The following is a 68,187-nucleotide window of genomic DNA, read 5'->3' on the forward strand; positions in this document are numbered from 1 at the left end:
CCATGCCTGTGAAAAACTCCCAGGCACAGCCCTTTCCCTGCTCCCTGGGCTGTTTGTGAATCCCAAGAATCTGCTCTCCCATGAGGCTGGGGTCATGCCACCTCAGGGGGTACTTCTGGGATGTCTTCCCAATCACTGTCACAGTCCCACTTGCTTGTGATACTGCCCAGAAAAGCCTCTTTCAGTCTGGAAGAGGGGACAGGAGGCAGCTCACCCTGTCCCAGCCTGCTCAGGGCCGGGGTCCCTGCCTGTCCAAGCAAAGGGCAAACACCTGCCTGGGCCCTTTCCTCCCCTCTCTTTTTTTGGGATCTCGGGGCCAGGTGCTGCTGCCCTGCCCTGTATTTTCACACCCCCATCTCTCTGGAGCCTGTTGAGAGCCTCAGGGCTGGCCTGTCTCCCAAAAGCAGCCCCTGGGCTGCCCGAGGAGGAGCAGATGTTCCCATCCCCAGGAAGAAGAGGCCAGCCAGGTGTTACCCGCACACACAAGGGCAGCACACAAAAGATCTTTTCTGAAAGGGACTGAGTCAAGAAAAAGGCTCAAAAGCACAAAAATAATTTACTGTTTCCAGTTTTAAAAAACTTTTTTTTGGTCTTCTATTTTCAGGTAAAGGCAAACTTCATTTGCCTTGCTGAGAGGGGGTGATGGCAAAGAGCCATTACAGAAATTACTGCAATTTAAAGCCTCCTGGCCCCATTGAAGTGAGGCAGCTCAGAAGATCCATGGAGGCCAGTGACTGGTTGCTCACAGAAGCTGGAATGCTGTTCTTCCATCAAAAATTGCTTGGTTCAAAAGAAGAACACACACTGACCTCCAAACTGGAGCTTTGGGCACATCCCTCTGGGAAAGGCAAGGTACTTAAAGCCATGAAAGAAATGACATAACTAGAAACAGAAGTTACCAGCCCACTCTACTCTAATTTTAATACTTTAACGCAGCTGCAGGTTGTTCTTCTCCTTTCCCAGGCAAACACACCAGAATGCAGCACTCTTAGGGTACAGGGAATAAGGGAAAACCAACCTGCTGCCCAGGATCCCAGCCTTGCCTGTGCTGCAGCACTGGCTGCTCCTCAGCCTTGCACCCAGAATCACGGGGAGGTAAATGTGCCACAGCCCTTGCTGATATTACTAGGGGCAGTAGGGCAGGAGTGAGGATGAACTGTCACTGCAAAGGTGAGGATTTGCATGTTTAACCTGTTTGGTGACATACAAAAATATTCAGAGAGGAGAGAACACAGAGCCCTTGAGAGACACTAAAATGGGTTACATCTTGGTACCACTCAATGATGCATCTGAGTGGATACCCATCCACTCAGGTGCCACAAACCAGTGTTTTACCAGGAAGTTTAACAGCTGAAAACTGCAGGTTATTTATTCTTGGCAGTATTTTTTTCAGAGATTATTTCCAAGAATCCTGAGTCAGCACCAATAACTATAGGTACAAATATTTGTTTGTGGGATACAGTATCTTTGCCATGTGATTTACCTGTATTCCCCAAGCCCAAAAGTTTATGTATCTATGGCTAAGGCTGGCTTTCCATGGTGACCAAATACCCACTTGCCTCAAGTATTTTCAGTCATCACTATTGCTTTAACTCTTAGCTCTGTAAAAACTAGGTTGTATGGTAGCAAGGAATTCAAGGGTGAAGGGTTAATTATTTCACTGCAGCTCAAGGATTTATTCAACTTCACATTAAAACCATATGCATTGGTATCCAAGTGACAGAAAGAAAAGCGTGGAGCTTTTCTTCCATGGAGAACATGGAAGGTGCAGTCATACAAGCAAGCAAGGATTTATTAAATTAGTTCTTCAAGATCTTAGAAAACCTGACCAAACACTTCTCCGCCAAAGCTGTGGCTGTTCCTTTGCTTAAACTGACATGGTGATCCCATGAGTGACAAGGATTTTTATTAGCAGGCAGATGGAGGACATGTTTCAGTACTGGATTTTAGGAGGCCTTGATGATGATTTTGGGAGGGTATGGTGACTGAACCTTGCCAGAGCCCAAGAAAGGAGGAATTAAACAGGCTAGAAAGAGTAAAAATGGGAGTGCAGAAGTGCTGTTAAAGATCAGCAGCCAGCTGCCATTCAGAACAGTCCTTACAAACAGTGGCAGAGCCTATAAACATCGTTGTGAAAGAGCTGAGATCACACTTGCTGTCCTAATGAGTAACTGGCGTGAGAAAGTGTTCACCTGTATGAGACAGGGAGCTGCTCTCTGACTTCCTGGAAAAAACCACGTAGGCTCATTTTTTCCATCACTGATTTGGTTATGTGCAGGCTGACACCAAGGACAGGTTAACAACATTCAGCAGCACTTGCAGGCTTGAGGAGGAACTGGTGCCACCAAAAACAGAGAGGGAGGAGACAGCAGGAGTTCTGGTACACAGAGCACAGCCCATGGGACTTCTCAAGGAAATACAACTCAGAGTTTACCCTTAAGGAAGTGCAGCAGGAGGTTAAAGCCCTGCAGGCTGTCAGTTTTATAGCCCAGCAAAACCCCATCTCTCCAGCAGTGCAGTGTCCTCTACCAGCTGGCTGGATAGCACTGACAGAAGATTAATTACAACCTATTTCAGGTTTGTCCACATTTGTGAGTCAGCTTTGGAGAGACAATTTCCTTATCCACAGAGCTCTACCTCCCTAGCTGAGAGGACACAGAACAGATTGGTCTTGCACAGTGAAAGAGCAACAAAGGGGAGGGGATTACACTAGTCAGTCCCTGTGCAACCCCATGTCAGACAGACATGGTAGCATGTGTAATAACAACCTGAAAAGCAAATTCTAAACAACTGGCTAAAGTGACTCAGGGGTGGAAAACCTGTATTGGGCTACTTCAGCTGTATGTCCACAGCAAAGTCAGAGCAGCTGTGTTTTGTGAAGTGTCCATTCTCTACCACATTCAGTGGAAAACCAGCCCCTTGTTACCTTCACTCATCAGGCCACTTCAGCCAGAGTGGACTGTAGAACCGTAAGTCTTTGATCCAGGGTCACACCTACTTTCTCATTTTCTTTGAGTGGTTCTAGAGAGTTGTTTTCTTCTCTTGAAGAGAAATTTTGTAGTTCAGCATTCCTGCACTGGGCCTCTCCTCTTTCAGTTAGCATGTGTGCTCATTTCAGTGTGATTTCTCTGGAGCATGTGATTCAGAATTAATGTGTTTGCAGTGTAGTGAAGGGAAATGACGCCTTCTGGTGATGCTGGAAATGAGCAGCAGCGCTCTCTTTGAGTGCAGATCAGCTTGCAGAGTGCCTTGTAAATCATCACAAGCCCAGTCAATGACCTACCTCACTTTGCAGGGAGTTATTGGAGTGATGAGAATGTGAGAGAGCAACTGTGTGACCTAAGCTCCTTCACTTTCCACAAAGCAAACCAGAGCCAGTTTTGGCCGTCCCTGCAAATTGCTGAAATAAGAACATTCCACCTGCAAAACACAAACCCAAGCAACAAACTCAAACCTCATTAGGCATGGGTCATTGAGTATCATGTGGGTGGAAAAGCCTTTGTTGTACTGAAGTCATAAGAAACGTAGTGCAGGCAGGAGTGAGAACTAGCCACTGGTTAATGATTTATATATGAGGAAACCAGTTCAGTCTAAATTATCTTATATTAACACTACTTGTTATGGAGACAAGTTTATTCTGCCAATTGGAAGCCAAATTCTGGCCATAGCTTCACAAAACCCTGCCTTCAATGGCTCCAAAGACCCAGGACAACTGGGAGAGGGGTATGGCACCATGTCAGGCTGGCAGGAGAGCTCATCTCCTGGGATTCTCTGGGAATACTTCCAAGGCAAGCATCCTGCACACCTTCCTGTACACCCTCCAAACATGGTGGATAAAGCATGGCTGGTGCTTGAGGAGGAACTGGGCAGGGGAGCCATCCCCACCCTCAGAAGCAGTGACCTTCTCCATCCTTCAGGGAAATTGCAGGGGGAAGAAATGCCTCGGCTACGTCAAGCTCCTAGTGCAGATAAAGTAGCATTACACAAAATGTTAATTTGAGCCTTATCACACATAAACCCACCAGGAAATGAAGGTGAAATACACACAGGTACCTCCAATTATAGACAACTGTACAATGTAAAAACTGTGAAAGAAAATTAGCCTCTGGAAAATTAATTGTATTTTGCTTTGAAGTTTTCTCTGCTATTGCCCATATGTTACTAGTGTTTATGACCAGCAGGTATACCAGTATCACTGATCCTCATTCACCTTGCTTTCCAAACAGGCTACTTAATTCTGTCATGCATACTTGCAGAGATCTTGTATTAACACCACTAAACCAGTTAATGATCAAAATAAACTAGAATTCAATTATAATTTTTGTTAACAACGTATTTATTTTTTAAAAAACCCTTTAAAATAGTCCCTACTGTTGTATTCAATGCAAATTGTTCATGAGTGTAGAACAATACAAGCCTTAAAAGCTCATTTTCTGCTAGAAGTGAAGCAATGGTTTTAGGCTAAAGGGACAGGATGAGGGACATTGGAACTATCCTTTTAAAATTACAGTGCAAAATTATTCTTAAAAAAAATAAAAGAAGACTTCAGAATATAACATGCTTATTAATCCAGACAGGCTGCAGTAAGAGTTAGGGAAAAGACTGTTTCAGCAGCAGCACTAAGGAGCATCCTTTGAGCTGGGCAGTGAGTCCTCCTCCTTCCATCTCTGTTGGCTGCAGGATAAACTCTTGGAATAAGGTGATACTAAATGTGCTACACCTAAAATTGTACTTAGAGGTTTCTGGTATCCAGTGCATCTCATTAGGTGGCAGATTGGCCAGGGCATCATTTTTTTTTGTCAACTGATTCTGCATTCAAACACATGAATGCTGCCATCCTCCCCCACGCCCTGCCACCCCTTTTTATTGAAGTGATTGTTTGTATTTCCCAAGCAGAGCTAAAATGCTTCATAGAGCAAGAGGGATCTGTCTCAGAGGTCCTGCACACCAAGAGCATTCTTTAGGGCTTTTACATTATCTTAGTGTGGCTCCCCCTTGCCTCTGGCCATGCCTGCCTCATTCTTGGCTCCACCATCAAACAGCCATTGTGTCTGTATCCTGATATGGATCAACGAGCTTAGTCCTGCTGTGGGAGACAAGGTCAAGGAGTGAATTCTTCCTTTTACAGATGTTGTCTGGGATGTCTTAATTTCAGAGCTATTTATAGGCTACACGGGTACTTATGTTTCTAAGGAGATAATCTCCTTTTTAATATTTTGTGTTTCTGGTTGAATATTTTTGTCCATGTCAATGACATCATAACCAAAGCACTGAAGGTCAACTAATCAGCAAGCTCTTTTTTATTAACTTTCTGGTTCAATTGTAATTGTATCCCTCTGTAATTCTCTTGTATCCATGGGTATGACTACACTGCTGTGAACCAATGCTGTCACACCACTGTTAACTTGCACCGCATCAGGCTGGCTAATTCCAAGTGAGCACATTCCTGAGGAAAGGCAGAGGGATACACTAAAGCTTCCTGCCTGTATTATGTGTGTGGTAGGTAACAGCTTGGTCCTTTTAATTTTGGTAATTTTAAATTTTGCATTTATACAGATGTATAAATGCAGTGAGAAATTTTATAGACATTATGATGTAAATCTGCACTTGATATCATTCAGAAGTCAGTGAAATTACCTCTCCTTCAGCTCTATGTCTCTATGAGCTTTGTTTGTTCCTCACTGACCTGGTATGTAGACTTGGGCCAGCAAGTGTTTCTGGTCACTGTAGGAGCCCAGGGATCTCTTGAGCAGCTGCTGTTGTTTTTGAAGCAGTCAGTTTTTCTGTCCCCCTGCTCTACTTGAATGGCATCACATGTCAGGGTCCAAAGGAATATTTTTAAATGATGAATTATATTCCAGTATTCTTGGGGATACTGATTTTAATAACAAATCTGTGTCATCTTGGCAGGCCTTCTTCCTTTTTGTTTGCATTTCACATAATCTACAAAGCAAGTTTACTGACCAAAATGTTTCTGAAAACCAGGAATTTCTCATGAAGACTGGGGGACTCTGGTCCTGAATTTTTGAATTGGGTTTGCATTATGTGTGGGCAGCCAAGAAACACCATGCTTTGAAGATTTCTGTCAAAAACTAACCTTTGTAGCTATGATTTCACATGTTGGTTGGAGAACATGTGCAGAAAGTGGCTGATGAACAGTCTCCAGACTAAGGTGCCAGTCTGGACAAACACATGCCTGGAACACTGCAGAATCTCAAGGAAGTCAACAAAATCCCTCATAGGTTACAGAGGGGAACAATTCCTATCAGTGATGTGACTATGCAGAGGCTTGGGTGTAGCTTCATGTTTTAACAAAACAGAATCTAGTGCCTGGGCTGGCCTTTGAAGAGCAGGAGTAAGGAATCATTCATGGAAACACATCCATGAACGTCTTGAAATACCAGAAGAAATTTTGAAGGTTAAAGGTTATCTCAGGAAATCACAAAGAACCCAAAGATGGTGCCCACAAAGACAGAGATACTGCAATCACACTATTATTTATTCACAGGAAAGAAGCTTTCAGCTCTACTCTAAAAATAATACATATCTGCTTACATTTATACCACTGACACTGAGATTTGAGATGTAAAATAAAACTGGGCTAAATCCAGACTTGAGGTGAGGTGCTTTGTGATCACTGACTTCAGCCCAGTGATGATCACATTGAACTCTCTGACTTGGGCCACATACTCTGTTTGCAAACTGGAAAAACCTTACCCAAGGTTTGTAAAGTCTAAGGGTGCATTGCATAAGCATGTCCTTATCAGACTTCTTAAAAAGCCTTGCAACTATCAAGCCAACACAATAATAGATGCCATTTCCAGAGAAAATCTGTACCTAGAAGAGCATCTTTCACCTTGAAAACTGAGGAGTTGTGGGGTTTTTAAAATCCTTCATAAAGCCAGGCTCTACCAGCAGGCTGGGCAATCCTTTCAGCCATTCCCAGCTCATACTTTGCTGTAAGAGTGCTTAGAACATGGCAGTGCCTGCATCTCCAGTGAAACTCATGAAAAGCTTGAACAGGTGGTGGCTACAGAATAAAATGGTGAGAAAATAATGGATCTTCCCTGGTTATGAGAAGAGTAATTGAGATCAGTCAGGCCCTAGAAAAGGCAAATTGCCTACTACTGATCTCCAAAAAGCAACTGTTAAATGCCAGAGAAGTGGAGCTCACTCAGCGTATGCCTGCAGTGCTTGAGTGTAACGAGATCATTTGTCCAGGACAAACCAGAAAGGGAAAATGAGTGACCTCAGGGATATGGGAAAGGGAATTGGAAGAGATTGAATATTTCTGGAGTTATTAATTGCTGTAGTGTTTCCTACAGATCCCTTTGCTACTCAGATACATTCCTCCATTCTTGCAATGAGGTTACTGCCTCATTATTTACTTCCTGGTGTAAAAGCTGCACCCAAACTCTCCCTCGTGTGGCTTCCCCAGTGTTTGTTGTGTTACCCAGGGGGATCAGTTTGCAAACCACTAGAGGGATCTCAGAAGTTTGAGCTAAGAATGGGAACAGGTGAGATTTCCACAGCTGATGTTAAAAGCTTCAGTTACACTCTGCACTGACACAGGTGAGGAAAGGGGCAGGTGCAGAGAGCAGTCAGCTGTCACTGACATCCCCACACAAATGCCTCTGGACCATTACACTCCCTGTGCCCTGACCCTTTGGCACATGTCACCATTCTGGGGCAGGCTTTCTGCAGAATCTCCAAAAGTCTAGTTATGGCCATCATCCTCAGTCTTCATGCATGGCACCTGCTTTGGGGTTGAGCTATTCAAAATTGGTTCAAAGACTTAAAACAACAAAATATAACGGGTGTAAAACACTTGTCTGGACTTGTGTCAGACGAGGAAGCAGAATTTGCTTGTGCCATGTTACCTTACAGCTCTTTGACTTCCACATGCAGAGCCACACCAGCACTTCTGTAAATTCTCCTGTATACAGATACGTGTGCAGTGCTTTACACTAACACGGGGAAGAATCTGAGGATGCTTGTTATCTTTTCATTGAAAAGCATCAGTCATGCAGATTAACACCACCTGAAGGGTTTGTCCATAGAGAATAGAGATTTATTTTAACACTAATGCCTGTCAAGATTGAATAACATTAGGGCATACTTTTATTCCTTTTTTTTTAAACATCTTTACATTATTGTATTTTCCTTGTGCTCTAGTACAGCTACATGCTGTGGAAGATATTCAGTAGCATATTCTGTGAATAAGCCAGACTGGAGAACTTGCATGACCACAAATTGTTCTGATTGTATTGTTCTGCCAGCTCTAGACAGAGAAAAATTATTATATAAGTTCTGTTGATGCTGGTACCATGTTTATGAGACAATAAAAGTTGGCTCTTCTGAAGGCCAAGTAAAAAAAAAGGTAAAATGAATACAGGACTCCAATGAACGGCCCTGGACACTACACTCAGTGATGGTGGGTGACCAGGTTCTCAAAAGAAGTTGAGTTTTTTTAAATAAAGTTATTGTAGTCAGTGAAAATCAGCAGTTGAAAAGTGACTCTGTGGGATCCAGGAAACTCATGGTGAAATAACATTTTGTTCTCTGTGTCCAAACGGTCAATTCCCTAAAAATATCTCAAAGTCAAATAAGCAGATGATAGGGTTCATTCTACTCTCTCTGGCACCTAACCCAACTTGCATGAACCAGTTTTTTCATTTATCAAAATAGTTTCTCCTTCCCAATTACTGTGACCTGTATCAAAGATTACTGCCATATCTGCTTTCTTTTACCTTTATTCCAGTCATTGCATTGGCAATAGGTGCTGTACAGACACACAGTGGAGGACAGTTTTTCTATGTTCAAACAGACATGACAGCTGACAAGCAGGAGAGGCAAAGAGCTGTCCCTTCCCTGCCTGGCAAGGGAGCAGCTCTGCCAGCCTGAGCAAGCAGAGCCAGAGGGAAGCCCCACACACCCAGACCAGGGTCAGTGCTCTCCCTTGGTGCTGGTCACAACACTGGCCATTAACCATATGGCAAAACTCTTCAGGTTAGAAAATCATCAGCAGTGGATTAGAGTAAAGAATAATTTTCTGAGCAGACCTGGAATTTTGTCTGCTTTTGAGGAGTCCTGGCCTCAAAGAAGAACACGAATATATGAAACAGTTGCATGTTTACAGTTTAGCTTTCATACTGTAAAAACCTGACATGCATAGTCTGCTTTTTTTATTTGGTGAGAATTGCTGTAATATTTGAGTCTGCAATGGTCTATTGAAAACAGACCCCTGACTAGGAAATAGAGAGTTTAGATGTTATAAACTGCTAGTAATTTATTATTTTGAGATTGGCATATATTTTGGCAAAGTTTAAGTTGGCTGGAGTGATAGTGAGTGATGAAAGATGTTATGGCGGTTGAGAAGTGGCTGAATTCCTTTGTTTCCAGACTTTTCACTTTTTTTTAAGGCGCAGAATGTTTATATAGAAAGTGTAATATTGTTTTATGAGTATTTGCTGGACCCTGCTAAAACCAAGCACTCAAGCTTTACTCTTTTAACAAAGTGTTTTGTTATGGAATTCCTCTGGGTTTTGATGTTTCTAAATTAGGGTTAAATCAGGTTGGTATGTGGGGGCCATGGGAGAGCAGGCCAGAAGTGACAAACTGATGTCTAACAGGGTGTGCTTCCACTCCAGGAGGTGATGTGCTGGCAGGAAAAGAGGACTCCTCAACTGGGCATGGAGAAGCATAACACAAGGACACAAAAAGGGGGGAAGATGGGATTTTAAGCACTGGGAAAGCTGTCAGCATTTTAAGAGTTGGACATTTTCAGTGCAAGAGCCTGTCTGCCCCATGGCTGCTCTCCGGTCCACCAGAGCCTGAATGCTTCCCATGTTTTACTTCCATCGTCTAGAGCAGCAGCACTTTCAGTCCCATGGTTATAAATTATCATTCTTCCTTCCCAGTCATCTCTATTTTTCCCTCCAAGACTGTGGTACTTGATGAGCCATGATACACTCAGGAAACAAATTCTTGTTTCTGATATTTCTCTGCCCATTTCCTCTGCATTTATCTCCTCCAAGTCGGCTGCTCATAAAACTCATTGGCTTTCTGCCTTCAGCTTGGCTCACTAAACCCTGGAGTCAGTCTCCAGGCTTTTTGTTTTTACAATAAAGGACAGAGCTCTGAGCCACAGCATCCTGGGATGTTGTAGCAGCAGAGAGAAAACCTTTAAACCATTAAGAAACGGAAGCTGCTAAACTCCGTGTTTCATGGCTGAGAGCATCAGGGCTTCCTTCAAGCTGAGTACAAGGAAAAAGAGCAGAGTTTCTACTAATTCACAAATCTTACTAGGAACAAGAGGCAGTTTTCTGATTGTATCATGCAGTCTGTGTTTTAATAACTTTCCAAGTCTGTATTCTCCCATTTAATACTCCACTTTAATGAACACCTCACATTGCTGCTCTGCTCCGAGTTGCTCACAGTATAATCTTTGTAAACCTCTCCCAAGTAGCACTGAGCACTTCCAGTTCTCAAAAGACAAGCAAAGGTTATCCTGCCTGTCCTAGCAATGCTAGAGCCAAAAAGCCAATAAGGAAAAACAAAGTAAAAGAGCTTGTTTCAAACGGATTTAAGAACAAGGCGGATAAACCCTCATCCCTATTAAAATAAAAGACCAAAGTTCCAGTGGCTTCATAACACATTATACTTTCCAACTATACAATTTTTAATTTTTTTTCAAACTATTAAACATATATATAGATTTAGCTTAGCTCTGAGAGGCCTCAGCTGGAATACTTTTCACAGTTTTGGGCACTGTGCTTCAAAAAAGATGTGAACCAACTGGAGAGAATCCAGATGAGAGCAAAAAGAATGATCAAAGGTCCAGAAAATGTGATGTATGAGGAAAGACCAGAAGAATTGGGTTTGTTTAGACTAGAGAGGAACAGTCTGAGGGGAGACATGACAACAGTCTTCAGACACGTTAGGCTGCTGCAAAGGGGAAGATAAACTGTTCTCAATTTCTACTGGAAGTAGGCTAAAAAGCAACAGATTACAATGGAGATTCAGATTTTTTTTAGACTTTAGAAGAAACTTTGTTTTTGGTTACAGCAGTTATACCTGAGAAGACAACACCCAAGAAAACTGTGGGATCCCACTGTTTGAGATTGGGGTCCTGGTATAGGCTGGACTGCTTTGTGGTAGAAGCATGAATAAGACTGCTCCTAGTCCTTTTCAGCTATTTCCCCCCATCTTAGAAGTGTAGGAGAGAGATTGCAAGTGAAAAAAACCCAAACCAATTAATATTTTCTGAAGGAATATGGAAAGGTCTGACCTGAGTGGTATTTGAACAGGAGATTAAGTGCAGCCATAACTACAGAGTTAGTGTTACTACCTTGTAGCCATTACACACCCTTTGCAACTATCACACTCAGGAAAACAGGGAAAAATAAAATTCTGATTCTTATCTGCTCCAAAGTCTCTACTTATTCTGGACACTATTCTAGCAGTGGAGGCCTGTGTCAAAAATCTAGAGTGTAAATAAGCATAAAATCCTAAATGTTGTAAAACACACCATCCAGTGATAGATTTCTATGAACTCTGTTATATAGAAAGATTTAATACAGAAAAGAACCCAAACATGTGACACTTTGTCAGAAAGCAAAAGGTTACATAGTACAACACGTTTTTTGGAATGAATTTACAATGAATTTTAACTATAAAATAGAATGAAAAACCCAGGTGAAACTAAGAAAAATGCAGGGTGAATTGAAACAAAGTGCCTGACTGATAAATCCAGAGATAATGGAGAATGCAGATGGGGACTCCTGAGGTCCCTTGTTTCAATAGGTGGGTTTTTTGTTTCTGTTTCTGCTTGTTTGTCTGCTTTTCATTTATAATGAAAATTTTTTTTAAAAAGGCAAGATTGCAAAAGCCAGCTTTTCCTCAGTTTTTTTGGTGCTTTCTGCTAAGCAGCCTTGGAGCTACAAAGGTTCACAGTCTTTCACATAGACTCACGCCCTAGAAGTGTTTACAGTGAGAAGAAGAGTCCTTAAAATGCATGACCACACAGACAATCACATGGGATCTTCAGATGTTTGCATCCTGGTTGGGACTGTGCATGAAGAGGCCTCTGGACAGGCAGAGGTCACCGGCTCTGTGGAAATAGTGACTTGGTCTGGAGCTGCTATAGGTACTGGCTTTGGAGGAGAGAGTTCTGCAGGGGAGGAACTGTCTCTTTTGGCTTGGTGTTTCCAGGGCACAGGCTGGAGGTTTAGAAGGAGTACTGTGATACAAATATCCTCAGCCGGATGACAGAGCTCCCTCTGAAGTTGATGACGGTGTTCACAGTGATCATTTCCAAGTCCAGCTCGATCGTGCGCGGCCCCTTGACGGGCCGGGTCATCACCAGAGTGGCGCTGATGGGTCCCGTTTGCTGCACATGGAACGAGAGAAAGCAGGTGAGATTGCCAAAACCAGTTCTTCAAAACTACTCTCTCACTAGTCTTCAAGCAGCTAAAAGAGGTGTTTTCTGTTTCATTCTTTGAAACCACTGCAACTGATGGGACAGAGTTTCATTTTGGCATTTGGCTTCTTTTCAGTGTGAACTGTCACCTTCTACAGTTTGTAAAGCCTTTGGGAGCCCTGCACATTAAAGGAGCTATTGAACATAGACACTTGCTATTGCCCAAAGAAGAAAAAGATGAAAACAGGAATTTAGGGTATAAACAAGTAATTACACATTGTTTGTTTGTTTGTAGTACTCTTTTGTTTGATGTGGAGCAATACACACCCAGAAAGGCTTTTGTTAAAGAACCTGGAGAACAGATTCACCCCGTGTGAATGGGGTCTGGGTTTGTGGTACATTGTGTATGTTAATGGTACAAACCTTACACTTTGAATATGCAATGGCACTTCAGAAAACAAGTCCTTTATTAAATGGAAGCAGACCTTTGCAATATCTGATCAGAACAGAGGATTACGTGCATTTAAAAATCAGATCTGCTGATGTTAACACCAACTGCAGTTTGTTTTCCATCAGGAGCTACATAGGCACAGTGGGTCCTGCTTTACCTGTCCAGCTCTACCTCAAAACTGGGAGTTTGTCACCTTTGATCAGAGAAGGCTGACACAGCCATGAGAAGGTGCTAGGCATGTTGCCTGGTCTGTGCCAGGTCAGGTCCTGGTGCCTCAGCAAGGGCACAGTGTCCCTCCCTCCCAGCTGGCCATGCCCTCCCATTGCCCAGGGAATGGCTGTGTGGTGAATCCCTGGAACAGCAGGCTCGGGCAATGGGGATGGGTGCTGGGGCCTCAGCACCTGCTGGATTGGCCCAGATAGGGGAAAAGGTCAGTGGGATCCATGGTGACTTTGCAACAGGAAAGCTCTTGTGAGGTGTAAGTGATTGTAACAGGACCACTTGTCAATTCAGGATTTTGAAAATTTCCATTTTCTTACAGTAGGAATCTGAAGTTCCTGTGAGAAATATGTCCTGGAATCTATCCCACTACCCGTGTCCATCAGGGATGGGAACTTTCAGTAGCCACAGAACAGGACTTAATGTGAATGTCAGAGCCAGGTTTTGCCTGGAGCTGAAAATCAGCCTCCTGAGAGTCACCATCCCTTGTGGATGTGCCCCATTCTCTGCAGACACCCCTGTAATCTCTGCACATTGGTGGTGTGACAAGGATGACTGGGGAACATAGAGATCTTCTGAGGAAAACAAATTTAAAAACCTCAGGTAATTTTCTCTACATTTTCTCTAACTGTGTCTACATAAAGTGTGTGTTCCCAGTGGAAGCAAATCAGAACAAATAAAAGCAAAGAACCCAGAAAGTCAATTGTTGACATAAAGGGGTGGGGATTTTGCTTACTTTTTTATTTTCATGTTTTTTCAATTTCCAATGAAAAGGTTTAATAAAACAGCCAAGAAACATTGAGTCTTTTGGTGACAGTTTTGATTGTCCATCAAATAAAAAACAGTTTGGCACATTAGTTTCTCTTCAGCTTGGGAAGCCTGAACTATTCTTAGACATGGGTACAGCTCTGGGCTTTCCTATTCCTACTGTCTCATAGGAGAGGCATGTTTGCTCTGGGTGGGTTACTCTCCTGAGAGATCCAGCAGTTCCTGCAGATCAGCACCCTGCTCTGCACATCTGTGTGTAAAAAAACCACCTCATACTGAAGGTTTAAGTGACAGTCATGAGAAGCTCAGTTGTGCCATTGGGACATTCAGCTAACAAGAAGATGCTCCATGTTTTCCCCCAGTGAGCACTGGACTTACCCGCATGTAGAATTCCCTGCCCTCGTTCCCTGATTTGATTTGGAAGATGTAATAGGCTCCAGGGTAGCGAGTTGTTGCTTGCATCTGGAAAATATCCGAAGGCACAGACCTCCCAGACACCATATCCATCACTCTGTACAGGATGGTGAAGGGCTGATCTCTGCACCCAGGGTTTTCAGCTGGACACATGCAGCGGCTGGTTGTCAGGGATAGGATTGTCAGAGATGGAATTGTCAGCAGGGTTACAAATTGCTGTAAAATTTGATTCTTTATATGCTAATATAGGTGCATAGATAAGTACACAAATAGTGTTGTTGACCAGCTAAAAGAATCAATGAAACTTGTAATACATTTTCTCACTTTCAGCATTTTCTGTGTTGCTGTTCTGGCCTATGTCCTGCCTCCTTTTTCTTGTCTTCTCGGCCAAAATACCTTGGCATCCTCCTTAGATCACTCAAGAGTGTGAACTTGCTTTGAAGCAGCCCTGCAGGTGTAGAATACTCTGTACATGTTTGTTCTGATAGTAATTTATACTGAACCATCTCCAGAATATTATTAGATAGTTTCCCTGGTAGTACTACATAAACAGTAGTGATTTTTGTTTCACTATTTTTTACACTACATGAAAACATGCAGTTGACATCCTGGATCAAACCAGAGCTCTAACATCAAATGCAGAGCTTTAAGGAAGAAGAGTATACAACAAGCATGCAACACTTCCACCAACAGTCTCCAATTGTTTGTGACTCAGAGAATCCTTGAAACAAAAATTTCTTCTTTCTGTTTCTCAGCTATTAATGCATTTCTTATCCATCAGCTTTTCCAACTTCCCACATGAGTGTTTGGCATCCACAGCCCCCTATGGCCAGAAGCCCCACAACCCCCTTTATCACTCTTTCCATGGCCTCTTTCTGAGTTTAGCTGGTGCTCCTAGCTGTTCACCTGAAAGGAGAGCAGCCAGTCAATCCCTGCTCCTCCTCCTCACCCATCTCAGGGCTTCATTTGACCCTCTTCATGGCTGAACTGCTCTAATTTGACTGTCATTCACAAGGAAGCTATTCCATACTTTTGAGCATCCTCATTGCTTCTCATGAACCTTTATCCACTTGTATTTCTTTTGACAGGAGGGGAAGGAACTGCACAGTCTTAAAGATGTGGTACACAGTAGCATGTGCTCCAAGGATATTCTCTACCTATTAACATTTGAAATTCAGATTGCTTTTCTGACCTCTAGTGAGTACTGCAGATCATGGGACTAGAACCCTCAAATCTCAGTTTACATGGATTATGGTCAGATCAGTGGTCCTTATTTAATTTGTGAATTTAGGATTTTCTTTTTACTTTAAATTCATCTACACTGAATTTCATCTGCCATTTTTATTGCACAGTCATTGAGCCTTATTCTGTAGTATTTTTCTACCCACTTTTATCTACTGTCTGCAGATATTGTTGCAGACTTTGCCCATCTCATGGTTTATTCTTTTCCCCAGGTTGCTTATGATGGACCAAATAGGTCCAGCTCAGACCTCTGCAGAAATTCAGCATGAAAATTGACAATTTAATACTATCCTCTGTTTAATTTTTATCTTTCAGCTTCTTATTCTTCTGTTCCAGGGACTTTTCTCTGTTACCTATGACAGCTTAATTTCCGTGATAACTATGTGAGGGTCTTTTCAGAAGCCTTTGGAAATGCAAACAGACTGCATCAGTCCCTGTGCCCTAGCCACATGCTGCTGATTTCTTCAGAGAACTCTAAGGAAGTTGTAAAGCAGGATATCCTTTTATAAAAGCCATGTTGGGGGGATTTGCTGGGCAAGGGTCTTTTTGACTATTTTTTCTATAGCCTCCACCTCTGACATCAATTTCATACAGTGCATCTGGCATGTCCCCCATCAAGAGGCTCCTGGCATTATAAACACCCAATTCCTTCCACAGAAAACACAGATGCAAGGAATTCACTTGGCTTTTATACTGACCACTTCTGGACATATGTCACTAATTAAGTGCAGGCCCATCTAGACATGAGCCAAAGTCACCAAACACAAAGCTCAGAGATTGTGTTCTGATGCAAGCTGCTCTGCAAGGACTCTGTAGCTGGGCTCTGGGCAATTTAGATTCAGAGGATTCAAATTCAGAGGACTTAAATTCCAACTTAAGACTCTATCACCAAGGTAGGAAAACCCAGAACTAGACAGACACTATGTGTCCACTCTTCAGCTGCCATAGTTCAGAAAACAATGTAAATACACTCATACATTCTAAAGGAAAGAAGCTAATTACTAATCTTTGGCCTTTCTATAAAATATATTAGGCTACCAAGCAATTCCAGGTTATTTGGTTTAATGAAAACCTTGTGGATGAAATAATATGGACTGCAGTATATTGAGATCTGTCTGGAACTGAAATATTTTGAGGCCCAGCAAATATATAGAAATGTAAAAGAAACAGGATATTTTAAGAAGTGGAGGGTTTATTGTTTGCCTGCTCAAATGATTCCCAGTTGAGGCAGTAACAGTACTAACAGCCTCATCCAGACATACCCAATTTCTGGGCAAGGTGGATCAATCTGTGAACTATTCAGAACTTTTAACCTTTAAGCAATAAGAAACAATTTCTATTCTGCTCTAACTAATATTTTAAAGTACTTTCCAGGCATAAATTAGTTACCATTTGCAGGAGATATTCCTACTAATAAACAGGCTGCATTTGAGCATATATGAAGTCAGTAATGTAAGTAAATGTCTCTTATTACATCACAAGCCTTGCTGTTTTCTAACTGATAGCTGTTTTTCCAGTCTAACTTTAAATACATCTGAGTATGATACATCATATCATCATATCATATCATATCATACCTGGTGACCTGTGCAATTGCAGTTTATTATTTTTATAAAGACTACCAATGGTAAATTTAGCAGCAGCATGTATGTATAGCTCCATGGGTGTAGTGTAAAATTGCAGCTTCTTTAGTTTACCTTAGATATAACTTTCACAGACAGAATTTGCTTTTGTGGCTGTGGGTATGTTACTCACTTCTCATTAATCTGGAGATAAGGCTCCTCACATCGTACTGGGTCTAAACATTTATATTCTCCTGGGATATTGAAACATGTTTGCTGTGAAGTGCAGGTGAAGTTTCTAATTTCACATTCATTGATATCTAAAACACAAGGAATGAGAGAATGGCTGAAGCAGGGAAATACGTACAAGACACCACTCCTACAAACTGGTTTCCATCTTAAAGAATTAGCCCAAAATTCATAAAACTCTTGTACTGTGAAAAGTGGCCCTTTTATAACTGTTCCCTCTTTTAAGATCAGTTTTTATTCCATTCACTTCTGCTAATTAGAGTGCTCCTACATGCTAAATGCTGGGGGGAAAAAAAAAAAAAGGAAAGGAATTGGGAATTGGCCGCTCAAACTCTCTGACCTTAGAGAATGGGAAAAGTAGAGATGTACAGCAGAGGGGAGAGCATTTGAAGTCTTTCCTATGTAGCTGTTTCCTAGCCAATTAAGTCTTACTAAAAACAACACACCAGTTCACTTCAGCAGGAATATTCACGTGCTGACATTCTCACCAGAATTGCATAATTGGCCCCTATTAGTATTTCACTCTGCAATGCCAAGACCAAGCATCTCAATTCTTGAAAACCTCTTTCTAGACACAGGATCTACTTTCTGGTCCCCAGGGGTTTTAATCCATGCAGAAATGTTACCTTGGCAGCTTCTACTGTCGTCAAGCAAGTTATAGCCCGAGGGACAGGTGCAGTAGTAGGAGCCAGGCCCGTTCACGCATTCGTGCTGGCAGAGGAACTCTGAGAAGCTGCATTCATCCATGTCTGCCGTGGTAAAACAGAAACCAAAGTTCAGTGTCTTTGGCTTTACTGTCAAAAGAGCAGTCCTGCAGGCAGGTGGCCTCCCAGACTACCCAGATTACCTCAGCTAGAGGCTGGCACTCTCCAGCTCCCTGGAGCTCTGCAGCAACCTGACAAAACGCTATGCAACAAGTTCTTCATTAAACACTTTTTTCCTAAGGAAACCAAAGCTGCTGCTGAACACAATGTATGGCTTTTAATTATTTATTTTTCTTTTCTAATACCTGTCACCACTTGGCCATGTTTTCATTTCTGTTTTACGTCATAGATACCCTGACAACAAAGCTGCAACTGTAATTTAAAAGGAAAGACTTGGCAGCAGTTTGATTTTATTTTATTTTTTCCCTTTCTTTTAGAGAACAAGCTTCACGTTCCCAGGGTTCCAGCCACATGGGTTCCAACAGACCTCCTGCAGCCAGCCCTGTCTGTTTCATATTTTTCAGCCTCTAGTCAGTTACTTCCAAGCCCTTCCAGCAAGACTGCAAGAGCACATCCCAGCCCGGGTCAGACACACTGGAGGGCCCAGCCCTCTCCCAGATAGCTGGGAAGCCAGGCAGTCTGTCAAACACGGATTGAAAGCAGGAACTGTGCTCTTTCCCCCTTGCTCTCATGGACTGACCAGTCATTGTGCTCTGCAGAGCTGTGCTCAAGTGAGAAGGATGAACTTCAGAGCTGCTCATGGAGCCGTGGCTGACTGAGGGGAAAACACATGCAAAGGCACCAGGCCCAGGGAGGCTGCCACTAATCATTTCCTTATTCCCCCGTTCAGGGGAAGAAAGAAACAAAGGCCAGAGCCCCAGCCAGGAACTCCCAAGTTCTTATTCCCAGCTCTGACATGTTGACTCTCCCAGGGAAATCACTTTTACTCTTCAGACTGAATTTCTCTTTCTTCTAAATTGGGCTCAGTCCATTTATTCACTTCTGGTGTTTTGTGCAAATGGACTGGAAAATATTTGAAGTCCAAATATATCCAAGTGGCTTTAGGGCTGAAATCAGATTCTCAAGAGGGAGATGAAAGGAACTCTACACCTACACAGTCCTGTTACTGTGTGAGTTTCCCCAGTGAGTTCTCTGAAACAAACACCTTCCTGAAGCTACATGGACTGAGGGCTGACTCCATGAAGTGCCTGGGATGTCAGCCACCCCCTGGCATCCTAGCCCAGACCTCCAGCATATTGGATTTGTATAACTGGGGCTTGGCTGCTGTCAGTGCTGGGGGACTCAGAGCCCCAAGGGCCCTACATTCCTGCTCTTGGGCCCACAGTGTTCCCAAACACTCCTGGCATTCTCCTGGCTGACTGTGTGCAGACAACAGGGTGGTTGGCATTTCAGAGCACTTCTAATGCACTTGGGAGACCTCTGTGATTAGAAAATAGTGATGATGTTGGGACAGCCAGGTTGAAATCTCTGCCTCTCTCCTTGAATTGGGGCAAGAATGCCTTCCAGCTTCGAGGAAAGTTGGCTGCTAGGCCATGGACTAACCCCACTCCTGTTGAAATAAATCTGAATCTTGGGTGTCTCTTTAGAGCGTCCCCCTGACCAGGCATTCCCTTTGTGAGCCTCAGATGTCTATTGGTTGCTGTGAAGAAACTCATCCAAAGAAACTTGACCTGCTTTGTCAAACATCTCTTGCACAAGATTGTCAGGAAAAGATTTTCTGGTCTTTGTCTGGATGGTGGAAAGACCCTTTTGCTGGCTTGGCTCTCAGACATGCATGAGGCTCAAGCATCACCTTATTGGGCTTTGCAATGAATTTATCTGGTTCAGACACCCAGGTAGCTTGGGAGGTGACACATAAAAAACATTCAGGAGTCTAACTTAGAAGAAGAAAATCCATCAGGATGCAGAACACTAAGTTGAGTGGTTAATTCTTAAGACCCTTTAGAAATTTAATATTTGTTCTTCCCCTTATAACAAGGAGATTTTCAGGGAAAATAGCTTGGGAAACACTAATCATATACACTGCATCTTACATGTCTTCTCTCTCAGAAACAGCATATTACATCTGTATACTGTAAATTAAAACTCAAGTATTTTCCAGTGCTTTTTTCCAAGACATATTGGCTGAATTTTCTAATTTTATCAGACTGATGGTACAATAAGCCAAGAAATAAGTTTTGCCTTCAATTAAAATAAAATTAAAAAATAAAAACAAAATCAAGAAAGGAAAAATTACAGTGAAATAAGCACAATTTATTCTGCTGTGTGCTGAACAGGTCAGCAATAACTGTACTAAGAAATCATGTATTGTTTTGAAAGTGAAGCCAGAGCTGTACAGGGGAAACTGGGGAAAGTTTCAGGCAGAAGTGAGCAGTCGTTAGGAGCAAGGGAAATACATGCATTCAACAGACTAATGGAAAAGTGCTTTCTATAAACTATTTCTTTAATCTTGGAAGAATGTCCTCAGACTATCTCTACTTGCTCTAATAAAGCTTCCTGTTCAGCATTACAGAGTGCTTTCTTATGTTTTGCTGTTACCTTGGAGCTTTTGAATATTTAGCTTATTTCTTTAAAACCATTTGTGGCCCTCCTCCACGGAGTTTTCCTGGGTATTTGCTGAGTGCTTTAGCTGGAAAGATCATATGAGTTGCATCTATCCTGATGCTACCATGGACCAAGGCAAAAAACTTTGAAATATACACATAATAGAATTAAAGAAAGCAAAACAGTAAATATTGAGTTACCACTGCAATTAACTCCATCAGCTTCCAGTTCATAGCCAGGTTCACAGCGGCAGAGAAAAGAGCCATAGGTGTTGACACAGGTCTGAGTGCAAGGGTTTTCACTTGTACATTCATTCACATCTATGGGAAAACAATGCCAAATTCATCAGTGACTTCTCCCCAAACTTCATTTTTTTTTTTTTCTGCAGAGCAGTTCAAAGAGATTTGCTGTACAGTCAGAACAATTTGTTCTGAAATAATATAACAAAGTCAGTGTTGTTTATTTGGATTCAGGTTGGTGCCTGGGAATAGCATGTTGGAAACAACGTGTGGAAATGAAACATTTTGGGAACGACTTCAATTAAAAACATTACATGGAAGATGGGGATGAAATTTTTATTATAAATGTTTCTGTCCTTATCCTGCAATTTGAAAACCATTGAACCATTGAAATGTTGTCATAACAGATCTGAGAAAAATGTAGCAGGATTTTCCTGAGAAAGATAATGCAATGATGAGGGGTCCTTATGGAAACCTTGGGCTAAGGCAAAAGCAATATTTTTTTCCTTGTAGGACATTAACAACTTCTGGTCATCATGAGCACAGACCTTCTCCTGCAGCATGTGGGAAGATGCTCTCTGCTTTGCTAGGGGGACTGTGAAGAGGTTGTGTTGACTTTGAGATAGCTCATCACAGCTCATCACAGCAAAAGGTGGTCTAATGCTTAGGATTCCAGTCTGGATCTTGGGAGACTCTGCTTTACTGATCTGACAAAGGTTTCCTGTCTCACTTGGGTGACACAACTTCACATTTTAATAATAAATTCAGTGCTTGAACACTTGGTAATTCCACTGAATTGAGTGAATTGAGGTTTGGGTCTGTGTGCATATGTCTCCCGATACACCAGTCCTGTAGCACCTGAACCCCTTTGAGGTACAGTGAAACTCCAGAAATACCTGTCTGACAAACCTGTGAACATTTTCAAAAGCAATGCTGCGAAGGTCACTCGTGCTCTAAAAACCAAGCAAGACTTAAGGGTGTGCCTGAGGGGGTACCAAAGAGGTCAGGCCTGGTTCAGCATACTCTACCTTGGCAGGATCTCCCATCGTCGTTGAGGGTGAAGCCTGGGTTGCAGGTGCAGGAGTAGGAGCCGGGCACGTTGGCGCACAGCTGCTGGCAGTAGCCGTAGCGACATTCGTCTATGTCTGCGGGGGCAAGGAGGGAAGCTGGAGTGGCCTGCAATTCCTCATGACAAACAAAGCAGCCAGCACACTGAGCCAACAGTACTGATAACACAGAAATACTCCAGCAAGCTGGTCATGGGTGTCACAGCCAAAGCTCCAGGCATTCAGACATGGAGTTAGAGTTAAAATATACCTCTCCCCAGTAGAATGTGGTAATGTGGTTTTATCCACATCTGGCATCTGCCAGTGTGTCTGATGAATTGATTGGCATTGCTGTAACCTTCAGTTTAAATCAGGCAGCCCAGTTTGTTCCTTTAAGCAGCTCCCTCAAAGGATACCTGACAGCTGGCACAGGCTGCCAGCACTACCACAGCCAACATTGCAGAGAAATTTTAGCAGAATCAAAATAGAAACCTTCTTTGCCTCCACATATACCAAAGCTGCTCGCTGGAACAGCAGTGTTTGTTACTACAGGCTTCTTTTTTGAGTGAGGATATTTTTGAAAGATTTTTTTCCAAATAGTCACATTCTCTTTTTATATGAGTTTTTAACTGACAAATTACAGACTGTACAAACAGTTAGTTTAATGCCAAAATAGCAGTTTGGGCTGAATTGCAGCATTGGCAATCCATGCAACTGAGTGCTATGAGCACAAAAAAATGCTCTAAGATATGTAAGGTAGTAAGTGCTAGAAGATTTTTACCTCAGAACTAAAAACTAAAGTGAAACACCTGGAATAGCTGTCCTTTCAAAGCCTTAACATTTCCTTTGGTATCATCCAGCTTTTGATTTATGGACATTTTTTTAAATGGCTGTGTTAAAGCTTTGAAGCTAAATCTATGCAATAGAAAACCCACTATATTATATGCAGTCAGTAAGATAACATAAAGGCCAGGTCAGTGGTGATGAGTACACCAGCAGCAGGCTTCACCAAATCCTGCAAAAATAACAAGGGTTGTAAGTAAATTAATACCTCATTCACTGACACAATGCATTATATTGAGTACATGCTTTGTCTTTTCAGGACTGTTATCTCAAGAGTGTTATATTTTGAGGATAAGGGCTGCTTCTACAGGGCTGCTTCTTGTGGGTGGGTCATGTGGGTACTGCTGCACTGGCTTCTCTGTGTAAACTTTACAGGATAATTGCAGCAGATAGAAGTGTAGGTTTTTGTAATGGTGATTTACAAACAGTAATTGGTAATTCCACTGAATTCCACTGCACTGCTAACAGGGCACTGAAAAAATTTGTCTCTAAACCCAACCTGGCCCTCTGATTACGGTAAGTATTGCTTTACTGCTTTGTGGCAGCAAAGATCACTTCTCCAAAGCCAGTATAAAGTATGGAAAACTGAGACTTCTTTGGAATTTAGGGGAAAATACAGCCATTCTAAACACAATTTGCTTTTCCTTTTTCACATTGCCTTGCAATAATCCACCCCATGATTATTTAAGTAGGGCAATACTGGAATGTTATTCCCTATTTTGGATAGCATAATTAGGTACTCAAATCAATTCATCAGCGCAGCCTTTTCAATTCTCTGCTATAACCATCAAACAGAAGAGTATTTTAGACCTGTGTTAAAATCCTGAATGCTGCACACAACCCTTTAACTTGGCCTGTAACTGGGAGAAGTAAATGTGTATCAGAACAGGTGATGCAGAGCAGAATCTGCCTTCCTTCCCTCCCTCATCCCCACCCTGTCACATATGCCTGTACTTTCCCCAGCACAAGCTTTTGAGAAGTTTATCATAAATTAAGGAGCAGGGGCCTTGGAGACTTCGTATCTCAGGGGAACTGTAAGACAATGACTCCCTGAAGTGGCTATGGCTGCACAGACTCCAGCTTGGACAGGGCTCAGCCTGGTGCCTGCCAGGTGAATTACACAGCAGCAGTTAGGAAAGCAGCCATGAATTCATGGAATTGGTACTTGGGAGGAGAAAGCTGGAAAATAACTGGAGATGCTCCAGGGACGAATGGGCAGGGAAAGCCCATTCTCCTTCCAGTGGAGATGTGACAGGATGGTCCAGCTCTGCAGAGCTGGCACCAAACAGCCTGCACTGCAGGGAAAAAACTAATAATGGGTAAATTTTATTTAAAAAAAGTTGTATGCTGATTCCTAGGTCCTACCTGTGTACCTTAAATTAACATCTGCATCATCATCCCATGTGTATTCCAAGTGAGGGGAAAGGGCTGGAGGAGAGGAGAGATGAAAGCTTTGTTTTCCTGAGCAATATTTTTTCAACAGGACTGAGCTAAAAGGATGAACAGAAGATTGCTGCAGTGAAAATAATAAAATTGAAATAACACTGCATGGAAGATTGTGAAATGGCACCCAGTTCAGAGGTAATTTTTTTCTCACCCCCAAACAAAAGAATTGGTTGGCTTAGGATTTTCTGTCATTCCCATTTCTTGGTATCAAATATGGGTCCCTTCAGGTCCACACTGTCACAGTAACAAAAGCACAAGTCTGTTTGGGCAAAAATCTCTATGCACACATGCTTGCAATTGATCCTACATGAAAGGGAATCCTTCAGACTGGGAATATGACAAGCCCAGTTATTACACTATTATGATGCTAGTCATATGGCATTCACAGCTACAGTTTTGTTCCGTGAGGGAGTCTCTCTGCCAAACACCTCATTGGCACTTGCAGAGACAAAAGACAGTTTCCACATAGCTGAAGGTTTAACTGTGTCCTTGGCAAAAGTGCTAAGTGGCATTAATTCAGGGAGTCCCAGATACACATACTCAGTGTAGCAATTGAGGATTTTACCTAAACACTGGCCCTCTAACAGCCAGTAGCCTTCAGTGCAGGAACAGGTATAGCCCCCTTCAGTATTTATGCAGATCTGGGTGGGGTTACACTGGTGAGAATCTGAAGCGCATTCATCCACATCTGCAACACAGAAATACAGAAGGAAAATGTTAGAAATAGCAACAACAAGAGATTTTTCATATTGTACAGTGCAAGGAATCAGAGTTTGGAGGAGTAGAGAGAATGACCATAACCTGAAGGAAAATCACAATAATAAATATCTGAGGGCAGTGGGAACTGAGGGTGCACATCAAATCTCTCCGTTTTGTAGGTGACCCAGTGTTTTAGTTTTTCTCCTCAAGGAAAGGCTCTCATTATCTTGAACTTTTTGTAACTTCTACATTTGCTGTGTCACTGAGCTGGGATGTTCATGCTATAGAGCAGTGTTCAGTCCAAGGGAGAGGCTGGTGAAAGCGTTGTGCAATCCCATTGAAAAGTAAGAGATGAAGGGGGATTTGAGAGATGTACAAACACAATTCAGAGACATAAAAAAAAAAATACTTCCTACCCCCACCAATGCAGGCCATCTCACTGTAATTTTTCAGACAGAAATTTCAATCAAAAATCAACCTTTACCTGACCAAAATATGTATACTTCCCTGGAATTAATTTCCCAATAATAGTCCTATTTTCTTTTAATTTCCACCCCCCCCCCCCCCATCTTTACTGGGTTTAATGCATTTGGGCTTTTATTGTTGCAATCCCTTAGGGTGTTTTTGTTGTGGGCTTTTTTTTTTTTTTTTTTTTTGCAAAGGAGGTGAATAGCATTCTTTCATTTATATAAGCCAGGACCCTGGAACCTAACTGATAAAAAATGCCTTTCAGAGTCAGAAATTCATTTTGAATCACAACTTGCTCAGTATCTTTCCTGATATTTCAGGCATCAGGTTTGCCTCTAGATGTCAGAAATGGAAATGCCAAAAGATAAATTGTGTCATTTTCCCAGCCAACCTAAATTTTTATGTTTTATTTATTGATACCTAAACTATTTTTCATTCCAGCATACTGTGCACTGGCCTTTGCTGAAGCACTATGTCATCCTAGCAATGCTACTTCTTTGATCCTCCCCTGATTCTTATTAACCCAGACTTTGTTAGGTCATGACTGAAAGTGTCTCACCAATGCCCTGGGCTGGAGCAGGCAGCAGAAGGCAGGAATTCCATCTCTGTACCTGCCCCCAAGGCAGCAAGTGTGGCCAGTCAGCTGTACAATCCTAGCAGTCATGAAATACCAGATCCAGGCTACCACAGCAGCGTGTCTAACATGTTCAGATGCATAAATAAATACACACATATTATACCTATGGAGGGAGTCTAGAGTTCTTATCTTGCCAACATCTGCACTAGGGCAATTTATGGCGAGTCAAAGCTGGTAAGATAACAAGAGGGGCACAATTAGAGGTAATTAACTCTGTCAGAATTCAGTTCCCATGTATTTATTGGCCAGATGAAGATTGGCAACATGATGGGGGAAGTGGGAAAAGGGTAAGATAACAAGTCTAGACTATATAGGTCCACAAATATGTTGCTCCTTTCAGCTATTGCTTCTGTGATTGAGCTAAAAAATTTGGATCCTCCCTTCATAGCATATCACACATAATTGGTAGTATCTGAACAAAGATTTTATCTGACCATAAATTTCATAACAATGACATTAATGTTTTCTAAATGAAAAAGCTTTCTATTTGTCATGCTTTCTTGTTATTTTAGGAGTGGTACCTTGGGATCTGGCCAATTCTGCTTTTTCTAGTCTGCACTAGGCTTAAAAAGGAGATTTTCATTTTCCATGTTCCCTGCTTCCAGTAATATTAATAGGTGAAGCAAAGTGAAAACAAAATGAGGGTCATGATCTCACCACATATGATATAGCAAGACAGTTTGAAGACAACAGATCGTCCACTCTTTTGTGGAGCATTTTTCTTGCAGGGATACAACGTCTTTTACTTAAAGCAACAGGTGGCTATGGGATTGGTTTTGTTCCCAAATCATCCTTGTAGCAGCTGCTTGAGCTCCACTCCAGAGAAGTAAAATGTTGATCCTCTTCTGTTTGCTTTATAACAATCAGATTTATTTGCTTCTTCCCAGTCTTCACCTTTTGTGGTGGTATTTGGAAGCATATTTCCATTTGAATGCAACATTTTTTACAATGAAGGCCTCCTGTAGAGTTTCTGCCAGAAAACTGTATGATCCTGAAGTTGTCTATGCAGAACACCTTGACTCCTCACATTTTGCACTGAATAGTACCTTAGTGACTTCACTAAAGAAGTTTTATGCAACCAACAGGTGCAAATACCTTTACTGGTAGAGCAAATCTTTTTGGTTGGGCCTGAGCATGCACAGCCAGTTCTGTATTTCATGTCTGGCATTTTCTAAGATTGCCCCTTACCACGAGGTGCCATTAAACTCTTACTGACACAGCCAATACAATCAAATAAACTATTTTTGGCAAGCAGCCTTCACAGCTGAAACAGGTAGTATAATCCCAGGCTGTCTACCCTGGATTAATCCAATTATATGGGTTCACTAAGTGAGAGCAGATATTTGTGCACTGAAAAAAACTATTGGTGCAACAATTGGCCAGACATTGGGTATCTTCTGGAAGGATATCAGACCTGGGAGACATAGGGTGTCTTGGCCATTTACACAGTGCAGCACACAGTAAGAGCAGATGTGGTTGGTAAAGTCAAAACTAGACATTTGGCAGGGAAAACAAACAAAAAAACCCCTAAACAATCCCAGACTATTTCCACTGGGGAGAAAACTAGCCATAGAACTTCAAGAGATTGCCTATAATGGATAGACAGAGAAGTTACATCAAAACACTTCCAGGGCATTTTTGTTTGAATGGAAAATTGCAAGAGGTTGCGAATGGAACATGACAGTCCATCAATAAGGCATGAATAATTTCTTTGTCTGATTGTACAGTTTATTTCTGTCTCATTCAAGCATAATCTTAAGTATATTCATGTTCTGGGACTTCAAGAGGCTCAGGTATTGTGTATGACCCATCACAGAGGCATGTTCTGCCTCTGTGATGGTCATACACAATACCTGAGCAAGCTAATTGCACATGATCATAGATTTTCAATAGTTTTGTAGGTTCAAAGCAGATAACACAAATTCAGATAATAACAACCTGTAAGGCCTACTCAATGCAAGGATAGCACAAGGGGCTAAGAAATCCCTGAGGTGTGTTTTCCTGAAGTTTGGAAGAGCGTGTCTGACATAGCACAACTTATGTCACAGTCTTCACCATGGACAGAAATACTGCAGTGAGATGTCACCTGAGCCCCAAGGTAAAGTCTAATCGGATGGAGAGAAGAAGAGTTATTAAAGGGGAGCATGAAACCCTAGAAACCCCACTGCTCTCCATTGCAAATGTTAACAAATTGTGATATTTGATGATCCCAGCATCAGTGCCATGAAGCCTTAGATGCTGTCACCCATCACTGATAATCCAAGGATGGTTTTCATTATACCAAGGCTGCTTTTAGTATCTTTCATCACCAAGGTCCTTAGAAAATCTTACCTGCATCCAAACAACAAGTCTAGTCTTTAATAATAGCAACTGTTAAGGGATACCTCATGTGATTTTGGCTAGGTGACTCAGTACGTGGCAACAAAGACGAATTGCCATGAGGTGGACTGCGAAGGAAATAAAAATTAGATCTGCCCTCAGCAAAGATATCTAAGATTAAAGTACCTGGTGGTTACTGTGCAGGACGAGGAGCCAGCACAGATACACTGACCACACTGTAGCTCATGGGCTGAGAATTTATCTTCTGGGAACTTTTCCTTGCTTTTCATCTTCCATCACCCTGCTTCCTATTTGAAAAGCAGGGATTGCAAAATCCATAAAAATCCATTATCTCTGCCCTAGTCCAGTCTCCCTCACTGTTTAGCACCTAAAACGCTTCAGGACAGGGCTTGCCCTCTTATGTACAAAACTTGTTCAAAGTTAGTCTATTTTTATTTGATGCCTTCCAATCCTAATACAAATCAAACTGGACTACAAAACCCTGCAATATCCCATTTGGTGATAAATACCAGTGCACCTGGATTTTAACAAGGAAATTCAAGAGTAAGGAATTAAAGGACAATTCTGTGACCATTTAGCAAAACAGAAACAGGAGCAGGTGACAAACCTTTCTGCCTTGTAGTCTCTTGTGGAGGGATAGAATGTAAGAAAATAAAGTGCAGGAGGTAGCCTCACACCTGAGGAGTTGCAGCTGTACTAATCACCAAAGATTAGGAACAGGCCTGCCCTTAATAGGGCACAGCTGTGTCCAGTAAGAAGAGTGAGTTAGCTGGTTGGGATGAGAGGTGGAGTTGTTGGCTGTGAAGAAGGAGTCAGTGCTATGAGGAGCTGCCAATGAGAAATCACTGAGAAGGTATGAGAGCTTTGCAATGTGATGACAACAGTCTCTCATGTACAACCTGCCCCTATTATATGAACATTTCAAGATACCACTTTTTCAGAAATTTTGTGCAGACTCTACATTGGCTAGTGAGATCTAAAATAAAAGTTTAACCATCATTCTGAAAGCATTAGGTTCTACTAGAGGACCGTGGAAGCATCAAAATTTCTTTCAGCTAAATTCTGTGGAATGTTGCTGCTCTAGCCTAATGTTGCATGGAATCTCAAAGATTCCAGTAGTTACTGAAGCAGGAAGAGAATTATTGATGTTGTCTGTGGCAAGTTAAAAGAGTAATCTGGCTTCCTTACCTCTTTTTATCCCGACACACAGGACTGTGAGTGTTGCTGTGAAATTACATATGAAAACAGTGAGGATGTTAAAGTTTGTCATACCTAATAATTTTGAACAAATTTAGATTTTTCCAAAATGACTAGTGGCTCTGGGTGACTCCTTTGGGAGAGCACTTGTTAAGCACTTTGTAAGCACATTAGAGAGCCAAGGCAGGAGAGATGGATCACTGTTCAAAGCTTCTCTTGCCAAGCAATGCTTGGCCAAAGGTTCTAGCTTTTAGGTTCTAATTGTTTCAGCTCTTGAGTATCCTGCTGTGCACTATTAAATTAGTGGTCATCTATATTCTCTCACCCATCCTTCCATTGTTGTATTCACTTCTCTTATCCATCTTTGTAGTTGCTGTATTCACATTACTGCTCCCACAGCTAATTCCACAGGCAGAAGTTTGGGCAGGACTCCAGATAAATTAAAAGCTGACTCGAAGTGGGAATGATTTACTTTGTTACTTCCCAGATGAATACTGAGAGCAACCACATGGCCCGTCCAGACCACTGCTCTCTGCCTCCCAAGAAATACCACCTACAATGAACAGAGCCTCATGGCTCCGAGCCATGCGATTTAAAGATCTCTGGGTTACTGACAGAAGGAGAGAAGAGGTAGATGGCATCTCCATGTCCCTTTGTAAGGAAACATGGGCTGAAAGAGCTGAAGCCTGAACATTTCAAAATTAACCACATCCCTCTCTCTTAGATCAGTGTGTCCGCCTTAAAAAATTATGGCTGTGGTGGTTTGGTTTAGCAGCTCTGGGGTGTGATGTTGTCTTTACTTGACATTTTGACAAGAGGTGAGGTGACTGGGGCAATGGGATTTCATTTGAGAATTGCAAGGGTGGAGAAAGTTTTTTTTAAATTTCTGGCTGGCTGCCTGCCTGCCTTTTGTAGGATGTGATGTGCTGATGCTTTATTTTTATTGGTACAGATTGTATTTTTAATGGATGGCAGGATGCCTGGTGACTGGATAGATATCATTTATAATGTCAAAAAAACCCCGTGAACTCATGGTGTTTAGCATGCAAATTACTGGCTTTGTGTTTTATTATCTGTAAAAGCTAATATGAATAGATATTAGTGGATTCTTTAGAAGTTAGCCACGTCATAGAACAATGAATGAAATTTTTAATTCACAGCTCATAAACTAAAGAAAAAGGAAATCATTTAAAAGCCATGCATGCACTAAAAATGGGGCAACATATTAATATAGAAAGGAAACCTAGATGTGAAACTGCAGCACAACACTGCATCTCACCAGGGAGGCTAATTCTTATCAGGAGGTCTTTTTATGATATTTACTCATGTTCACCGAGAATGCAGGACTGAGACCAATCTTATTTGTATTAATAATACTGCAAGAAATAGCAGCATAAAAAGAAAACCAAGACTCTAACCCTTTGAATTGGGACCAGATATATTCAGTACTTTTCAAACCAAAGAGACAGACTAGGAGTTCAATAATCTCAAGAGAGAATCATAAATGTGGAATTCTGAGGATCTGGTTTTGGCCCACTGTTTTCCACATTTGTGATAAAATGCAGAGGATCACAAGCTGGTGCAGTAAACTAAAATGTGAAATGAAGTCTTATATGAAAGTATTTCACCAGGTATGGTGGGCACATTTGAAAATGCTTTTCAAGACAGAAAAATGCAAGGTCATTTATCAAGAGTAAAAAATGTAGGCCAAAAAAATAACTCTGGGGTTGTTACAGGTAATCTCTTGAATATAAACTTTTCCTGACATCATGTTGCTGAAAAGACAAGCATTACCATGAGCACACTGAGTAGACACAAGAAATTGTTCTTACCACTGTACATTGCATTAGTGCAATAATTACTGAAATACATTTCTGGCATCAACACTTTAAAAATTATATTGCAAAAGAAATATCAAGAGATTCCAAAGAGTTATTCCAAGCCCCAAAAATTTATCTTAGACCAAGATAATGCTCCATTCAGTAATCTATTTAAGAAAAGGTTCAAGGTATATTTGCCTGTGATCTGTAAACATCTTCATGTAAACTGTGTTCTTATCTGAGATGGTTGCTAAAGCAAAAGCAAAGAGATTTAATTCAGTGTTTAGAAGACAAAGTCAAAATAAAAATAAGACACATGGTTTAGTGCTTCTGATAGAGCGTCTGAAAAACATAATAAAGCACGTGCTAGATGGTGCATGGAACCTCAAAGTTTCCAGTAGTTACTGAAGCAGAAAGAGAATTATTTATGCAGTCAGTAGCAAATTGAAATAATTATCTGACTTTCACACCTCTTCTTACCCTTACAGACAGGACTCTGAGTATTGCTGTGAAATTAAATATGAAAAAAACCAGGATGTTAAAGATTGTTCCTGCCCTTTAGGGTCTTATACCTCAACAGTATTTATTCTGTAGCAAAAAACTATGTCTTCAAAACACCATTTGATAGGTAAGGTTCTGTGTCCTGGGTAACAAAAAAGACAGAATATGTGGTCAAAATTGTGTCTTAAAGTATTCACTGAATAATCCAGCACTTTTCAATGTTTGGTTATTTTTGTCTATATCCATAACCATCATACATGAGATATTCTGTTTGCCTTACCTCATTTTCCATTTCCTAGGCCATTAGGAAATCTATCTGGGCCAGCAAAAGTACTGAAAATGAGAATAGGAATTTGAAAAGTTCTTCCAAATGATTTTTCCATTGCAAATATTTAAATGTATCTGTGTGCATTTTTTTAGTTTTTATTTGTAGTCAAATCAATAAAAATTATTTTTAGTGAAAAGAATTGTACCTCTAATGCTTTTAGTAACTTCAGAAATATGTGGAAAACATAGAAAATGTTAATAACATTTTTTGTGGTAGAAGATGTTAAGTCATCAGCCTAAATCTGTTGGGCATGCCAACCACCTTCCTTTCAGTACATACAGAGTGATTGCTTCTTTGTGGAGGATGAACCAAGTAAAAGAGGAAGAATCCAAATTATTACCACAGACAATTCATTGAATCAAAGAGCCTCAAGAGGACTAAACTAAGGCTAGATGATGTGGTCTTGCAGGAAGTAGTAGATTTTTCAGCAATCTAAGTAACTTTATGAGGTGGATAGCAAGGGAAAGAAGCCAGCAGACAACAGGAGAAGAAACAGAGGTATTTAGGAACTGGGAGCACCTGCCCTCTAGAAGGTGTGGTTCAAACACTGCAAGCAAAGACACTACCTTTCTTCTGCTCAGAAAAAAGAGGATTGTGCATAAATAGGAATTCATGCACTAAAGAATGCATGAAGGAAACCAAGTCCTTAAGATCAACTCATCAGCTCAGAAACTTGTCAGAGCCCTTCAGGTAAGGAAAGATTTCTAGACAAAAAGCTACTTTTAAAGGATAAAAAAATCTTGGTCTTATGGGCACGTGGTTAAATGCTACATGACAGAGTAAATGTACAGAGTGGAAAGTTTACCACGGGAGTTCCATCCCAAGGAGATGATTTGCACCTGCCCCAACAGGAACAAGGGAGACTATTGTCCTTCAGTGCATCCAGGGGTGTTGGTGGGATCTGTGGCTGCACTCATCCCTCCACAGGCGTGGTCTGTGCTCGGGGCACTGTGAGCATCCCACTCCCCCATGGCAGCTCCTTTCCCAGCTGGCTGACAGTGGAATAACAGCACTGGCAGAGAGCTGTCATGGAAGGATGTGGGCTTATCTTCTCTGAGCTAGAACCACGCTCTTGGAGACCATGACAATTAGAAGTGAGACTTTGCTTGGACTCTGGGATGAAGGGGGAAGCCAACGTGGACAGCAGATTTCCAAGACAATATGCTTTTGGCAATGTGTGCTCTTTTGCAGATGGACTGTTACATTTTGTTCTCTTTGGAACATATTTAGCATGCATGACTTCCTTTCTTAAGTAATGAATTCTGATAATCATGCTGCAAAATTTCTGTGGGTCACAGTAGTAGCTAAGGCTGCTTTTCCTTCTTTTGGTCAGCCATTGACAAAAGTGGCTATGCTTTTGCCATCATGACTATTTGAGAGCCACCACCATGGGGTTCAACACAGCAGTACAGGAGATTAATTTGACAGTTGTGAGAGCACAGGTCTTGTAGACTGGAGAACATTTACCATGGAAAATCTTCTTCCCTTTTTACAAGGAGGAGTGGGTGATTTTGGGGCCCTATGTCTTTATTTTATTCTGTCTTTTAGTCCCACTGTTTTACTGTCACAACCCCAGGAGCTAACCTGGCTCTTAAGATGCAATGATCTGGAAGAGAGGCTCAAAGCTGACAGCTTGTTCCAGAATCTCTGTCTGCTCAAACACTAAAGCTCATTCAATCATTTATAACCCTCAGGGCTCCATTTTAAAATAATACAAAGATTGGATGTCTGTTTTTTATAGGCGTAATTGCAGGCCAGGACTAAACATCCGAGCTCAGTAACATGGGTATCAGGTCCAAGATTACTTGGAACAGAGCACTTTCCCCAGACTTCTCCCCCACTCCTTATTTGGACACTGAAAATAATTTCCTCAGTAGTAGATTTTTACTCAGTGAAATCACATGTTTTCTCAAAAGTTCTTTTTTTCTCTCAAGATAATTACAATTGATAAGAAAAGGGAAGAAATAACAATGCCACATTCCTAAAGTGCAGACTGAAGCCAAATTCAAACTGCTGCTGTGTGGGGTCAGTGTTTTTTCCAAGGACAACTGACCCCTCTGAGCTTTGACACAATCCAAGATCAACTCCCTAAACACCTGTTTAATTGCATATTTCACTGTCTGAGGATTGGCCATTGATTGCTGAATTAATTTTCTATCTACATCCCATATGCATTAGGTTATTGGCTGATGGCTAAACAAGGATTAAAGTGAGTTTTTTCACACAGAGGGTCAGTCTGGAAATGGATACTAAATAAGTGTGAGGCATGAATCTGTAATTCTGCTCCCTCTGCCTGGTATGAAAATTGCTCAACATCTGTCACAGGTTCTAGGTCTCCTGCCAGCTATCTGAGCCTTTCCTTAGCAAGAGCACTTTTCACATTACTCAAAGATGATAAACAACAGCTAAACTGTGAAGGACTTTGCTCTTAGAACACTGTTCTAGTCCTGCTTTTGTGGCTGAGATTTACAGGACAGCCATGCAAAGAAGTGCATAGCAAGGGGACTAAAGGGCCAGCGGCCTCCCCCCTCTCTGCTCAGAACAGACCTGTGCATGGTTTGTACACTTGGCATCACCTGCATGACCACAGATCCTCACTCCCACTAATTCCCAGGACTCTCTGTTGGGACAAGATCACATCCACTTGTGTGGACTATTCCTGGTGTCCCATGAGAGCTTTTGCACAAATGCACAGTCAGTATGCTGACTCTGGGACTCAAAACAAAAAGACAAGCTACTAATTCCAACCAAGAGCTTTGCTTAAAGATGGAAACTCCATGGGCTGGAACATAACTGTATTCTCTTGATTCATGATTTCCTGCTGCAGATTCTGCACATGCATGACCAGTGCATGTGATTTGGGACTCGCTTATTCTATGTCAAATAGCTGCAGTACAGCAGAACAAGAGTGACCCAAGTACCCTGCAGAAGTGAGGTAGACACATTGCCATTCCACTGATGACATTGAACCTGCTGAATTAGGAGGTACAAAGAAGTTTTGTTCAATATGGTTTTATCTTCATCATCAGGAAATATATTTTTCAGATGAATAAATGAAATGTTATTGTGGTTTCTCAAAATTGCCTATTTTGTATGACCATAGGCTACACTGTGATCTGCTGGCAGAGTGGTAAAAGGAGCCAGTGGGCTTTTATTAAGAATGCTCCCAGCTGCTGGGAGGTTATCTAAGTAGCACTTTCTATTGCAATGGAAACAAAAAAAAGTGCAGTCAGAGCCAGGAAATGCACGCTTAGAAATAAGAAAAAGGATTCTTATACTCATCAGTTTGCTGCATGATATGAAAAAGTCTCATGCTAGAATCTCTAGAAAATGCTTATAAAACTTTACAGAAGAGATGTAGAACTAGTAATAGTGAAGAAATGAGTTTTCTATGGCTGAATTGTATATTTTCTCTGCATTAGCATGGGTTAGTTTAAAAAGACCCTGAAAGAATGAATATATCAAAATTATAGGTGTTTAAAGCATTATTTATAAAGCTTTTAAACATGTCTGTCAAATGCTATTGGCTTCTCCTCCAACAATTTTTTTCAAAGACTTTTCTGTTCGGGTACAGAACATGAGAGAACTAAAAGCAGAGGACTGCTATTCCCACTTTTGTTCCCTGGGGAGCTTTGAGAAATCTCAAGCACAAATAGTCCAGCCAGCTGGTTTAGCCAATTGGTGGTCAGTTTACATTTCCTCTAATAAGTGAACTTCTTGACCGTACATTTTAACTGAGTCATTAAGAGCTCCTTTTCCAAGTGTTTTGGCAGGCTAGAGAGGACTGGGACTGGGAATAAACCACAATAACTAGTAAAGAAGAGAACAGTCTGACTTTTAATATGGCAGAAAAAATTGATCCAAATGGATCCAGAAATGAAAGCCACAGTGAAACCAATGGGATACAAATATCCACCTGCAGGTTATGACAGAAACTTTTATTGGAAGGGCTACTTCTTCCACTACAATGCAGCCACTTTGGATGTGCAACATCAAGCATGTTGTGCAAACAACTTAAAAAACAAGTGAGATTCTAGGTGAGCAATATGCACATACCCATAGAAAAAATTCAGTATGAATGCTGTAGTCACTCTGACCAGATAACAAAATCTTCAATATATATGAAAAGAAGACAACAAGGGATCTCTGTCATGGGATATCATGATAGAGATCCCTTGTATGGGATTTGTCTCTAACTGATCTCTCACAAAAGCTTCAGCAATAATCACCAGCATCTCATTCAGTAAAGGACTGGATTCAAAACTGCTTGGCTTGAGCACACAAGGAGGCACCACCTGGAGGTGGCATGGCTGTAGATTGTCTCATGTCACTTGAAGCTACATGAGTCAAACACACATATAATAGGCACTCTGACTTTCTCCAAGAGGCTAACACCTTACTCCCTTTACGTAGCAATTAAACCAGGGAAAAGAGCCTGGGCTGCAGAATGTGTGTCTCAAAGTTCCTACAGTGAAGTATTTTCTCAGTTTTTCAGTGAAATGAATCTTCAGTTTCATGGAGAAAAAATTCAGTCAAGACTATGCAGATGAAGACTTCTGTTTTATGGCAGGATCAATACAGAGGGAGATCTGCCCTTATCTCAATTGATTTATTGATTGACAGGTGGGGGACAGGACTCCTACAAATGTTAGGTAACTTTCATTAGAAAGTTTCTTTGATGCAGTTGCAGCCTCATATCTTGTCCTGCTTGGGAGTTTTGCAACCATCTAGAACCTGGTCATGGTCCTGCTCAAAACTGGCAGTTCTTGGGGCAAAACAAAACAAAACACAACTTTCTGCCTCTAAAGGCTCAGCACATCTCCTTTGAGATCTTGCTATATCACAATTTCCCAAATCTAGAAATTTTCTGTCTTAATTTAGCCCCTACAGGTAACTGAAAGGGGCTACTGAGAGAGAGAGAGAGAGAGAGAGAGAATGGGAGAGAGTAAAAAGCCCTCTGAGATGGAACACCTCTTTTTCCAGGGAGCCATGAACTGAGAGTAAGGAGAGCAGGAAAACTGCCAGTAGACCTCCACATCACACACTAATTGGAACAAAGTAAACCTCCCATATCCACACAGTTTTCATTTATCCAGGACAGTTTGCAACTCAGTTGGCTGGCGGTAGTTTTTGGAACATTGCAAGAAAATGTGGTTCAAGCATTATAAAGCAGTGAATGCCAAATCTGAGTTAAAGCCAGTTATTTGAGCAGGGCTTATAAGCATTTTCCAATGATCACCACCACTGAAATAAATAAATAGATGGCTTGCTATGTATACACTCAGGGGGGAATGTTGCCCAACATTCATAGCTCTTTGCTATTAAGAGTAATGAGGACACAGCTGTCTGAGTCTGGAAGCCAGTATTTGCAGAGATTTTTCTTCTCCACTGGCTTTATTCCACTACCCATTCTTTGCTTATAAAAGAGCCCAAAAGGTCCTAACATTTATACAAGAATTACCTTAGCTTTGTGGCGCTTTTGAGATTGTTATAAAACATGCTGACACAAGGACAGATTTGAAACTCAGATGAAATATGAAAAACAATTTTCTCCCTGATAAGGTCCCCGGTGCCCTTAGTGCCAAGGATAACACTCTCTTTAGTCAATCATGACAGCTTCTGGAGCAGTTGGCTGGAGTTGCTGCCATGGGCAGAGATCTGAAGGTTTCCCCTTTTAAAAAGGACCTCTAATTCTCACTGCAGACCCTGGAGTGGTGATGTAGATTTTGAGTGACACTTAACAGGTCAGCTCTGCAGAGCCTCCAAAGCAAGTATCAAAACACCCCACTCCTTTCAAAGATCTGACAGCACTTTAAAAATCAGTGCTAAAACTCATAGTCCATGTGACAAAGAGAGTATCACTTTCATTTTATGGGTTCGATATATTAAAGGCTCGGACCAGTATCAGACACGGGCTACTGCACTTCAGGCACTGCAGTTTCAGAGCCATGGCACAAGGCATGTTGAAGTTGGCTTCTGTAAATCATCTGGTCTCAGCCTCCACTCAAAGCAGGGACAATTCAGTCAGGCTGCTCAGGGCTTTTCCAGTTGAGGTTTGAATTTCTCCAAGGGTATGACCTTTAGCTACAAAGGTTTTGAACCTCTTTTCCAGTGTTTGACCACCTCACTGTGATAAAATTTCTCCTGAGAGCTATAAGAATTTCCCATGTTGCAACTCTTGCCCGTTCCTGTCCACATCATCTCTGAGAAGGATTTGGCTTCATCTTCTCTACACACTCACGTTAGACAGTGGAAGGCAGCAAGCAGCACAATTTCCTCATATGCCTTATCTTCTTAAGGCAGGTTAGGTCCAGTCCAACCTCTCCTTGTATGACATGTGCTGCCACCCTCTAACCACCACAGCAGTCCTTTGCTCATATCTTGTGTGTGCCCAGGAAATCAGAATGATTGGGAGAATTGGGTGCCTGTGAAGCCAGAAACTGACTGCACTTTGAATTCTCCCCTGGAAGTAGTTAAGAGAAAATAATTAAAATGTGAATCCCTGCTTATTTTAGTAGCAACTGTTGAGGTTGGTGAACCATTTCATTGGATGCTGAACAAACAGAACCAGACTGCACTACTCACACATACAGACCTGCACACATTTGTTCCCAGACCTCCAAGGGAAGCCTACCTTCCTTATACCAGAACTCAGAAATTCCTGACTAGTGCTACAAGCTGACCAGACTGGCCACATGAGCAGTGTCACAGGCAGTCCCACCAGCTCTCACATCATCCATGAAAGCTCAGAAAGACATGTTCACGCTGAGCATTCCCAAGCCAAACAGTTCATTTTCAAGTGGCCTGGCCTGAAAAAAACCCTATGTTCTCTTTGGGTAATTAAAAAAATGAAAAGTAAATAAATAAACAAACAGAAGAGACAATGTTCCCAACCAGCAGGAACATTTAATCTCTGTGATTATTCCTGGAGCAAACTCCTGCTTTTACTCTCTAGAAGGCACACCCCAGTGAATTTTCCATCATGTGGGCCTGCTGTAGAGGAAGGTTAATTTACGTTGTTTTTTCTTTATCATAATACGTTCTTTTATTAACCCTTATTGCCACAAGGTCTTAGGTCATACTGAGTCACGCAAGAGAGCAGTTCCATTTTAAAAAGCACAGTTCCCTTTGCTAGAAGTGGGCCTAGGAAATTCTTGGCATGATTAGCATTCTACAATTCATAGTCTTTCTAATCATCTCCAATCAGATACTGCAGACAGTGCTTGGTTTAGCATTTCATGTCCCTCCCCAGGTCAAAAGGAATGAACCATGGATGGATCGTGTATTTATGAAACAGTTTCATGTCCCAATTCTCTAGATGTCAGCTTGTGATTTTTGTGGAGCAGAATGTGATAGTATTTTGTATCTTTAGATGATGAACATCACTTACCAGCTCCAGAATGCATGTGACTTGCTGGGCCATTAATAGATATACTGCAAATTGCCAGCCACTCATTATCTTTAGAGGCATTCTCTAGTCTGTATAGGACACACCTATGCCATAGTTCTCTGGACTCAAATCTATATGTGGGCTTATTGCATGAGAAACATGGAGATAAACTTTTTATTTCTTTCCATTAAATTCATGGGCAGTGTTTGTAGTCTTATGTGCAACCCTGTAAAGTTCTCTTATACCACTTTTCATCTCTGACTAGTTAAACCTCTTGAAAATGTTAATGAGAAAAAATTTTGTCCCAAAATCAATGTACCACCTGAAAAACACAATACAGGTTTTACAGAACTGTATCTTCAAACAGCACTGATTCAGTGGAGAAAAACACCTCCTTTCTAAAGGTCTTTTGGGATGAGTGCATGAAATCAACTGATAGCTGTCAATGCACAGGTCTGGGCTATTCCATCACAAAGTCAGTCCTGCTTTTAATTAAAATAATTTCGATCTGCTTCTGAAATAAAGCTCCAGATGCAGTGCTTAGTGAATTGCTGGCAATGAGTGTTGTATATATTGCTGCAGTCTACCTCTGAAGAGCAGGAGCCTGATCCAAGGCTGCTCCAGCCTATGCCGGGTTTGGGATTCCCCACAGGGTTTGCAATAGCAGGAAATTAGCAGCATGCTATGGCTTTCAGATCACATCTCCTCTCCCTGGCCTGGTTCCTGCTCCAGGATTAAGGAGTGGCAGTCTGGCAAACAGACTCTGCACTGCTCCAAGGTTCCTCCTTGGAAAGGGGATGTCAGGCTACCCGTTCAGGCTCTTGCAGCTCTGCGTTGCTCAGCCACAGTGACCATAAATGTTGTTTAATGGGTGGAGGCTCTTACCCATACTATGAGCTTTTCTCTGCAGAGTTAGATAAAGCATACTGGGACTTTTTTTGTGCCTCTGTCCACACTGGAAGCTGGAAATATATCAAAGGACTCAAAAGTACAGCAAACCACACCTGACAACATTTATTGCACCTCCAACTTGTGTGAGACTCTTTCTTGCTAAAAATTGTTCCAGGCAGCTTTTAAATGATTCTACTGTTACACTTTGTACTACTCCTCCACTACAACATACCTAGTGTGTTCTTGTATAACTTGATACACTGCAGTGCCATAAAGGACTTTATTATGTTCAGTCTAAAAGTAATTTTCCTTCCTTTCAGCAAATTTTACCCTATTCAGCAATAATCATTCTTTTGTACCACCCACCATACAAACTTCTATTTCTGTCATTTACAGGTCCAATTACTGTCATCTTACCCTAAGTTTTACAATCCACTTCACTAGTTCAATCAAAGTCAGCCTCAGTAATGGCCCCAACTTGCTGCTGCTCTATACTGAGATTTCCATAAACTTGTCTGCATTTATCTGGTAGTAAAGTACTTACACCTAATGGCAGTAGGCTGGAGCCATTCTCAACAGAACATTCTGAAGTACTATTTGCTCTCTGTTCTGGAATGAGAAGTCTTAGTAACACTGCCAGAAACTGCCTAGTGCTACACTGCTCTTGATATCACTGCCTTCTATTGATCATCTTCCACCAGATGACCCTGTGCTAGGTTATTTTTTTACCTACTGCTGGGTTCCAGTCCCTTAATTTCCTGATCACAATTGTAGCTTTCCTAGACTTCTGTGTATTACTGTTTCTACAATTTTCCCATTCAGTGTTACCTACAGATATGTTGGTTGTACCACAAAGCCAATTTACTGACTCACAAGTTAATGCTTCATTTACATAGGGGGCTGAATGGAAAACAAGAATTTTACTTAAAAAAAACCCAACAAACCAAACCAAAAAAAACCCCAAGCTCAAAATATTATAAAAAAGTAGATGTTAAAATTATTTTGTGGAAAAAACCAAAAGGAAACCCAAAACAAACAACAGAGTCTCAGACCAAGCAGTGGATTATGGATTCTTTCAGACCTTGCAACTTTATGGTGCATTCCTCTCCCTCTCCTCCTAGACTCTCCCTGTTTAGCTGAAACAGTTCTTTTATTTTCAGTATCTGAATGCTTCATGAATACAAACAGATTTATTCTCACTGTAGTAGCATGTTACTGACATCGAGCTAATGCATAGGAAAACCAAGAAAAATTTCCAGATGGACTTATGAGTTTGTATGTTCAAACTTGCGGATGCCCAAGGGAAGACACCATTCTCACCCCAACTTTCAGTAAATGCTAAAGGTCTCTTCCTGAAAACCCAGACCCCTCAAGGGTTTCCAGATGATTGCTTGGATATTGAGATTCCTCAGAGAAGTAGTGAGCTCTGGAAGCCGTATTGAGTGAAGAGGTCTGAGGTTGTACTGTCAGCCCATGACAAAGGCTGCGGATCAGACCAATGGGCATTTCTACACTAAACTCCCATGGAGGATGTAGGTCAGTGAGAGCAGGGGACTTAATCAAGCTTTGGGGACCTGGGCCTGCATTTCAGCTGTCCTGACACCTATACTGCTGCCTAACCTTCTCCTCCCACTGCAGTGTGCTCTTATACCACAGAGCACCTGCAACCATGAGCTACAGTTGAAAGAAGAGAAGGTTTTGCTGGTGTTAAAAATGAAGATAGATTTCAGCACATCTTGTCATCTCCAAGGGTCAGAACATCCCAGAAAAGTAGCAGAATGTTAAAAAACTGCCCTGAGCTGGGCTGGTTGTAACTCACATTTAACTTCTAGCAGCTTTATTTTCTTTGAAAGATTCTCTCATGTCATTGAAGTAGTAAAATGGGAAGGCAGAGAACTGGCAGATTAAGGGGTCAGAGCATGTTAAACTCCATGCAACATCTTACTCCAGGCAGCTCTTCCATTTCTGTGTGGCAGCTCTGTCATGGGTCTGGTGTTTTAAGGACAGGACAAAGGAACAGTGCCAGCACATTATCACTTTCTATAGAGTCTGGCAAAACATATGGTCCATTTGGCTGATTTATACTGGCAAAGAAGAGAATTCACATTTTCTATATATTTTGGCTTAACATCTATATTGTGACATATAGCCATTTTCAGGCTGGAACCAAATGAAAAGAAACAAGACTGACCCAAAACATATAAGGGAGAGGCCAAGAAAAACAGTGACTTTTAAGTCATTGAGAACACTGCCATCTCTAGGCATTGTGGGTGACGCAAATAGATGCAAAAATTGACACAGGCCTGGGTAAGTGCTGGTGCTATGAAGGGCACTGAAATAAATCAGCCTTCCAGGTGAGGAGAGACTATCACATACTGACCTCTGCACATTATGCCACAGGAAGGCAGAGAAAGTGTCACTCATAAGAAAATGATAGAAAAACAAGCCAAAGAGCTGACAGACTGGGGCAGGGTATTCATGACACCTGTCAGTTTCCCAGCACTGTTAAGTGACTTGATTTTCTTTTAAGCCCTGGAATGGCCTAGTTGGTGGGACTGTCTTGCATGACAGCTATTCCATAAAGGAAAGCTCATGAAATCTACCCCAGAGCAGACAGAGCTAATCAGTACATAGTGGCCTTAACTGATTTGGCACTGCTGAAATCCCTGGAAGTAAGACATAATTAAGGCAGGGAGGCAACAAAGCCCCACATATCAAACCAGTGCTGGCAGTGAGTCTAAGGAATCACTGTGAGATTAATGGCAGGGGTGTGAGCCCTGCCCTGGCCAGCACATGCCAGAGGATATGGCAGGCTGGGCATGATTACTGCTCCTCTGAATTGAGTCAGATGTAACCTCCTGCCAACCCACTCTGGGTGACAACTGAAGTCTGTGTATTGTTTGGCTCAGAGCCCAGTGGCCAATAACCTCCATTTCAGAGACCAAGCATAACGGAGGCCATTAACCCAGAGTATCTGTTGAACTTCTTTTCCTGGCATACCCTTTCCCTTTGTAGTCTACAGATCTCAAGGGAGATGAAATTCCTGGGTTCTTGCCTCTTTGTATACCAAAGTATCATACAGTTCCAAGAAAGAAGGAAAATTGAAACACATCATGAGACAGAGAGGTCACAGTCTAGAAAAATTTCAGCCTTCCTTTGTCTGGACTGTAGCCTGCACATCTAACAAGACATGGACACTGTCCCTTCTGTGCTTATGCCCCTTCTCTGCACACAAACCCATTATGTTATAACATGACCCATTCTCATTCAGCTGTTCCCTCAGTATGCCACTGTGCTTCCCTCCTGGCTCACAGCTCAGTAAAAAAGAAACTAGAAAACTTTCAAACACTCCCAAAGAGCAATGCACACTTCAGCAGACAGAATCAGTTTAGCTCAAGGTAAAATTGAAACCAAATTCAAACACTCCCTGTGGTCACAATCTTTAATCATAAGATGATGATCTGGCCAGCTGTCTATCCTGACCTCAAAATGTCAAGGAATGCCACAAAATCTAGGAAATCCTTATTGCGGTATCAGTATTTTAGCAGGAGAAAAATATGATACCTGACTACCTGAACTTAAGGTTAGGTTCAAGACAGCTTAACTTAAACCTAATAAATTCACTACAAAAACTTCTGCTTTAAGAGCTTCACCAAAGTCAATAGGGACTATAATCATGGCTCTAAGTAATTTTGTCCCCAGTTGTTGTCCAGCTACCCACTGTAGTATGACTGTAGCTCATTCAAGTTCAGTTGTGGCTATCCTGTAGTTGTATTCACTCTGTTTTCACTTTTCACATCATCACACATAAATACAGTCAGTGAGTGGTGCTTGAAAGGCACTGACATGCAGAATGATGGGCTTGCTCCTGCTGTTACACTTTGGATACTCAGGAGCCTGCTAGTTTTCATTCCAGTGAAGAGTGCCCGTTTGCTTAATAACATGCCAGCATTATTGGCTTGCATGTTATATTTCTTGGTTCAATTTTACTAATTCCTTTGTTAGTAGTAGAAGTTTCACAAATAAATGAAGGGCTTGCCTGTGCTTTAACTACCAGACTGTGTTCCTCCCACACTGCACTTAGGGAGGAATGAAAGCAGGAGCAAGCCAAGCCACAGAAGGTTCAGTTTACTGTGCTACAGATCGATATTACAGCAGCTCTTTCTATCAATCTGACTTCTCTACTACAAATGGATTTACTTCAGTGAAAAACAGTATTTTGACCCTCATTCCCCATGGTAACCTGGACAGGATACCTTTACTGATGGTCATATTTCTGGAGGAATGACTCTACTGATGGACCCTTCTGTAGTGGCTGGATCAGTCTTGCCTTTCCTCAGCCCCTGCCCATTCTCTGTGCTGGTGCAATGGCTTCCTGAGGGAGGGAGGAGCTCTGGCTGTTTTCAGATGTACCTTTTAACTCTTGAATATTTTATAGTTAACTCATGATTACCTTTATGAAAATTGTTGGGATTGTGAATAGATCAGGCCATCAGATCAGAAGCACAGAACCTGGATCTAAAAGATTTATAGTCATGTTTGTCTGGAGCTGTATAATGTGGGTTTATCCAATAGGACAGGATTATGTTAAGTTTGTCTGTACTCCAGGATGTGAATGATCCTTCTTTCATTACTCTCCTGACATATGGTCTTGAACCTTAATGTACATAGTTTGCATTTTCCACATGTTTATTTTACCTGGCTTGTCTAGTCTCATTACATTAAATAATCAAGGGGAAACCATCCTGAGTTGTGCTAAAACATGAAACAAATACAGCATAAGTAGAAGATGATTGGAAAACTCCAGGATCAAACAGCTGCTGAAAGCTTTTGTAGCTCAGACATTCTTTGAAGTAAATTGGAGATATAGGTAAAGGGCTTGGACTTTCCCTCTTCTCTGATCTATGCAGAAACATAGACAAAAGTGGCCACTGAATTCCAGCCAGGTTAGTGCACTGGTGTTGTGGCTTAGGAATGGTACTTTCCAATTTAGTACTGCCATTAAAAAAACCACAAGCTGCTCTCCCTCCCCTTTCCTACTGGAGGCACAAAAGGCATCACAGGCTGAGATAAGAACAATATACTGGAAACAGCAGTGAGATAAGAAAATGAACAATAACAGCAACAATATTAATGACAAAAGTGTACAGAAGAGAGTGATTCACACGCAAAAATACTCATTACAGCCTGGACAATAAACAACCCTGGATGAATTTTCTCAGCTGGAAGGGACCCCTTCTTCCTGGAAGACACAGACCCTTTGCCTGCCCCCAGCAATGACATGATGGGGTACAGAATAACCTCTGGGTCCTGGCCATGCCCCCTCCGGCTACTGCAGAAAATGAACCCTGTCCTGGCTGGAACCAGGACAACAGGGGAAGTAACTGAGTGCCACATGTCTCACCTTGAGCTTCACTGCTATAGAATTATTGAACTGGACCTTTTTCTCCTGTCTGTATATCTTTACATGATACTTGCCTGGAAGCCACCTCCACACCTGTCATTCCCTTGTGAAAATAATCTTGGTATCATCCTGAAAATGATTATTTCACTTTAGCCCTAAAATATCCAGCACAGGATCATTTGGGCTGGAAAGGATCTCTGAGACTATTGAGTCCAACCTTTGACTATGTTGTCCCCTAGACCACAGTACCGTGCCATGTCCAGTTGTTTCTTGGACACTTCCAGAAGTGGAAGTGGCACCACATGTGCAAAGTGTCCAAGTGGTGACTCCAAGAATGGCATGGCAAAGCCAGGAACTGAACATAAACTCCTCCAACCCAAGACTTAGCCACCAGCTATAAACTCTTGAGATGCTTGAGAGTAAACTTTTCTGTTGCTATGGCAGCATGAGGTCTCAATTGGTATTTCCTCCTACAAGGCCCATCAGGAAAACCACACTACAAGTAAAAGCTACATATCATGGTCCTTAATTTAATCAGGATCTGTCAACAATTACCTATATTTTCGGAAGTCTGAGCTCAGCCTCTCACAGAATCTGTCCTCATGTAATCTTTCCTTCTTTTTCTGGTTAATTTGGACATGATGGCAGTCATTCCCTAACAGGGATCATGCAAAACCTTCAGGAACTGGCCCTCCAGAGCAGCAAAAGAGATTTTCTCACAGACCAAGAGGAAAAGGGAAAAGACACAGAGCTGAACCAAATAGAGTTAAAAAAGGAAATGGTGGGAGTAGATTCCATTGTTATTTACTTTATACAAACCCTTGTAAGGCATAATCTCCTTGCTGCATTTCCCTGCTTTTCTTCCTCTTGTTTCTATATGCATAGAGAGGTCACCAGGAAAGTCATTAGGAGGAGGCAGCCTGGCTTGATGGCTAAGCTATTGGATAAGGAGCTCTGGGCTCTATCCCAGCACAGCCATGAGCCTGATGCAAGACCTGGGCACCTCCTTTCAGTTCTCTGTCTCAATTTTCCTCCCTTTTCCCCACAGAGGAACATCTGGTTCCTTCATTTTGCTTGAAAACTCATCTAGACATAGGCTGCTCTTAATGAGGTTGGGCACAAGGCAGGGCAGTACAATTGCAGGCTTGGATGTGGGGTTTAGGTGTGCTTGCAATATAAATGATAATGATCTAAAACCCATCTGTGCAAAGGTAATCTTTTGAAGGAAGGAGTTTCACTCTACAAATGTAGGACTGGGGACCCATAGATGGGGAATGTAGGAGGTCCTGCCAAACTCTGAGAAATGAGGAAAGCTGAAGCAATGACTACTGCACAAATGGGGCATGAAAAGCAATTCTCTCTTGCACTTGGAGACAGCATCCTTCCATTTCCTTCTTCCTTTTACCTTTTGCTTTAAAAATAACAATTATATTATGTTTTATTTTTTAATTACCTCCTCTGCTCTCCTCCCTTCTCTCTGTATCTAGGTCATACTCATCTGACCTTATGCTCATACTTTTCCTAGCATTTACCTCTCTATCTTTGAGGTCTGCTTTCTCTAAACTCTCTATTCAACCCTCTCCAACCCCATCATCTCCTCACATTGTGAGTTTGCATTAATTGGAGAGAAAGCAATAATCAGAGCCCACCCAGTACAGTTCTTTCCACAATGCCCAGAAGGATCTGTGTTTGATGCATGTTTTGAAGATCATTGTAAATCGGGAAACAGCAAGGTGGAGTGAAAGGAAACTGGAAAGAGCTCTCAGCTTACGAATGTATAAAGCAAGAACACAGGCCCTCACTCCAGTAATCTGGAGCCAACAGTTACTAGACCAAGTTCCTTGTGCAAAAAGTCATTATTATGACTAACCCATTCTGTATTTATAGAGAAGTAATGTTAGAAGACAAACAGTTCAAACAGAGCTCTTGCACTAGATGTTCTTTGCTTTTTTCAGAATGTGGTCTTTTATTCCAACATTAATTGTGGGTATAAATCATTCCCAACCTGCTTTGGAATGATTTACAAAAACTCTGTGCTGTTGAAAACACAGACCACTTACATGTACAAAATATAAAGCACTCAGCAACTCCAGGGGTAAAAAATGCCACATATTAGGAATCAAACCCACAGAAGATTTAAGAAGTAATTATCATTAAAACATTTCTCTGCTACCACAAATGGTTACAGGTACTTCTGCAGAACACAGAACAGTGGACTGGGCAAAGCCATCATGGACAGGTGTCTTTGAGGAGCATTTGAGCCAGGAAAAGTTTTGTTTTCATAAAGGACAAGATCTGGAGATGAAAGAATCTTGGCAAGACTGAGTGGTGACCAGGATAGGGAAGGATTGTGGACACTTAACCACTGTCTGTGACCATCCCAGCCAGAAAGGATGAGGCCAAAAACTTGAGAGGGAGAAGAATGGATAATATTTCTTTTTTTGCTGCATGGAAACATATCAGCCCCATGAGGGGGAATGTTATGTGAACAGCCAGGGGTGCACATTCCCTTGAGAGCCAAGGAATGTGGGACCTTGGCAGGCGGGCCAGGTGCCAGACTGGAACAGAACAACCTTCTTGCAGCCTCCCTACGTTTTGAAAAAAAAAAAAAAAAGAAAGAGCTTGTTAAAGCTCACACAACTTTCAGATCAAATTTTTGTCCTGTTTCACTTTGGAAGTCTCTTGAACAACCTCAGTGCTTCAAAGCTGAGGCTGCAAATCTCCCAATTCCCAGAAAATGCTCCTGTATTTAATAAGCTGTTTTGACTGAAATTCAAAGTGAAAGTAAAGATTTCTGTTGTCCTAGCAGAAGAAAATGTGACTCTGATTTGTAACTCCATATGTGACCAGACAAAAATGCATACTCTGTTAAAATCTGCAGATTTCTCAGACACATTGGCATGAGAATAACTCTGGTTCCCCTGCAGTCTATAGCAGAAAATCTCATTATCTCCAGTGGAAATACCTTTGACTAATTTTATTTGGAAAGAAGGTGCTAGAGAAGGGTGTCTGACCACCAACATAACAAACCTGTTACATAGTGGCCCAGCTACTGGGCAAAATTACTTCTAGTTCATTCTTTTCAACCATTCCACCACACAAGTAGCCCTTGGAGTGCTTTGTATCCTAAGATGCTGAATATGGACAAGAAGGTAAGCACAGAGCAACTGAAGTACCATTGACATGAGTGATGTTTATAATTGGCTAATGGATGCCATGATCCTGTGGGTCAGACTTTATGAATGACCTGGGTAAAATATTGGTTGCTCCTGAGGACCTTGTCAAGGTTCCCTGATGTCTTGCCTCCAAGGACTTCAAGCATGGCACTACACATGACCTTGTTAACTGCTCTAGGAATCTTGGAAACAGGGGATCAAGCCTTTCTACCATCACCACAGTGAGACATGGACCAAATCACTCCTTTTGGTGACCACACTTTCCATCCTGGGGCACACGGATATAAAACGCACACAGATACAACAATAAATACTGCATCAAGATAGTGAATATTTCCAGAGAATTTCACTAAATAAAAAATGAAATCTAACCCAGCAGAGACCCCTGACAGGTCTCGTTTTCTTTTAGTTTTGTTTTTCTTCCTTTGTCACATCATCTACTGAAATTCAAACCTGATGTAGACTTACAAACACTGCTCCCATCTTGCCGTGGTACTCAAATGGCAGCCTGTCCTTTCCCATACATTCTCAGTAATGTCTCTCATTGCCAAACTTTCTTTACAATTAAATCTCAAATATTTGAAAGTTAAAATGACTGAAGTGAACAGCCCTGACTGAAAAAAGTATAAGTTCTCCCATTTCTGCCAGCCTAAATAGGAACATATGTGCCCTTTGGAGGCTGGAAAGTTTACTGTAAAAGTTCCCTAAATCTTCCTGTTTTGATTGTTCTGGTTTGCATGGAGCAGACCAGACAAAATAATTCAGAGGTTTCATTTCCACTTTCATTTCATCACTTCTTTTCTACTAACTACCCCATTTCCTGAATCATCTAAAGCAAAGTGAGCAAAATGAAAACATTCCTGGAAATCTACAAATCAGTTGATAAAATAACAGGTTGATCAATTTGCTAAGATGAAATGGACTAGAGGCTGTTTTCAAAGAATCAGGTAGCAAAAATACTTATTTTTACAGTAAACTCTTCAGAGATCCCAGCATTCAAGAACTCTTCAAAAAACCCCAGGGTTTATGGTATTCCTTTTCTTTGTTTCTTTTTCCCTTTTTTAAATTTTTCAGTCAGTATTACTGTGAGTGCTGGTTGTAAAATATGTTTTTCCCACCTTGGAAAGGACAATAATTCAAATACAAAAACTATGTGCCCCAAATGGTAGCTGAATTTAACCCTAGGCTTTCCAAGCTCCTGTGAAGCTCCTGTGGTCTCCTCAGTAGGGAAACAAAGAAAGTGCATCATCTGCAACCAAGTCCCACCAGAAATTTCAGACAATAGGGCAGAATAAGCCCAAAAGACAAGTCAGTTTTAGGTTTAGTGTTTTTCTGCAGCAGTTTGGAAGTAAGTACTATTCCGTAGTCTAAAGAGAGGCAAAATTTTCTGTTGAAAGCTCAAGGCTTCTCTGGTTTAGGCTTTTTTTTCTTGTCAAAGACCAGCTCACATCCAGCCAAGAGATGAATGAAGTTTCCCCAGGTGCCACCTAACACTTCAAATGAAGGACCACCTTCTCTCTCATGGACAGAACCATAATCATAAAAGGCAGGCTTTTGATGCACTGACAAATCACCTGCCATCAGATGGCTGTTTGTCTCATAAAAACATTACTTTTTTCATGAAAATGGCTTTCCTGCTTAAATAATAGGACTGAGTCATATCTTAGTTTGCATAGAATAATGATATGAAACATACAGCTTGTATCCTTATAAAAAATTTGACTTCAAAATACTGGGCTTGACTGCTGCATTAACTGCAGGACAACTGCAGGACGATTGTTTCTGTGATGTCAGACAAGCTTTAAAAGAAATGCAAATCTAGAAGAAGGATTTGTCCTACTTACCAGCACACTGATTGTTCTCATCCAGCTGGAAGCCGAAGCGGCAGATCAGGGGCCGGGTGGCCGTGGCGTAGTTGGGCACGGGGCCGGGCACGGGCGGTGGCGGGTACGCGTTGGAGTAGGGGCTCAGGTAGGGCGAGCGGTACACCGGGTTTGTCCGGGGCACGCACAGATAGCCCCCGTTCTGGTTCACACACACCATGTCTCCTCTGCAGGCCTCAGGAATGGTCCGACACTCATCAATGTCTGCAATGAAATTGCAAAAGTTTAGAGAGGGATTGATCCTTAATGGGACTTATCCAAGAATAGTTCATGTGTTTTTTGCATAACTTTGCAAAAAAAAAAAATTATATTCTCTATCAAATGGCTAATCCTTCCTTATGGAGCTTCATTTTGAAGTTAGATTGTACTAAAACAGGAAACATCTCTTATATTCAACATGTCCTGTGATCTACTCTTAGAGGATAGAGGGAGAGGACAAGGCCTGCTTTGCTGCTCCATAGGAGTTTAGCTTAAACACTGATTTACACATGGCTGCAGCATGCTGCTGCCTGTTCCTGCTGGAGGGTCTGTCCAAACCACAACATGCAGATCAGGATTTCAGAAACTGATGGTTTGGTCTGCCCAGCTGTGAAATTTGGATCCTGCTTTGGAAGTCTCAAGATCCCTCCCTCCGAGTTAGGGATGCTCGGATGTGGGGGCACGATTCAGGCCCCTTTCTTGCTTTGACTGAGATTGTGGCTGAATTAAATTTAGAAAGGTATAACTGGTTTAGCCAAACAGAGCATTCTACTGGTTCTTGGGCCACAGAAACAGTAGGCTATGGCAGGACAAACAATCTGCTGCAGGTTTTTCCCTGTTGTTTGGATGACTTTATGGCATGTAGAAGATGCTGCCCTGGAGATTGAATGCCATTGACAAAAAGATGCTATGGGGCAAAGTGCAGATTTCCTAACAGTACCTCGGCTCAGTTTATTTGGAGTTTCAGTTTCTGAGAATGGAAGACTTTATGTGAGCCTGCAGGTGGAGACAGGCAACAAAGACAATAAATCCTTAGTTTGAAGGAGAAAGAGAACGTGGGTGAACAGCCCTTGTCCTTTGGCAGCTACACTGAGCTCCTATCAAAATGCATCATTGCTGTTTGAATAGCCCTGACAGCCTGTTAGTATCTCAACAATGTCAAAGATCAGTGGTATGTAAAGACACACACACACATATTTATATATACACATATTTTTTGTATATACATGTATACAAACACACAGATTTGTCACACAGTAAGAACTTTCCCTCTAAAACATAGTAAGAGCAACACAATGTTAACTCAACAAATTCAGGATTTCTGAACCCAAATTTAAATATATTGATTTAATCAAAGTCCTACCTAAGCATTGCCCAGAGGCACGGTCCAGGTCAAACCCATTAGTGCATTGCTGCTAAAATGAGAGAAAAAAGGACACTCAGTGATGGTGAAATGAGAAATTTGCAGAGTCAAATGCTCATCTGGATTATTATGATAAATTCAACTATTCAGCAGGGTACAGTACATCAAAACAAAGCTCCTTCCCCAGAGGACAGGCAGCAAGCCATGAACCTGAGGCCTCAGCACAGGTTCCAGCCCCTTAGCTCAGAGTGGCACCCTCAGGTGATGGCAGTGTCAGGCTGTTCCCCTGCCCAGGGGTCACCAATGTGTTATGAGTACAGGAATACGTGTTATGAGTTGTTAACACAGAATTCTAGTCTTCTAGTTTGGGGTCTTGGTTTTGCCAGAACAGGGGGGCTTATCTTGAAGGTCCTCGTTAAATCTCCCGCAGGCTCTAAAGCTCCCCAGACAGCCCATTCAGCACACAACACAACAGGCACTGACTGATCTGGAGCCACAGTTGAAACATAACAAGCTTAAAAAAATAAGGCTCTTCCTGTCCACCAAACCTTGTAATTTTTAGAGGATAAATCTTTATACAACATGTTCTAGGCATTCGAGGTTACTGGAAGCTTCGTTCCTTCCTATTCTGCTGGTCGTTATCAGGGCTGCAGCCTTGAGTCTTCAGTACCTCCTCAGTGACCTCAGCATCTCTACATTGTGAAAGTCCTGGTGATTATGGTTTCAAAGCCTGTTAAAATGATTCTCAGCTCTTCCTAGTTTTTGGCTGGGACTCCAGCTATTTAGCAAGGGGCCAAGCAATTGACACAAGCACAGGATCTTCCAGTAAATAGGTTGTACTAGGCAATTTAAGCAAGAGATATCCAGGAAACGGGAACCACTGAAGCCACCAGAGGGCAGAGGGATGGAGTGTGTTCAAGATTCTTCCTTTTTTCTTGTTTCTTAATGATAAAGACACTTTATTTTTTTTTTTATGGAAGAAATGAGTGGAAGAGTAAAGTACTTATTTGATGTTTGGAAAAGTAGTAAGTTGCAGGTGGGAGAGAAAGAGTTAGAGGGGTGAGTCAGTGGAAGTGGGTCATTGCAGGAACCCATGAAGTGAAACACATGGCACTCTTTGTACTGCACCTGCCACTTGCACATATGAATACACAAAAATACTGCTAGAAGTGTCAGACAAGTATGGAGGAATTCTGCCTTCATTTGTTTTGGCATTCCAAGATGTTTTGGTATCATGTTGTGGAAGGCCAAGTTATTGTAATGGGAGAAGGTATAATCACCCTCATGTTTTAAGGAATGTATGTTCTCTACCTTTTGTTCTCCTTTTCGTGTACATACACTACACCGAGGTTAGCTGGAAAAGCTCAAATAGTTGTTAACAAAATTATTTTGTTTTGGTCAAAAAATGATGATTCAGAAACACTGAAATTACTGTAGGACTGGTTTCAACAACTTTCTAGAACTTTATTTTAGAAAAGATTCCAATATCGTCAAAATTACCAGTTTTAGTATCTTCAGAAAGAACTCATTGCTGTCGTTTCAGCTTCAAGTTGCTTTTTGAAAGCAACTTCAAAAATCAATTTATGTTACAAGATGTTTTTATAAAAATTCTAATGTAAACAATGTTTTTAAAATTATAAAAACAAACCCTTGAAGACATCTCAAAACTTCTCCAGGGGCATAAAAGGCATTTTCCATACAGATCCAATAATCACAGAAATATCAATATGCATGACATGTGCAGGAAATTTTCAATGTAACAGAAGAAAAACAACTACATTTCGGAGGCTTTTGGCAAAGGTATTTAGAAACACAGCTCTGGATGCCGAATATATCTGGATTATCAACTAGAAATCCAAACAACATGCCTTTGGGAACAGTTTTTCCTGATTTAAAGTTACTTGGAGCCTGAGCACACAAAGAATGATTCTGCTATTTCAAGAACTGGACTGCTTTCCTTCCATCCACCCTCTTGAACAGAAATGGGTTTGGGCATAAGTGAAAATGAGAACTGGGATACAGTCATTCAGGATCACAGTCCAAAATTAAACAGTCTTAAGACTTGATCCTGCTATACGGAGAAAAGATGTGTTTCTGTGAATGAATTCTCCAAATATGGATGTTTCTCACAATAGAACTGAGCTTTTCTGGCATAGTTTTTCTTATTTCCTGTTCCAGAAGTGCTCAGTTTAGAGGCAGAATCAGATTTTCAGTGAGGTCCAGGTTTCTACAGGGATATTTTGCTGAGCTGGCAAGGATGAGTCAATAAGCTCAATCCGTGTTCAACTCCAGAATCCTGCTGGCTCCAAGTTCTCCCCTCTAAACCCTTAGACCACACAACTTCCTTTCCATGTAAACCCCAGACCACAGAGCTTCCTATCCACCTGCTAGCCAGTTAAGTTTCATGCCATATAGCACTTCAGTACAAACCAGTACACACATCTCTGCATGCACTTCTCACCTGTGCTTTTCCAGGGCTTGAAAGGCAGACAGCCAGTGTGAAAGCAGTCAGTATCCTGTAATGCGCATAGAAAATAGGCTGAAAACTTCTGATATCCAGGCTTGTTACATAGAATTAAATACACATTGACAAAATAATTTCTAGTGACACTTCAGTGTATTCCACAGTTTTGCTAACATGAATTTGGCCTTTTGCTAACATGAATTTGGCCTTTGGAGAAGGAGTAAGATAACTGTGGGCCAGATTCAGGTCTCAGACCGGTGACTCTGATGGTGCTATGGTTTTATGCAACTGGAATTGAAACCAGACTGTACATGTCTATGGACTAATCTAATTTTTATGACACCCCATGCAGCAGCTGGTTAAATGAAAAAGTGTGCAATATTCAATAAAGCAGTTTTCCCCTCTCTGACACCTTTCTTTTCCAAAAATGAAAGTTTCTCTTTCACACTGTGCACGTTTTACAGATGGGTAAACCCAAGCAAGGCCCTGCCTAAGCTCGCAGCGTGAAGTGTTGGCAGGGCTGCAGACATGTCACGCAGGAGGTCCTGAATCCAAGCCAGCTGCTCCAACCGCTAAACCACATTTCATCCCCAGGAGGCTCTATATGAGATGAATCCATTTTCTTGGGGCCAGATCCTGTCCCTTTGCTCAGTCTTGAAGGAGACACACTGTGCCAGGTCACCAGCTACTAGAAGCTGTTATCTTCAATGGAGCCTTCCCCAGGTACATCATCTTCACATCTGTTGTTCCTGACTGGGTCTCTCTGCACTGCAACTGAAAGATGAGGCTCCCTCACTAAAAAAGCCCTACACCTATTTTTGGAGCTCCTCCCCTAGAGCATAAAAATCATGTTCAAGTAACCTCCCACCTCCAAATATTTACTAACAGATAGAAAACCATGAAAGCTCAGTCAGAAACTACTTTTTTCTAGGTCCTGTGGATTTCAGTGTATTGCTGCTGATTTATATAAAACTTCCTAGTACCATTAGACCCACAGCTTTCTTATCTTGGACTGTAATTCCAAATGGCAATTGGATACAATACATTCTCACAAAACCAGTACAGGAAGCAGGAGATATTTTAGGTAGCCTTAGTTCTGCTACCTATGTGAGCTGCCAACTTTCTCTCCTAGAGCTCTCCCTGATTTCCAGAGTGCAAACTGAGCTGCTGAGCAAGACCTACAAATGCATCAGACAAAACCACACATAATGACTGACACATTACAACAAATTTGACAAGCTCTGAAAAGTAAACATAAAACTTAAAATGGTTGTTCATAGTGCTGTGGAGACAGATTGTGCTCCTTGGCAACTTTTGAGTGACAAGAAAAGGCAAATTCTGCACGGAGTTTTCTTTAGAGTCCAATGCAAATCATTCAAAATTCAATTTTGTCCATTTAGGCTTGCACTTAATTTATTGATTCCTCAGATCTTTTTTAAGAGATTTTTAAATGTACACTTCTATAAAGACTGCATACTCACTTTGCATGGAGTGAGAAAAGCATTGGGAGGGAATACAGCAGGTTATAGGAGAATACTGCCATATGCAGCAGCTGGACTGTGCTGCACATTGCTGCAGGACAGTGCACGATAACAAAATCCCCCATAAGTCAGGCAAAAGTCTTTAGTTTCCTTTGCTACAAGATGATATATTCTTTCCTTTTGGTGGGGGAGTGACCTTACTGCCTCATACATGTTCTGTCTGCACCCATGATCTCAATTTGCTCGTTACTTTAGATCTAAAATCCCCTCAAGAATTATTAACAGACGTGCAGCACAACCTATCAACACTACATGCAGCTGGTCACAGTAGCTTGCCCAGCAGGCAAAATATTTTAAACTAGCAATTAACTTCTGCAATAGTAACTAATTAACTTCAATCAATCACTGTAGCCAGTGGGATCATTGCTGCTGCAGTTCAGCACTCCTGCAGATGCGCAGAGTATAAGCACAGATCAAGAAGGAACTCGTCAGAGACAGCACAGCTTTAATAGCAGGCAGATCGTCTTTCCCCACCTCTGACCATTGAGATCCCATCTCTTTGCAAATGGCTTTTGCAAGTGGATTGGCATAACATGTCCCTGCCACAGCTATTTTCCACAAGCAGGTTTCCCGTCAGTAAGCAAAGAAGTTTCATGCATACCACTTACCTTCTTAATCCTTGCATGTCCAAAACCGTTGGGGAAAGGTGGAAAAAACCCAGAGTCTGTGCTGATGAATAACTAGAAAGTTTTCCAAACATTACCCTCTGCTAGCACTTCAGTTCCTCTGTCATTTATAGTCCAAAGAATGAAATGGCAAGTAGTGGAGAAGATCAGGAGCCGTCTGTACCTCCTCAGACACTGGAGAGAATACAGAGAAAGCACCTGGTTTTGCTTAGTTCTCTTCTGTAATTCAGCATTAAACCAATTGGAGGAGGAATGTTAAAAATGAACACTTCATTTTCTAAGTATGTTAAACAATGCAAATGGGGGCCTCAGACTGGGACAGCTGGTTTAGATTACAAAGCTCACCAACTGGCTAGACTCCTCACAACAACCTCGAGGAGCCTGCCAGGATAAAACACTAACAGCTTGAAGGAAAGCCTCTCCCGCTGCAAACTTCACAGTTAAATGTGCCTCAGAGCAGAGAGCACCGTTATTGGACAGAAACCCTTATCAAGGGACTGGAGAAGGGAAGGGATTGTTTTCCTTGCTCTGAGAACAAAAAAAAAAGTCAGGCTTTTTTGGAGGCCCTCTAGCTGGTGTCCTGGACAATGAATATGCAACACTCACTGCTCTGTGCCAATGGCATACTGATGAAAGGTCTGACCCTCTGGGAGGTGAATAACTCAAATTCATGACGATCACAGCTACAGGAACTATATTGCTTGGGGATTATTTGAAAACAAGAATAAACAAATTAAACATTCAAAGGAAAACAAATGGCTTGTCTGCAAACACTGGCTCTTTTTAAACTGACCCCATGCTTAAGGGAGCAGTTTATGATATGAAATATTTCTTCAGGAAAAGCATAACTTGCAGATCTCCAGTTATGACTGAAGAGGAAGGAAATAAAGTACTTTTTCAGGTGTTTTGCAACATTGCCACGGGCAGAGCTTTAGTAGGTCAAGAAGAACATTTATAGGATGTGAAAGATAAGCAATCAGATGCAGCAAAGATTATAGTGGATCCAAAGATGAACACTGAAATTAAAGACAGACATGGACATTAAACAACTACTTTGAATTTCTGTTGAGTGTCCCATTTGAGAAAACCCTTTATTTCTAAGGAACCTGAAATTATTATCATACATCTCTGTGTAACAGATTGAGAATCAGAAGTACAAAAGATATAACAGATAATAATAAAATTTGCCTCTAAGCATTGATATCCAGCTTGAGATACAAGGACTGAGCTGCTTTAGAGGTGCTGAGCCCCCACAAGTTGTATTGGAGCCAAATGGAAGCTCAAGACCTCTGTATCTTGTTAACTGGCTGTAATTGTCCAAATTACCTTTCAAAAATGACAGCACCAGAGGCTCCAGGCCATTTCTGACAGTTTGTCTGTCAGTGAATTGCTTGCATCACTTGCACTGCATGAAAAATTAAACACTCACCTGGAATCATTCAAACAGTGTCTATACATTGGTGGATAAACAAGATCCAATTTAGTTACTTTAAATAAAGCTCCCAAAAGGCTAACAGAAACTCATACAAGGGACTTCTGAAGAAGCTGCTGGGCATGTTGTGAAGTTTTGTCATGGGTCAGAAAACAGGCAAGAGATGATAGAAAGCAAAGACTAGGTAAATTTTCATTGTGGCAAACATTTAACAGTGAGTATTCTCACTGCTCCATACCACCAGAGTTTCTCAATACACTCAATAACCTGGAGAGCTAACAGATCTAAGAGTAGCAGTGCTTACTGTATGTTAGAAGTGTGAAAAATCTACTGAAACAATGAGAAACAGCTTTACAGGAAAGCAAATGCTCTGTGCATCCAGCTGTGTGGAAGAAAAGCTTGCTTCATCTGATAATACTTCACTTGCTAATCCACTGAATTTTTCTACAATCACACAGTAAAATCATTGCATGCATGCCAGAATCACTGTATGAGTGCAGCACCAGTCTGCTCCCAAATAGTTGCCTCAAAGTTCTGATCCATCAGCCAACTGGCAGAGGTGCTCCAGCCCTGGAGACAGGAGGTGAATCCAGATCTCACCACCTAAGGGGCTCCCTCAAGAAGAAATACTGTACAAATGTTTTGATTTTTCCTGTCTCCATCTGACAGCTGAAGTGGATAAAAACCAGAGCATAAAAAGTGTACCAAACCACAACCTGGGCTAGTTTACAGCTTGGTGACTGCTTTTTTTCCAAAATAAAAGGATTTGATTTTGTGGCTAAGTGGAATTTCTGCAGTACCTTTCTGTAACTACCATCAGTCACAAAACAATGAGATGCAGCCACAGCCTTTTTACAACTGTTTGGTATGAGGGGTTGTATAAAGGAAGGATTTTGTGGTGCATAAGCCCCCTTTTGTTCACCCTATAAAAATGAACAATTTGTTGCATCTTTCAACACCCTGTACTGACAGCTTCAGCATTTATGCTTAAGATGTTGGCTAAACTTCATATGTAGTGGTGCTCTCACTTCAGGCATCTCAAATATCCTTCCAAGTTATAAAATCCATTACTTTATTTAAATTACCTTGACATTGTCTTTGTATTCATGAGTAGGTGCAGAACTGTCCCCAGTATAAAATGGGGCTCTGTTAAATAACTGTGTTCTCAAAGTTTGCTTTGTGCATAGCTAGGGTTGAAATCATATCTTCAATTAAGGCTTGGATTTTGAAAATTGTGTAATATATAATAAGGGGGACATAAAATGTATTGTATAACTTTACTCTCTTTGGATGAGACAGCTGCACATGTGAACTGAGCTATGCTCCTGTAGATAAAGCACAGCACTGGATGAACAGGAGCCCTCAGCACTGGAGAACTTAATCTGACAGATTCTAAATGCTAAGACAAAAGCTGTAAATAGGTCAGGGAACTTAAAAATAGTTAATTACACTTAGCATCCTGAACAGAAAATCTTCCTTGAAGAAACAAGTATTCTTCCTCTAAGTTTCACAACATTTAATCTCTTTTTTTAACTCTGATTTTGTTCTTGCATTTCTCCAGAACCACATCTGTCAAACACCCTTCTTGGATGTTCTTGTCATTTTTTAAAATTCCCATACTCCGAACATTTTAAAGAAAATTTTCAAACTGTGAGAAGAGTCAAAGCATACAAGTTTGTATGGTGGTAGATCTGTGAGCCCAAATTCATTCTACATGCCAAGTCATAGACATCTTTTACCCAGCCCCACAGACCTAAATTCATTAAAGGAATTTTCCAATAACTGACATTTTAGGCCTTGCATGTCCAAGCTTTAGATGCTAAGAACAGTCATTTTTCTCCTACCAAATCTTATAGAACCAAATGTTTTTACCAGCAAAAAAGGTAAAATGGCAAAACTGCTTGGCACTTGCAGAAACAACTGTGTTTTGATAGCATCTAATCTTGGTGAGATTCACAAGCTGAGCTTTTGCCTGACTGTGGAGATTGATCTAAGTGTTCCTGGAGACTGCCAAGTAAGCAAGCTTTTGATAATGTCACATGTTGGTGTTACAACACAGGCAGTGATTCGACACATGCACATTTCACCTTACTGTCCCTTGAATTACCAGCACATGGGAAACATGGTGTCAAACCCTAATTCTGCCTGAGAAAGAGTAGGGCTCATTTCTTTCACCTCCCGGGAAAGAATCTCTGTTGCAAACTCCTGGTGTTTGGTGAGGTTTGCCTATAATTTTTCAAAGACTACCTTAGATTATCAACTGAGGTCTGCTTCCTTCACTGTCTGAATTATAATTGCCATCTCATAACATGACTGATGAAATAACCTGTTCCAGATGGCTCAGGCCAGACTCTCAAAGGCACAGTGCTACGCATATTTTCCTTTCCTAGCCAAACATAACAAAAGCCAGAATTAACAGTGAAAATTAACATAGTATGTAATTGTAAAGACATCCGTAGTGCTAATTAAAATGTACTGGGAATGTAGGATCCCTGAGATGTTGTGGTGTGTTGATCTGCAGCTCACAGTACAACTTTTAGGAAGGAGAAAATGTAACAGCTCCTGTTGTGCTGCCATCTCTTGGGGCTCAGCTGCCTCAACAGTTCCCACCTGCATGAGATATCCATGCAAAACAGAGCCAATCCAGCACCCTTTCCTTCCCTCTGTGCAGGGATGTCACCTGTCTGTCTGAGGCATGTGTTCCTTTGGGCACAACATACTGCTGATATAATTTCTTCCAAAGAGCAGCACACTGAGCCCCACTGCAGTGTCGTCCCAGGTGGTCTCACAGCACCCAAGCACATGGAATAAACACTTAAAATCCTTGGTTTACTCCAGCTCTGCATCTTTGTCCTGATTTCAGCTGGGGTTAAGCCACACCACTCCACAGCTGTAGTCTCTTTACAGGTCTGTGGTCACTCTGATACCAGTTTCTAACAGCCAACCTCTTTCAGGATAGAAATTAGCAGGGGAAAGCCCAGGCATCACTGTACCCATTCTGAAATGCAACTACTCTAAACAGGGACTAATATCTGACTCCACTTTACTGCTTTGAAAACCTTACTTGTCCCTTTGGATAAGGAGTATTAGGATCTAGCAGGTGCATACCAAAACCCAAACAGTTTAAAAGAGCCCAGTGAACTGCATCTACTGTAAGACAGAACTATTTCTGGAATATTCCCTTTAGTGAGATCAGGTTTGTGGTTCATGATCACCTGTTTAGCTGTAGTGCTTTCTAGGACAGTCTAAGAAGATGCCCGAGGCAAAAAAGAGTAACATTCTTGGAAGAATTCTTCAGTATTGTCCAGAGTTTTTTAAACAAATAAAAGTAAGGCAAACAACCAAACTAAATTATTACTGTAACTTTCTCAGGAAAAAAACAGCCTTTCACAGCATTTTTGGTGTATGCGACAACTCTCAGCAGAGAGTAATAATTATTCATGATAGTAGTTTGCAACAGCCTGCAAAATTCTTGAGTTTTCAATCCTTAGATGACTGACATTTGTACTTTTACAATATTTTCCTGTAAAAAGTGCATGGAGTATCATTCTCTACCTAAAGACAAAAAACGTACTTGAGAATCCCATCTCCCCCTTGGTTGCTCTGAGTATCCAAGAACAAGGTGCCCCAGTCCACTATTCATATTTTACTTCTTTTTCTGTTAAATCTCAGCATAGCTCTGGTAACTGCAGTTCACATTTTGCCTGAAACTAGACAGATATTTTAGTTTGTTTTTGTTTATTTTATAAGATTGACATGTACATAAACTGGGCTGTAGCTTTCTCTGCATTTTTGTCAAATGGTCTAGACAATGTGGTTGAAAACAATGCTCTTTAATCTTCTGACAAAATGTTTACCAGCTCCTTTTAACAGCAAGCATAAATTCTTTATGGCCTGTTTCAGCTAATAATGACCTTCCATAAATAAAGACCTAAAACTCGTAATACTTCTGGACCAAGACTAAAGTCTGTTTCACCGTTGGAGCAAGCCAACATTCAGTCTTCACAAGTGCCTGGGATACATAAACCATTGGGCTCCAATTACCACCAGACAGTTAGAAGTATGTACTAAAACCCTCCTTAGAAATATTCAGGACTGATTTATTTTATGCTGAAATACCTCAAGACTGCTGAGTCTTTTGCAGTTTCCCAAGCCCTTTACTAACACAAGCACCACACTGGGCACATCTGGCAGGATCAGGTGGCATTTTAGAGCAGCTGACTGGAGACAGTGGTTCACCTCTACTGGTTAATCTGGCAGCTTTCTCTGGCTGCTGGGCATCAGTGCCAGTAAAACATCAACTTCATCTGTGCTTCCTCAGCTCCCAGGTTCTTTAATTCCACCACATGGAACTTAGGTGGGTTTTGTGTGGGGTTGGGGTTTGATTTTTTTTTCAGATTTAGTTGGGCATCCTTTCTCCTTTTTATTCTGCTTTGGCAATTCACTTTGTTTTTATCCAGAGCAAAAGATCAGCCACTGTAGCATTGAGCACATTCTGTGTTTTCCATTAAAACACTTCAGGTTCTGAATAAACCCAAACAAGTCTGTGGAAATGCCATCTCTCAACAGGGGTGTTTGAATGTTCACAAGTATGTACACTATTTTTGTAAGGGCACCTGCCAGAACCCTGGTGATGAATCCAGAGTAGAAAATATTTGACATCAACCCTTTCTTCCAGAGCTTCTCTTCTTCCAAGTGGTGGAAAACATTCCCTTTTTAAACATGCTTCACTCTCATAGGTGAATGAATATAAGCAAAGGCTCCTGGCTTCTTTTTCCAATAAGACACTTGGCACTTTTTTGGGTCTTTTCCTTATCTTAAGATCTTTGGGGTTATATTTTAGTCAAATACAGGAGTAACAGAAAGTTTCCCTATAAGGAGAGAAATAATTTTGACTATTTTATACTTTCTCAACTGCTTCCCTAGCCCCAGAAATCCTTTTCTGGGGCTAGGAAAGCAGTTGAGAAACCTCAAAGAATCCCTTTCTTTGATTTAAGAACTACTACCTTTAATTTACTTATTCCCACAGCAGGGATGACACCATTTCACAAATTACCTGTTTACTTTTGTGACCTAACCATGCCATTCATAAGAATTGGCTGGGAAACTGGGGGTAAACATTATGTGTGCTGTCTTTTTTCAGAGGTATTAGTCACTGCTCTGCAGCAACAAGTGCTGCTGTAAGGCAGCAATTCAGCATGCTGAACGCAGAAATTCCACGGAACAGGGAGGTACTCCCATTTCCTAGTTGTGCTATATGTGCTGCAGAGCTTACCAAGTCTTGAAACAGGATGCAGTTTCTAACACAGTCTTGTTTTTTTTTAATCTGCTGGCTTTTGCCTTGAGTTGCACTGGTTGCCACAGCAGAAGGAGATGAGCTGTACCAGGAGTTTCCTGTTCAGAAGCAGCCTAGCCATGCCCAGGGCTCCCATCCATTCAGGAATTGTGGGGTACCAGAACCTCAAGCAGCCATGTGAAAAATCAGTGGAACTAGACCCACCTTCCAACAGAGGCACTTGCACTGCAAATGGAGTCCATTGCCAGAGACTGATAAATCAATCAGTCCCCATTTTGTCTACAGTTCCATAACAAAATTCAAGTTGAATTGTGCCAGATAAAGAAAATAGAAAAGAACAAAAACTCTGACAGGTTAAATGTGAAAAACAGAAAGTCAGGCCAAGAAGGTTTGAGAAACAAATCATAAGCAGCATAAAAGCTAATAATAAATTCTTTTTCAGACACACCAAGAGCAGGAAAATTGCCAAACAGTCTGCAAAGCCAACAGATGAACAAGGAATAAAAATAGTGCTTAGAAAAGATAAAATCACTGTAGAAAGTGAAATGTTTCTTCTTTATCTGCATTTGCTAGAGAAACTTCAAGAGATTACCATAGTGGAATAAAAGGAAAAAAAAAAGAAAAAATAAGGAAAGAAAGAAAAAGAAGTAAAAACAAATCCAGTTTGGGAAGATACGTCTGAACTGAAATGCCAGCAGGAGAGGTTGTAGAACAAATCAAGAAAGTGAAGAAAAACCATTCATCAGCACTCACTTGACATTTAGATATTAAGTATCGTTGACTGAATTAAACGTGACCATATGCAACAGTTGAATTGTTTATCTGAATTGCAAACTCTCACTTCCAGCACCAAGGCACTTTTGTGAAAGCACCAAATACAATCCTGTATTTCACTGGTTTATGTATAATGAATAATAAAATACAGAACAGTAAGCCCAAAACATCTGGGGATCAGTAGCAGAGCACAGGAGACAGTGAAATTCAGGATGAATTTCATCATGGAAAGGGTTATTAAGCATTGGAATTGTCTGCCCAGGGAGATGGTGAAATCACCATCCCTGGAGGTGTTCAAGAAATGACTGGATGTGTCATTAGTGCTATGGTCTAGTTGATGTGATAATCCATCAAAGGTTGGACTCGATGGTCTTAAGGGTCTTTTCCAACCTTAATGCTTTGGTGATCTTTTCGGCATAGATTTTCTTGGAGATTATCCTTAAGAACTACGTATCTCAGAAAAATAGCTCTGCTCCATGTAGAGGTGTAGAGGTTTATTTTTGCATTTACCCCAGCTCCATGCACTCGAAACCAGCTCCAGCCAACTCCATCTGAGATTCTAGTGAAAATCTTTCCTTTCATGAACTAGATTGCATAGTCCCGTTTGGCCAGGGCAGTGAAGGCTTCAAGATGCCAGCAAAGCATTGGGCTATTTAAGTATCTGTACAAGGCAGTTGGAATCACTGATTCAGTACAGGAGAACATCAGAGTACAGCAGGCTCCTGGAATCTTCAGCCCTGCCTACTTGGCAGGTTCTGGGAAGCACACACTGTTCAGAGTCCAGTAAGGACAGAGGTACCACCTGCATCCCTTCTGCCTGCAGTGGCACTCTGCAGGCCCTTCATCCAGAGCACTCTGCAGACAATGTGCTATTCAGTCTGCAGCTGGGTCCAGACAGATCTGGCAATCCTAGTTATGACTCATTCATTTTCTTTAGAATCCTGTCGTCCTCAAATTTTTGTAGTTTCATATTAAGCCTTCTCTAAGTTTGCTGAAAACTGTTACATCTGTTGCTGTCCTATTGTCAAAAATAAGGCAGTGTTCTGTTTGCCTTCATTTTTATTGGCAACCACTACTTAAGCATAGAGTGAAGTGCAGTCTAAATATTTTCCATATCTATTTCCAGAAAAAGTTTCACTTTTAATTACTATTTTTCAATGCTTCAGTCTAACATTCAAACCACTTTCCTTACTATAGTTTTACTCCTGCTACAATTTAGCGTTGTATCCATGGTATGGCATGCAAACCAAAACACAAAGGTGAACGAGAATCAACTTGGTAATTTACTTGTAGTTGTGAAAATACCCTTTTATTACAAACAAAAGCATCACTCAAATACTTTAATACCTTATAACAATAAGGAAAAGTACTGCAGGAGATAGGGAAACAGTTTTACATAAAGGTTAATTTTACAATCTGTGGTTGGCTTTCTTCATGACTCATTGAAACCTGAATCCCTTATTTCCCTTTCTCTATGCAGCTTCTTGGACACCTGCCCCCAAACTGTCTGAAACCATTCTCATGATCTCTATTCTCCTGAGAATGTGACCTTATCACTCTCTACAATTACCTGAAAGGAGGACGTAGCCAGCTGGGAGTCAGTATCTCTTCTTCCAGGCAACCAGATGAGAGGACAGCAGCTTCAAGCTGCCCCAGGGAGGGCTCAGGATGGACATCAGGGGGAATTTCTTCACAGAAAGGGTTGTCAAGCAATGACACTGTGCCATGGTCTAGTTGACAAGGTATGTTCGGTCAAAGCCTCGACTCAATGATCTCAGAAGTCTTTTCCATCCTAATGGATTCTATGAAATAATGTTTGCAGCTTGCATCTCTTATACTTGTTCCCATTTAGGAACTAATATTCTTATCTGACTTCTCATCCTTGATTTACTCAAAACTCCTACTACCTCTAACTGTTGCTCTGTTTACATCCAGTTGTCACTTTGCAGCTTAGGCTAAATATAATTTTTGGTCATACTACACTAACTGTTGAGGAAACTCATGGATTCAGGCTACCTAAGTTGTACAAATGAGGGTAGCTTTATTTAGTTCTAAAAATCCAGCTGCCTCCATCAAACTTAATGTGGGCTTCTGTCTTTCTCTGCAGCCTTGAAAAGGTCAAAATAATTTTCAAAACTTTAGAACAGCCCTAGCTCCCTACTCCCTAATTTCCAAAAAGGTAGATTTGAAGTGTTGTAACTCTTGGGCATTCTGCTCTCAGAGGGTTGTTTAACAGTGCTTCCCTTCTAGGGAGTCAGGAGATGCCACTGGTCAGTTTTTACTCATCAAAATCAACCATCTGACTTAGCTCACCTTCTAGGAGAGCCTTAGCAGAAAGCTGCCAAATGACAAAATATGAACCACTTGGAGCGTGTTACACACTTCTTTTTCCTAACCCCTAGGACTATTCCATCAACAAAAATTAGGTACTAAGTGGCTGTACTATAGTGCTAGCTGATAGCTACTATTTCATAAGTGACATGAAATAAAAAATTCCTAGCTGCCTCAAATCTGTAAAACCTTGGTCTGTACTCCCATATCTGATCATGCTGCAATTCAATCCACCTTGCATGACCATCTGGAAATTCACTGGGGGGAAATGCAGGCAGCATCTGATGCCAAAAATGAAAACCTTGGGGTTAACTACACAGTACTGCCAAGACTCCCTTTACCTTTGTGGTGCTGGCTGATATTCCAACAGTATCCAGGCAGCTCTCTGAAGAGTGTCCTTTACACTGAGGGAAATAGAACATTCCAGTTTGCTGGTACAAGGGTCAGCTCACTCATTTTGTTAACAAACACAAAACATGGGTATAAATAACTTGTTTCCCTGATACCATTGGTCTGTGGACTGTCAGTGCTTGCTGCAATGCCACGTCACAGGGCTTCTAAACTCTCTTCTATCAAAAACTGGCAAAACCCTCTAATAATAGTTGACCATAATTCAAATATCATAATATTTTTTCACTTTCCCACAAACTATAGATTGAAAGAGGGTAGGGTTTGATTAGATACTAAAAATAAATTCTTCCTTATGAGGGTGGTGAGACATTGGAACAGGTTATTCAGAGAAGCTGTGGATCCCCCTACTGAAGTGTTCAAGGTCAGGCTGGATGGGGCTTTGAAAAACTTGGTCTAGTGAAAGGTGTCCCTGCCTAGGACAGGGAAGTTGGAACTGGATGATCTTCAAGGTCCCTCTCAAACCAGGCCATTTCATGATTCTGTGGAAATCCCCAAAACCCAGCCGTATATCAACACAAGCAATAAGAAGAGCTTAATTAACTGAAAAGTCTTTGTGAGGTATGTAATAATGTGAAATACTTACAAAGCAACCACTTCCATTCTGTCTCTTCTGCTTTAGCCATCAGTCACTCCAACACATAGTCCAGATCGCCTGCCTTATTGGTAACTACTTATGCAAAACAGTCAAGAATGACAAAAAGAAACAATAATAAAATGCAGGGGACTGGCACTTGGTAAAAAAACCCAGTTATTTCTACACTGGTCATTACAATGTGTGAAATTACAATGCTGTGACTAGCTGGTGTAATGCAGGAAAGTTTAAAAACTTCCAAACCCCACACTGTGCGTCTTTACAGTGGCAACTAGAAAGATCAAGCAGTTACTTCCTCCTCTGTGCACAGAATGCAGGATAAGCAAAGAACAGCAAAAAAATTAGAAAGTCTAAAGAGAAGAATGGAAAACCTTAACTTTCATTTCCCCCCCTTAATCAAGCTTGCAAAATGAATCTGTTACTAGAATTCTGTTACTTTACAACTAAAGATAACTGACAGCTTGTTAGACCAAAA

General features: G+C 41.4%; 1 protein-coding gene across 2 annotated transcripts; it reads right to left on the reverse strand.

Moving 5' to 3' along the window:
- Window positions 1-6,481: 6,481 nt before the first annotated feature.
- Window positions 6,482-57,328, reverse strand: FBLN5 (fibulin 5). 2 transcript variants are annotated; one of them, XM_018907300.3, is made up of 11 exons: window positions 56,859-57,328; window positions 54,707-54,761; window positions 52,246-52,294; window positions 50,865-51,107; window positions 24,735-24,857; window positions 21,863-21,979; window positions 20,796-20,915; window positions 17,953-18,075; window positions 17,271-17,397; window positions 14,238-14,433; window positions 6,482-12,391 (listed from the first exon to the last, which is right to left on the reverse strand). In XM_018907300.3, exons 1-11 carry the CDS (start codon window positions 56,948-56,950, stop codon window positions 12,230-12,232), a joined length of 1,407 nt encoding a protein of 468 aa, XP_018762845.1. In that variant the 5' UTR covers window positions 56,951-57,328; the 3' UTR covers window positions 6,482-12,229. The 2 variants fall into 2 exon arrangements, with proteins under 2 accessions (XP_018762845.1, XP_009100054.1); XM_009101806.4 differs by having other exon boundaries at window positions 52,246-52,297; window positions 56,859-57,327.
- Between the last annotated feature and the right edge of the window lie 10,859 nt (window positions 57,329-68,187).

This window comes from Serinus canaria, chromosome 5 (genome assembly GCF_022539315.1).
Source record: "Serinus canaria isolate serCan28SL12 chromosome 5, serCan2020, whole genome shotgun sequence".
Taxonomy (NCBI): Eukaryota; Metazoa; Chordata; class Aves; order Passeriformes; family Fringillidae; genus Serinus; species Serinus canaria.

Coding starts and splice junctions, on each gene's coding strand:
- FBLN5 (XM_009101806.4), bottom strand. CDS start 56,950: ATGTTTGGAAAACTTTCTAGTTATTCATCAGCACAGACTCTGGGTTTT. Junction 52,298..54,706: donor CAAGCCCTGGAAAAGCACAG/GTGAGAAGTGCA, acceptor CTCTCATTTTAG/CAGCAATGCACTAATGGGTT. Junction 21,980..24,734: donor GTTAGAGGGCCAGTGTTTAG/GTAAAATCCTCA, acceptor TTGCCCCCGCAG/ACATAGACGAATGTCGCTAC.